Below are 68,976 nucleotides of genomic sequence, written 5' to 3'. Positions count from 1 at the left end.
CACGTAGATCAAAATATCGAAAATCTCCTCGAACACGATTGTTTACAGAGTTTAAATCATTCGATTAATTTCCTGGTACGAGCAGCCTCGCGTGAACTTACGTAGCAGTCAACGTGTTGAACAATCATAATTGTTTCATAAAATTCTTTGAATAACAAAACCTTCAAAAATTATAGCACCGAGCATGAGTCCATTGCTTCGTAGAATCAATTTACTGTTTCATCTTTTCCTTATTTTTCTTTTTCTTTCTTTTCCCTTTTTTTTTTTTATACGACTCCAAATCGTTACTATACCTTCTTACTTTCTACTTGTACTTTACCATTCTGGTTTTCGATTGTTTCTATGGGCGGTGTGATGTATAATGCAGATAGAGATGGCAACAAAGTCACAACCGTGGTGGCTACACCTGGTGCTGGTCCAGATCGTCCCCAAGAGATCTCCTATACAGACACTAAAGTAATCGGTAACGGCAGCTTCGGCGTTGTATACCTAGCGAAACTATGTGACACGGAAGAACTGGTCGCCATCAAAAAAGTTCTCCAAGACAAACGATTTAAGGTAAGAGAAATAGAAAATTCCTCGATAAATAATTTCTTAATAATTTCCACACACCTTCAACCTCTAACCGATACGACAAACTAAACGCGTATTAATTGTTGAATTAATAAAAAAATAAATTCGCAGATCCTCTAACGTTTCTCACTACGATTTGCAATTACAAAGTAACGTTCAACTTGAAATTGAAATTCGACCGATAGAAACTAGTCGTCGTTCGTACCTGGATTTAACGATCGGATTGACCAATCTGTATTTTTCTACAGTAAGAAATTAGCAGAAATTATAGTGCAGGGAACGGACGAAGGTCTGGATAGAACGAACAGATTCTTTTTCTGCACGTTGGAAATATATAGGCTGTATGAAGGCTAGAGATCATTTGCCAACGCGTATTATAGTAATTCGTCGATTCGAGGTAGCTCCGATTCGGAAACAGAGGGTCTGCGAAGACAAGCCTATACTTAAAAGTAAATTCTCATTTTTTAATCCTCGAATGCGTTTACAAATTCTGCTGTATCTTTCTATAGTTTTTACCTTTGATCGATAGTCGTAGAGATAAAACGAAAAGGAAGGAAATTGTACGAGTAGAGATAAATTATCGCTGTTCGATGAAATTGTTTAATTCGTCCGATCCGAGACGACCGAATAATATCGTCGTATTTACGTATCGATAAAATTAGATTTATGTTTTGCGAGATTGCAATGTTTGAGAAACGATAATCCACGACCTCAATCTCCGTATTAAATCTCGGGAATGTAACAACAAACGTGCTTAACAACGATTCTAATCGAAGATAAGGGAAACACCGTCGTCGCGACGAAGTAAACACGAACGAGGAACTACGTGAATTAATCGGATTTTCCCTTCCTTTTATTTATAGAACAGGGAGTTACAAATCATGCGGCGTCTCGAGCACTGCAACATTGTAAAACTGAAATACTTCTTCTACTCCAGTGGCGATAAGGTAACTATTTATTAAGATTCTTTTTAACGATAATTCCGTACACTCGATTGAAATTTTGAACGTTGAAGCAATTATTGTTGGACGTACGATCTACTCCATAAGAAAGTGGATTTTTCTTTTCACACAATTTTTTTTATTCGAACGTTTCTTGCGTCACGCAAATTATTTCCCTTGATTCTTTCTCTCTCTCTTTTTTTTTCTTCTTTTTCTTCGATTATACTCACGATATACAGATATTATCTAAAAGTATTTGGATAGTAACAAAATTTAACCGTACAGCGATATATCTGAGTTAATTACGAAAGAATTGAGGAGTACAAAGGAAGAATATGATGTCGTATTTTGTATCTTTCTTTTTTTTTTTTACAGGGAAGCAGTTTTAAAATTCGCTCAATCCCGTGTTATTAAAATTGTCTTTTTTAGACGATTGATCCTCGAAGCTAAACGAGATTTTTTATCCTCTTCAAAATTTTTTAAACATCACGTTAAAATATCGTTTGCTTTAATAATTACGTATAATTTTGTCGAGCATTTCGAGAAAACAAAAAAAAAAAAAAAAGAAAAACAAATTTAATTGATTTTTGAGCCGTAGTTTGCTACTGTTCGAATACTTTTGGAATTAAATGCAGTAGAGCGATACTTCTGATTTCTCTCGAATGATACACAATGATACAAAACGCCAAGTATTCATTGTTAGTTTAATGCATGCGACGTTGTTGTGTTATTTTGTAGAACATCTTAAACGCAACTAATCCAGTTTTTCATGTGGACGTAAGTGAACAAGAGAGTACCCAGTAGTTTTGACGGAGAGGTCCTTTTTTTGAGAGAATTTAGGCAGTTCCGCTTACACGTAGACAGATTAACGACAAAAAAAACGATAACACGTTTTTGTTGTTATGTGTCAGCCGCGAACATCGTAGAACACTAAATACGAAGTCTATAGCCTGAGTCAAAGAACTTCGTTGCTCAAGGCCGCCAGCCCCATCACCAATCATATTGGAAACTCTACCCTCACCCCTACGAATCATAGTTTGGTTCCACGTGTGTTGCACAGTGTCAATTATTTCTGGAATTTTATTTTTTCTAAATAGACTGATTTTATATAGAGATACAGTACGATGCAAACGTTTCAGGCCATCAATGATAGCGAGCTTTATTCAATCATTATATTTATCAATCGTATTTTTAGAAAATATTTACGAGCGAGGAAGGAACATTAGGAAATTAAAAAATTGTGTCCAGTTATTGCCTAAATGTTATAAAACGCGTGTTTAGATAGATTCTAGATGAGCTATCAATCAGAACGGAGTAAACGAAAAATGTGATTTATTTGAAATACTGAAAACAAAATATCGAATAGTAGAAAATAAATTTCAATGATTGTCGAAAAATTATTCGACGAGATCTAAGAAACAGTGAAATACCGTTATTATGTTTTTAAACAAATTACCAGTAATTTTTGAATTGAACGTCTGCTTTATGAAGTAACGACAAATCTAAAGTGACACCGAGAAATAAAAAAACACAAAAAATTGTTGTTCGATGGGTGGCCTAAAACTTTCGCACGGTACTTTATAATCGTTGTTCTTGTTTTTTCCTAACTTTGAGTAGTGGAGTGTATCCTTGAGTGACTATATTTTTGATTCAAGCTGTAGTAGCTAACGCAGCTTGACTAGTTATAGAAAATAATCTTCTGGAGTTGCGTGTGCACGGTTCAAAGGCACTTCGCGTAATTCGTCATGTAAAATTCATGCTGATCGATTTCTACGATGAAACAAGCAACTAAGCCGTGCAAAAGAATTTACTCTCGAGTCGCGTGTGCCTTTGAAACGGTACACTACTTCGTATGTCGATGGTGTAGATTCGTACTAACAAAAGACTTTGCGGATTTCTTTTAGAAGGACGAGGTTTATCTGAACCTAGTGTTGGAATACATACCTGAAACAGTGTATAAAGTCGCTCGGCATTATAACAAAAGCAAGCAAACCATACCGATAAATTTCATTAAGGTAAGCTGAAAATTACAATAATAATCGTTGAACCACTACCGCAAGAGGTTTTATACACGACGTAATAATTTCAAATAGAATACAGCATAATTCTCAATTCGTTGAAAAATAAATAACCAAGACATCTTTAATTCAAGAATATCATTATCTTAATCAACCGTAATATACCAGCTCATACATATAATACGAATTCGTTTCATTCTACAGAACGACGTGTCATAGATTGCAAAATTACTCGATCTTACATAAAATCATATGACATACAATAATTATCCATAATTATCGATAGACGCAATTAAACCGTAGACCAACTAAAGCTTTCCTCGTATTCGATTCATCAGTCGCTATAATCGGAACATTTTCAATTTCACGCATAACATTCTAATATCATTTTTTGTGATATATTTCCAGTTGTACATGTACCAACTGTTCCGCTCTCTGGCATACATCCACTCGCTGGGGATCTGTCACAGGGACATCAAGCCACAAAATCTACTCCTGGACCCAGAATCCGGTGTCTTGAAGCTCTGTGATTTTGGCTCTGCTAAACATCTGGTCAAAGGAGAGCCTAATGTGTCTTACATCTGTAGTCGTTATTATCGCGCACCCGAATTAATCTTTGGTGCTATCGATTATACCACGAAGATTGGTACGATTACTTATGTATTATTTTTATTGTTAACATCATTCGATTCTAGTTAATTCATTGAATGGTGTACTGTAGACTGTTTCATGTGCCTGGCAGAATACCAGTTTCGTTAATTGTAAATAAAAGGTTGTTTAACCTTCTTTGAACGTTCGAATTTTATCAGCTTAAACTACGTACTTGAAGGTATTTTAGTAAATTTTTATAGAATCTCTTACTTGTTCGATACGTACGAAAATCATTCCAAATTTGAAAGATATTGGAGCGTGTAAAAACGTAGGCTATACACGATATGTACAAGCGCGCAAAATATCCAAAGTAAAGCAGATTGCTATAATAGAATTCTGGATATTTGAAAGTTCGAAAGTCACAATGTGGAACGTCAAAACTATCCGACAGCCGCAGCGTGAAACGTTAAAGGCAATGCGTATCGTAACAGAAAATCAAGAAGACGACTTTACCTATATCCGGGATATTGATTAAATAGAAAGGACAGCAGCCAGTCGTTTCCGTAGCCTCGACTCGTACAGATCTAAATACATCGTACGTGTAGAATTGTATAGAATGTATATAGAATGTACGTAGCATGGACAAAGAATCATGCAAGAGGAACAGAATCGACCCCGTAACAGTATTTGCGGTTCTATTTAAGTTCCGTTTTTTTAGTCATGCTTATGAAAGTATAAATTTGCATAAACATCCGCAGTCTATTTATTACGTTAAAGATTGAAAGATTGGCTGGCAATGCGTCAAGGCACTTTACTTATATGAATATGATAAACTAGAAAGAAATATGGCACACAAAATATATATAAAACAAATATAAAATATAAAATACAGGAAAAAGGCGGGACAGAAAATAGAGAGATTTATTCTTTTCTTTCGTTTATATGTCTAATTAAAAAGTTTTATCGCGTTTACAGATGTGTGGAGCGCAGGCTGTGTAGTTGCGGAATTGTTGCTCGGCCAACCGATATTTCCCGGAGATAGTGGCGTGGATCAACTGGTCGAGATCATCAAGGTGCTCGGCACACCTACACGCGACCAGATACGTGAGATGAATCCCAACTATACCGAGTTCAAATTTCCACAGATTAAGGCGCACCCGTGGCAAAAGGTAGCCTATCATCTGATCTACTCGTTGTATTATGCGCCCTTTGTGCGCAATAAGTTAGACTGTCGAGACGGGTTTTCCTGTAGCTCGTCTAATTTCGTAACTGCGTACTGCGTACATGTTTGGCGGTTTCGTGACTAACGGGGGAAACAGATGATCTGGTGTGCTCTGATTTCAATGATTTAGAGAATTTATAAGAATAGTAGGTCTACCGAGAAACAACATCGTTTGCATAGATATTCGGTGATTTGCCAAATGTTATTTTCGTTAGAAATTATATCTCGCAGGAGTAAAGATATTTCAATTTAAAATTGAAATATTTAATGTCTATGGAAACGTAAAACTAGCGTAGAGAAAGAGAAAAACGTAATATCTAAATCAGTGCACGCTCTTCAGATGATCCCTTTGCAAGGGAAACATTATTGTGTTAATAAGGTTTCTTGTGACCACATTGTGTGAAAAAAATTGTAAAGAATAGCGATGGAATCGTTGAAGGGTAAGGTCTTGTTCCGCAGTCTTGTTCCTTCTAACTAACAAATCGTCTCTAATCACATTCATCAACACATGGTTACTCGTGGTTACAGTTTATGCTTCAACGAATGAGTGGACTAAAGTGTTCCACGGAGCACCAAAAGATTAGAGTAAGTGGTCCCCTGTTCAAAAAGCAATGTGTCTTTATCATTTACTGGCTGGCAAATATTCCTTTTTTTTCTCTCTAGCCCGTGATATTACTAACCAGTATAACCAACATTTTCAGCATCTGAAACGGTAAGAAATAAGCTGGATACGATGCTCAGTTACCGCTGTGTCGAACGGAGGACGACGAGCCTCGACGATTGAAAAAAACCACCTTCATTTCGATTCTTCGCATCACAAATCGCTCGACGTGCATCTTTTCTCGAACTCATGTGTAATATCCATTTTTCTATCTCATAATCGTCATCATCATAATCATCATCATCATCATCATCATCATCATCATCATCATCATCATCATCATTATCATCCACGTTACTAACTTTTTAAATAGAAACAGATCTGTTCAAAATCTCGGTGTATCACTTACTCTAATGTTCTGGTGGTGAACAAAAATATTTTTCACTGACTTGAAAATGGTATGCAATTATTCTTTTCTTTTTTTTCCTTTTCTTTCCATTTCATTTCTTTTCTTTTCTCTCTTGTACATCGTAAAGAGCGACAACAGACTGTCTGCGAAACCAACTTACCGTTTGTAAGATCTAAATTTATCATCTCTTTCATTTTCACGCACTGCTTTTGTGCCTACCGAGTATCTTAATGATACGATTTTTATGGATCGTTAATTTCATATATCGAACGATCTTCCTCTGTACGAATTATGTTCTCCCGGAGTAAACACATTTTATTAGAGAACAGATAAAAAGCAGCGAACATCGAATGAATCTGACTTCGCCTCCCGAACGGTCAGCTCCTCGGGTGGATAAACTTTTATACGAGAACAAATACCAAAACCGAAGCGGTTCATCACTACTAATATCGATTGTAATACACCTAATATACACTGATCAGATACGAAACTTCAAACGAACTTATAAGCGGAACCTATTGCTGCCGTTTTTTATTGCTTTGTGGTATAGGATTTCGTTCAGTTTGTATTGCTATGCTATTTCTTATGGTGGAGGTGAAAAGTTTTTTTTAAGTCAAGGCTACTTCCTGATCATCCACTTTTTCGCTATAAATCTCTCATAAAAATATACATTTGCACGAACACGCACAATCTAATAGCGAGTATATCGAGACTACGTAACCCTGAACAGACGAACAAAATTTCTTGCCTCTACTGTAAAATCCTCGCTACTGTAAAAAGTGGGCAAATCCCGAGGAATAATTTTTTCTTTCTTAACGAACCTTCGTCCAGTAACAGAAATTAACATCGAGAAACAAGATCATCTTGAGATTTCTCCTTGTTAGCCACAGATTAACCACGAAAATTTTACCAGGACAGATCGAAACTAATGACGACGATGATTACAGGTGTTCAGGGCACGCACACCCCCGGAAGCGATGGAGTTGGTCGCTGGACTTTTGGAGTACACGCCATCCGGCCGGATCACACCGTTGGAAGCGTGCGCTCATCCGTTTTTCGACGAACTTCGGGAACAGGGGACGCGATTACCAAATGGGCGAGAGCTTCCCCCTTTGTTTAACTTTACAGAGTACGAGCTACGAATTCAACCGTCGCTAAACTCGATCCTAAAACCGAAGTACATGCAGACTTCGGAAAATCCTGGAGGCCAGTCGGAACCGGTCGCGGGGAGTAGCGGTAACTCTAGTGATAATAACGTGAACACCAACACGCTGTCCTCTTCAAAGAACACAGACCCCGGCCAGTCGAACATGGCTTAAGCTGCTTTCTATTTTTAACGTTTAATTAAACAACAAACGATAGAAAACACGGCGAGAGAGTGAGAAAGAGAGAGGGAGAGGGAGAAAGGGAAAGAGAGAATGAGAGAAGGAGAAAAAGAGAGATATAACGATAGAAGGAGAGGGAGCGAGAGTGAAAAAGAAAGGAAAAGCCAAGAATTCGCGTGTTAGAAACTAGCCTTAAAAGAAACGAAAAAAGAAAAAAATTCAAGTACGGTATAGCAAGGACGAAAAAAAAAGAATAGAAGAAAGATTGATATTCTTCTGAGGAGGATGTCCATAGACGATATAACATACACATAACACAAAGAATCCCCAATTGTAAATTTTTTTGAACTCTATGCAAATGGCGATACCAGTGTGGTATTTTAAGCTTTGTTCGCTTGAAACACGAACGACGAAATATTATAGGATTATTGAATAAAGAAGATGAATAGTTCCCCTCTTTATAACAATTTTGCCTGAGGACACCTCGAATTTTGAGTGGCGTGTGCGAACGCTTGATTGCCACCTTATTGCCAAAAACAGCATAACAAACAATTCAATTCAATGTATATATATGTTATAGGAACTGGCTCGTAACCTCTTTTAATTGATAATTGCTATAAACAAAGAAAGAAAGAAACAAAACAACAAAAAAAAAAAAGAAAGATAATAACGAACGCGAACTTTTTCTAGTTGAAGACAAACCAAACGATGTGTAATCTATGATACACTATGTCTAGTAGCGCGTTACGTTGCTTGCCTCGTCGTCATCTCATAATTCGACAACACACACACGCGCACACACACACACACAAACAGATACACGATCATCGCGATTATTAAAGAGATACAAGAGCCACCTGCCTTTTGACACGGGCTTCGACAAATTTTAGTGATTCAAGGAGAAAGAGATCGCTAGATTCTCAGCTTTCGCGAAGAACAGTATGGATAGGAACCGAGACTCGGACGTTTCCTCTTGAATGCGTAACAACGAACTGGAAAAAGGGAAATGACGATTACAATACTTATCATTATATCGTATTAAAGAACACGCTTGTTACATAGATAATATTCTTATTGTGTTCAAGATTCAAGCGCCGATCGATGCTGTCGCAACTGATAGGGAAATTTTCACGCGGAGAATGTCACGATTGAACACCAAACACACACACATAAACACACACGTTAGTAATTTGCGTGCACAATCTCTATTTATCGTAAGACGAATTTCCGCGACGTGAGACATGCTGCGTATACCAGCACAATTAGCAGATGAAAAAGGAGAAAAATATGTCGGAATACGATCCTCTATTCAATGAATGAATCAACTCGATTTAATCGTCGCGCGTTTATCATTATATATTTCTGTCGTTGGTCTTACCGAACCCTCGGCTTCACCGAGCGATACTTTTCACCAGACGCGACAAAGCTCTGCGCATCAGAGAGCGATTTTCTTTTTAAATGGCCACAAGTTGTTTTTTCTTACGCCTGAAGTGCTTTAGTTTTTCGACAAATTTCGAATGTCCTCTTCTTTTTTCTGTATCAGCGTGCGAACGACAGACGGATAAAAATGTAAGAACAAGATTTGTAAGCAAATTATGAAGTTATCCTTTCGTGCGCATTACTATGCATACTTTATATGCCCGCGATAGAGAAAGCGCAGTCGTACGAGGCCTCTGAATTTCTTCGATCGAGATTGTTGAACCTTTTTTAATATCTAGATCGCTGTCTCGTCTATGGTAGCCTTGGAGAATTGTAAGATGAAAGAAGAGGTGTACGAAGGAAATTTGTGCATTTTGCGTGATGAATTTCAATTCTGCGGAACGGTAACAAAACGAAAGAAAAGAACCCCTGAACCCTTCCGGGCATGTCGCGCGTGACCTAGCCGCCATTTTGCACGTTTCTACATATCATATCGCGCCGCAAGAAATCAGAAAAGAGAGGCTGCCGATGAAAGTCCATACCGAACGATCATTTAGTTCCTTTCTTTTTTCTTTTTTTTTTTCCTTTTAAAGAGAGGGAAAAGACGAACGTTGATTAAAAGAACAGGGATAACGAAAAAGAAAGAAAGAAAATAGAATGGTAGCAGAGTGAGAACGTGGGTGGAAGTATGAGTGGGAGAGTGAAAGGGACAGCAAGCGAGTGAGAATGGGAGAGAAAGAGAAATGCTAAGACATTTGTTTCAGAGTTTTAATGAACGTTGATATGATGTAGATTACGTTTTTAAACAATTAACACGGACAGTTTCTTTCATTACTAGCTGAACAGTTAGGTGAATTTATCGATTTCGTTTTTCCTCTAGTCTAAACGAAAACGGAGGGAAGTACATGAGATTTTTGATACACGATCATGAAAATTACGAAGACGAGTCTTTGCGTTCTGACGACCGAAGGATAATTTCTCGTTTTTGCGTTGAAAAAGAAAAAACAGGATGTTCGGATACGTGTCGATCGTGGCACTTTTAATAATGGTGGTATCTTTCCAGCACTTACTCGTACATAAATCCATACGTATTAAGTATATGCTAACGTAATGGTCGCCTCTTCGTTTTTTGTTTAAAATTATACAATGTATTATTTAAATAATTATATAACGATTCGTTTCTTTCAAAGTTTATGAACTTCGATCTTTGATCACAAAAAATTCCAAGCGTACATTGGAGATTCCATAGGCGTCGCCATTAGTTTTGCGTTTGCTTAATAATCGAGCCATCATTTTTTCGCCGTGAGACAACGGATCCCTTGAAAGAAACATTAGGCAAGCTATATAGCTGTCGAGGACACTTCAGAGAAGCTCGAACAGATTACATAAGCATGCGATATAGTTTTCATATATGATTGCAAAGAAGAAATATGTAATTATTGTAGATTTAAATTATTTATATGTTCAGGCAGCAGCTGGCTTGATGTATCTTCGTTCTCCTTGTCAACCGACATCTTGAAAAAAAGGAGACGCGATATCCGTGCGTAAAAACAAGAGGAAGAGTTATCGACCGAACAGGTTCAAACGGAGATTATTAATTTTGATCTTCCCGACTGATGAGAAACCGAAAAATGGTCACGAATCTAACTGTGAAAGGTAGAACAAAATAAAATAGATAAAGAGGAAACAAGAGTAAAAAAGACGAATGTGAAAAATTCATGGACAACCTGAAGTATAAATTGTTGGTTAATTGTCGTGATTATTCGATTAATAAAGAAATTCATCGATTTAGTTCTAATCCAGTCTTTCACGTGTTCTGCGATTTTGCGTGCTTTGAACATTATTTTGTTACCAGTTAGAGAAGGCAGAAAGTTGATTCATAGTCTGAGAAGAAGGAAGATATGATTATCGTGATATGAGAATCGTATATGATTAAAGGGATGAAATCCACGTTAAATTAGGTGAATTAAATTGTATTCCGTGCAATTACTAGCGAATGGACACCGACATTTCCTTATTTTGCCTCTTTTTTTTTTTTTTTTTTTGCTTCTTTCGAGAGACTCTAGCGTTATTCGATTACAAACATACACGCAAACATACATTACACAAACATTTGCAAAATGTAGGGAAATCATCAGGTGAGGGAAGAGCCCATGTAAAATACTGAAAGTCTATATATATAAATACTTACATATATGTGTGTGTATATAATATACATATACATACGTATAGGTATATACATATGATACGTGCATACGATTCAATTACGTATATGTGTGTACATCTATATAAATATGTAGATTAATTTTTAACGATAGCAGTTAACGATATTGCTGCATTGTTGTAAAGAGAGAAAGACGAGCTGAATGGAAGATGCGCGTGAGAGTGTGAAAGAGATGGGAGCAAATGAAAGTGACATGGAGGGAAACGCGATTTAGACGGAGAGAAAGGGAAAAAAAATGATTAATTGACTCTTCGAGAACAACTATATTCGTCGTTTGCCTGACATTTTCATCACCGTTACCACTACAGAGACCACCAGTTTTTTGTTCTTTTCTTTGTCTTCTTATTACTATCATCATGTCGCACCGTTTCGAATCACCTAGTAAATAAATTGTAATAATTGTGTAAAGAAAACAAATTAATAAAGTAATTTAATATGTATATATATGCATATATGTATGCGTGTGTGGTGTGCATATGTATATACGTGAGAAAAAGGGAGCGAGAGAGAAAGAGAAAAAAAAAGAAGTTAACTCGCAAAAGGTATACGTATATTTAATCGCTGCTGTACCGATCGAGCGAGATTTAGCGATGGCTTTCTGTCGCGTTAATTAAAGCCACGAATCAAATATTTTGCGTTCGATTCGATGCTTTGGACGAATCACAAATATCATAAATCTATGATATCCTTATCAAGTGTCTCTGTGGAACAGAAATGATTATTTGATCATGTATGAAGAATTAGAAACCTCATTTGAGAACCACTGAGCTTCGAACATGGAATTAGAGATTATCGTCATGGGCTATCCCTGATGCTCCAGTAGCTACTTCTATTTGCAAAAAAAAAAGAAAAGGCTACTGTCTTTTCGCTGATTCCACGGAAATTCCAAGATGGACCATTAATCGTTCGTATTATTCACGAGAAACAAAAAAAATTAAGTCGAGAATTCTATTCGAATTGCACGTTTTGAACGATCGTGGCTAAAGTAGCGTAGTTAAGCACTGTATATGTCCGATATTGTACGCTTGATGAACAGCAAACGCTTGAATTGCGATGAATTGTAGTTTATTGTTACGATTAGACTGCGGATTTTTATGCATTCCTACAGAGTTTTAAAGATACAAAGAGATGCACAGAATGCATATAATGTACCGAAATATATAAAGCATTCAAAGTAGTAAACTCGTTGTAATTTTTAATGGGTAAAACGAATCTCTATTTAAGTTTTATTCTTTTATTTGTGTCCACGAAAAAGAAAACAAGCTTGCATAAAAGTTGCAGTCTAGTTACGATCATTTCCGATTTCGTACCGTTTCGTTTTAGTTCTTCGTATCGTACGAACTATGACGGTGGTGAGTAATCGTTTGAAAAGCAAAACGAGGGGAAGAAACTCTGTATCTGTAAATTCATTTCACTGCGGAGTGTATATATATATACATATATATATATGTGTGTGTGTATATATGTATATGTGTATATATATATATATATATATATATATTACGATATTTTTAAGAACAAGTATGTTTTTAAATTATAATAGTGATTAATTTAATACGAAATTCGTCAATAAATAAACGAATTATATTTGCTTCCGTTTTCGATTGGTTCGAGTGGATGGTAAACAAAAAAAAAAAAAAAAAATATCTGTATTCTTTTTTTACGAGTAATTTCGTTTCTACACGAATGTAAAGTTTGAACGAACGACGCAATAAAAATTTCGTATTAAACTTCACGTGTTATAGGCTCAATGTTATCAGTACTCTTTGTAATCCTGGGAAACTAATCTCATTTTCTAACGTGTCTCTTACGTTTATCGTGTAACATGTTCTTTCGTTACAAATAATTACAAGTCGAATTAAAATGGCAAACAGCTGTACGATATAATTTCCGATTATTAACAATCTCATTGATAAACGTGGCACCATCGTTCGAACATTTCATCGAATCTATTTACGAGTATTTTTTATTAGTGAGCATTTTCTCGTATGATTTCCGATACATGCGACTAATTTAAGAGGCTGATCAACTAATTTACACGATTCCAAAATCCAAATTCCAATATTTGGTCGGTTCTGTAATATCTTTGAAGAAACGACTAAGTTGTACCTATCACGCTCTAACAGGAAAATAGTCTATCGCAAGATCCGAGCTTGTACTTCATTCTAAACGACAACTGTTCTAGACGTTCCACTTTCTTCTGGTCCATCTTCGAAACGTACTGGTAGATTCCTGATTCGTACTAGTAGAACTAAAATAGTTAAGACTTTAATCAGCACGCATCCCTTTTCCGATCTCGATCACGAACAGTCGTGCATGTACATAAGGATGAAATTGAGTCCCTATTTTAACGTCGTTTAACTCTCGATTGGTACGATTGGGATATAGGTGACCAATAATAGCTTGGATAGAGTGGCTTCATTATAAAGCATTTTATCTTAATTTCTATTCTATGTTTTACATGACATTTATTGCGTAAAGTACGAAATATAAACGAACTCAGACGTTTTGGTTAACAAACGAATTTTATACCGTGGTAAAGATATCGATGAATGTTGCGAAATTTTTTCGAATTTGTTCGTGGTTCGATATTACGAAACAATTAGGTTTGAACGCAATAAATTAAAATTTAATTTCGCTAAGGAAAAGTGACCTGAACTGAAAGATCCAAACTATTATCGGGTTCGTTCGAGACTCAACAGTATCGATCGAGAGTTAGCATAACGCTTTTTTTTAACGACAATCGAGAGGAAAAGGTGAACCCGACGAAGCCGAGTCTTCGAGACCTTTTAGTGGAAAATTTTAAAGACGGACCTTACGACACACACACGATCGAATTTTTATAAGCTTTTTACTTTTGCACCACACTGGCGATTCTGTCCGTACCACTTCCACGCGTTTTACCTCCATTAAAGGTAAGAAGCGACGAATCGAGAAGGAAAAAGTCAAGGAGAGTAAAAACCATCGCGGTCGATCGATATTTAAAGACACTGCTACTATTTTCGCAGTTAGGGACAGCGATTCCGAGAGATAGGGAGATATTTTTCGCGAATAGAAAAAAAAAAGAAAGAAGCAGTGGCAATATAAGTAGTAATGTAACGATAATATCTCTCGTTTCTACGATGTATGTATAGTCAAGGATATAGTCGAGACACGTACGTGTTCTCGTACGATTCTTATCCCTCTGAGATCGCCCTTTGTACAAACCTTTGTTTCTCCCGTGTATCCATACGCTTGAAGTACTCGCTTGTAGGAATGTAACCATAGGACATCCTCTTCGGAAGTATATGTACTATAAATATGTATAATCTATATACCTTACTGACCTGCCCAGGAAAGAATCGACCATTAGTTTCTCACCTTCCACGGAGAAAAACGTTCCTTGGCGTGGATCGTCCGCGTTATTCTTGTAAAATTTTTCTTTCCCTTTACTTCCTTTTCCCATCGTATCGAACGATATAGCCGAATTCCACGATACTCGGGAAAAGGCCGTTATTCGATTTTCCGAATGAGATCGGCTAACTATTCTCGCGTGGTATTCACGCCAGAATCGAGTTTCATGCGGAAGACTCGTAGGCGATCGTCCTACGCGATTCTCTTCCCCGACTGTATCGCTCTCTATCAAGACTTCCTGTACTTGATTCGATCACGTGGCGAAATTTTAGCGAAAGAATACGACGAACAGGTGTATAGATAGTAGAGACTGTGCGTTAAGACGAGAACGAACGAAACGAGCGAAGAAAACGACGAGAGTATGATGAGAACGGTGGGACGAGGAAGAGGAGGGACGGGTGCAAACGTACAGTCGGTCGTAGCGCGGAAAGATAATAGTCGTGCAACGACGTCGATCAGAGATCGTACAGTCGTCTGTGAAACGAGTGCTTAACCCATTCCGGTATGGCCATGTACTATAGTCGTATACTTAAGCCTGCGAGCCAAGTATAGTCGCGGATGTGCTTTTGACGAATGTTGACTGTAATCAAAGGTCTCGTCAGACTTCTCATTGACTACAGTTCGCTCTTCTAGGTCTATACGTCGGCCAAGATTACCTTCTATGCTGCCGTCGTTTATAGTCACCATGATGGTCGCTTGTTTCGGGTGACTATAACCTAATCGTATCAAGTACGGAACACGTACCGGCTAAGGTGACTTGCACGTGCGACTCGAGACCTTAAGTCGATTATAGTCGCTGATCTGTTATCGGCACGGTGAATGCAACCGTTCACCCTTACGATTATAGTACGGAATTAAAGTCTTTCATCTAAGTTAACTCGTCGGCTATTAAGTCGACGGTCCCTGCGTACTTATATACTTTTTGACTGTAAGCCGATTATAGTCGGCCGCCATTATACGCTTACTTAAGCTGCAAGTTGAGTATAGTCAGCGGTGAAGCGCATATTTAGGACGTTGTTGACTATAGTCATACTCCCGTGCTTTGAATCTCGAGAATTGCGCGCGACGATTATAGTCAGCAAGCCGGTACGCTTTTATATTCGCTTGCCGACTATAGTCGGCCAACCATCGTCAGCACTAACCAATCATTCGTCGATACTATAATAGAACTATAACGACTCAGCGAGCTGTAGAAATCTCGTTTTTACTATACATACTCTGTAAAGTAAGCAGCAAGAGAAAAAAAACGTCCATAGCGCACTATTAATCATCGACAGCACCGTTCACACCAGCGATGAACCGTAAAACGCCATACCGAGAGGGTTACTCGTTACTCACGATTATAATAGGAAAAAATTGTGTTAATATATATATATATATATATATCATATATATATATATAGATAATTTGTGAAATGGAGGAAGAAGAGAATCCGCGAACGTACGAAATGTGGTTAGCGTGAGCGATTCGAGGAAACGTGGAGAAGAAAACGAAGCGGAAGAGAAAGGGAGTAGCGTAGTTATTAAAAAAATTAAGACAACTTGCCGATCCGTGAAAGATCATGGCGGGCGAGGAGAAGAGAAGAAAAATGAAAAAGAAGAAAGAAAAAAAGAACGAACGTGTGGCTGTGTGCGAGCAAAACGGAGTGCCTGATGCGTGTGAGCAAAAAGAATACTCGTTCGATGGAGAAATAGAGTGGGGGTTTTGAGGGGGGGGGGGACGAAACCCAAGCATGTACATACATATACATGTATGTAATGTATAAAATAACAGAGCGCATATATATGAATATGCATATGTATGTATAGGTAATTAAACAGAACGCGGCGACGCTATATGCGATATTAAAGAACAAAAGGAAAAAATGATAAAAAAATCCTGACAGAAAGAAAAATGAAAAAAAAAAAAAAACACTAGCGAACTCTTATTACGATATTGCTATTATTCACGAAGAATTGTCACCGACTTAACTTCGAGTTATTAAAAAAGATGACGAAGAAAATGGAAAAAAAGATACGATAACGATGTTCTCTATGAATCTTGAACGACTCTATACCGACGAATCACGATGATTAAGTAACATCGTTCGCTTCGCTACCGTTCACTTGTCGGATGTTTTCAGTTTTACACGGTTCACACACGAGAATAGTCGATAATCGGTAATCGTAGAAATAAATCAGTGGATGTGTTTTAAGCGAGGATCGAACGCCTCCGTTCCTACGGAGACTCTATGATACTATGATTATTATTATTGTAGATTTTGTGGTTTATTTAACAATAAAACGATAACACGGTTAACAGACACTGCGGTTTCATTCGCGACGGTTCCGCACGATGGACGGTGGAGTAAGTATGAAGCGAATTAAGCTCGAATCGATCTCGATGAAATATTTATTTTACGAAATATTTGTTCACGCATATGAGAAATTTGTATGCGTAAACAGACTCATACATATAAGTAATTCGTCATCTTTGAAAGACTTTTTATTCTTAGCGACAATGTCGTTTAGTCAATACGAGTGCTCGGTCGACGAACAAAAATTCGACCTCGAACTTCCACTTCCCTCCAACTTTCGATTTTAACGTAATCTTCAATTTCAAATTTGTCTGATCGAAACGCTTGATTTATCGTCGAACGTAATTCCTCGCGTATCTCTATGCTTAGCCTTCGACTCTTGAACCTGATACTCGCGTTTGATCTGATTTGAGCACAGAGAGAGAATTCGCCGATGAATAGCGCGATAGTTCAGTCGTTAACGCCCTCTGAACGCAAAACGTAACAGCCTTCGGTAATATTAATACAAAATTCCAGTAATATCAATCAGCCCAGAAGAACCTTCCTTATCATCGCGCCACTGACTACTTCGTCTCCGTCCCGTGATTCTATGCACTTCCTGCTACAAAGGTACTGTAGCAGAGGTAGACGATACTTGCCACAGAAATCGACGAACTTGACGTGTTCCACTCTGTTGTTGAAGAACACACCTGGAAAGAAATGATATTTTTACAGATGGAAACACTTGAAAAAGAACGAGTCTTTGTATTATAAAAATCTTTGTTCATTGGCATAAAAGATATAACTGACAAGCGTTTTGCAAAAAGAGTACATGAGAGTTCTTAATTATACATTAATATATAAGGTGTCCTAAATTATTTAATCCGATCCCTATGAATATTTCTGAAACTATTCATTAAACCGGAGAACGTTTCGAATAACAGTTACATGGTTCGACGTTAGCAATTGTTTTGTAGGTGGAAACGTAAAAAGCATATTAAGATCAATTTTTCTTTAATGGGATCATATATTCCGCAATAGATCGGTCGATCCATTTTGACATACCCTATAAAAAAATCATTGGTTTAGCAGATATTTTAACTTTTATTTTGTAAAATCTGTCGTATGAAACACAGTGATCCTGAAGGTAAAAGATCACGAGTCCTAATATTCGTTGCTTTAGAACGATCAACCTTTGTCCCAACACAATCTTTTATATAGACAAAAGTAACTAAGATATTGACACGCTGCATAAATAAATTTAATCACCAGCGAACGTACCAAGATAAAAAACGCAACGACTGCGTTATCTGTATAATTGAAACAATTTCGAACGCAATAGTATGGATTACTACTGTTAAAAGCATTAACAGACTACAACGGGGCAAATGAAAATCGCTAACAAGCAACGGTTCACGATGTCTTATCGTCAGGCCGATGTACTTGTTTCATGAATTGCAAACGTGAAAACAATCTCGTGGGGAAAGGCGCGATAGAACGGTATATCTATGATACTGTAAGGGATTGTAATAGAAGGAAAATCGATGTCGATGGTGGTAGAGTCGATAGAACTTTGAACTTTGAATCAAGCTTAGTCACTGACCTTTACACTTCGAGTTGACGCAACGATGACCGCTGTTTAGATACTCCACCAGGTTTCTTGGTATACTCTCCCCGTCATATTGGATGTTGTTAGTCATGATAACTCTGGCAGCCAACTCCAGCAGAGACGGAGGATTGTGTGTCATGTCCGACACGAATCTTACTACCAACGGATTGTCTCTCAAAGATAACTGGACAAACGAATAAACGAATAATTCAGCGAATAAAATTCCTATAAACCAATGTTTAAGTGGTGGATATTAGGAAGCATCTTTGTTGATGTTTAACTCATCTTCTGCATTCAGTTTTTTTTTCGAAACGTGGTACATATATGACAGATTTAGAATATATATATAGTAAGAGTAAAAACTAGAACGTAATTGTAGAAGAGATAGACTAATTTATACTATGTAATTTTTTTAAGTAACTTTATACCACCTCCGTCAGACATTTTAACGTGATGATCTCGGTAGGCAGTGTCCTCAGTCTGTTTTTGTGAAGCAGCAGTGATTTCAAGTTCGTCAACTTTGCTATGGAACTAGGTAGGCTTTCCAGCATGTTGTCGCACAATACCAACGCCTGGAGAGACATCAGTTCGCCTAAGGTAGACGGTACTTCTGTCAGTCTGTTGCCTCCCATCGATAACACTTGCAATCTTGAAACAAAATTATTAATCTCTTTATATAATTCCCATGCTAACACGACTATTAACCTAGATAAGTATGTGTCTCATATTTCTGAGAAAAAGATTGCAAGATACCTAATTTCGTGATTTCTTAACATTGTCCATACCGTTTAACATCCTTTTCAGAGAATCAAAAGCCCTTCTTTTGGAAAGTCAACTAACAGTAATCAAAAATTGGATCGATACATTCAATTTAGAGGTCAAATAAAGGAAAAAATGACGTTATTTTGAAAATATCACGAAAAGATTCGGGCGTGTCTAATTTTCCTATATTTTTACCATATTTTTGAAACCTGTCCAAAGTTGGAATACTTTCGTGAGCCACTGTGCTTTAAAATCGAGATATTTAATTAGACGTACATGGTGGCTGAAACATCAGAAATAAACGAACCCAAAAATACCTTTGCAGCTTCCAAACATCTTTACTGATCTCAGTGATTTGGTTGCCACCCAAATACAGGTACTTAAGATCCGTCAAGTCAAAAACCTGCTCCGGAAAATCTGTTAACCTGTTGCCGCTGAGATTCAGTTCTCTGAGTCTCGACAGATTTTGGAAATTCTTCGGTAAGGAATCATTCGTGAAGTTATTGTGCTTGGCTACCAAGCAGGTCAGAGGACAATCCTCGAAGAAGTCGGGCAACCGATGAAGGCCACAATTTGATACGACCAACGATTTCAAGTTCGTGAATCTGACTATCGTCTGTGGAATACTGGTCAGCCGATTCTGATGAAGCAACAAGGTGTCCACATGTTCCGGATTCTTGGCATTGATGAAATGATCGTCTAGTAATTGAGGATCGAGCATCAAATAGGACAGATCCAGTGTCTTGCTGCCGGAATCCGAGTCGCTCGAGTCCGACGTGTAGTTCTCCATAAACGAAGTTTCACGGGTTTCCGTTCAACTGTATAGAAAACCTTGGGAAACAGAAGAGAAATAATGAAACAATTTTTTAGAGAAAATTGTTCATTCACTCAAAAAAAAAAAAAAAAGAAAAAAAGGAATAATTGCAATATAATTGTAGCTGGATTAATTTCTTTATATCTCGAAGGTTGCTTATCATTGCTCTATTTGCTTCTATTGTTTTTTTCCTTTTTGAGAAAAATATTAATTCCTTTACTTCTTGTATCGTCATCTTCAAACAACTTTCAAAGAAATAGATGAATTGCAGAATTTCTTCATCAAAGAATCGCCGTTTTTTAATTTATCTTACTTACAAAGATATAACGTGTTTATGATAATCACGACGACTCTTCTATACACGGATATGTACATTATATATGCAAATCATTTTATACGCGAAATAAATCGCCTATCTTGCTGCGCGTGTTAATCTAAGCGTAACTACTCTCGATAAAAATTGAGAAAACTTAAGCACGCAAATATAAACAGTGTTTTATATTCCCTTGGTTACGTACTTCGAATCAATAGAAAACATTTAAATGATAAACCGCTAATTTATATCTCACTCTGACCACGAGTGATTAACGGGTTTCCAATGGTAAACAGATATTTTTAGATGAGACATCGATGTTAATGTTTCGTTAACTACTTGATCGACCAATAACGTTCCGTAATTTCGATGATGCATTACTTGAAGAACGGTGACGAGGGAAGCGAATGCATTTATCGGTAGCAAAATGCAATTAGCTTGATTCTTTGAGAGATAAATATCGTTTTCTTCGAGACGGTGACTCGTTATTTCTTTTACGAAAGTGTTAGAAATCTTTCAGGAGCAAAGTTTCCAGAGCGACTTTATAAAATACAATATACAAAATACGATACTACGTAAAATAAAAATATTGCGAATACTTGCTTACCTTGAGCGATCAATAAATTTTCGAACTCGATTTTCTCGAAAACTGTTGCATGCAGAATAATCCGTATAATATCTCTTTCATCTTACTTTCAAAGTTATTTACTTTTCTTTCGACAAATCTCTGTACAGAATCTTTTTGTTTCGTTGTACTATTCGTCCTGACACGTTTGAAATTAACGCTGACTCTGTTACTTTACGACTAATACATAATCGAAAACGAACAGAAAGCATACCGAAGGGGGTCATATCGTGAACCGTGTGAATCTGTCTTTATCTGTTGCAACCTTCATGATTTCGAAGACCGTGACGAGAGGTCGTGAAACGTTGCGATATTTTGCTTCTATAATACATTGATGACAATTACGAACAATAATTCCGTTAACTTCTGGCTAGTCATCAGATGTTAGAAAATATAAAACATTAAGTAAAACTGTCTTAATAACGCACTTTTCTTAACGCATTTTCGTTCGAAAAATTATTATTCGAAGAATCATAATTTATCATAAATGTTCCAGGCAATGTATCGTTACTACGTTACTACGATACGTTGCGAACTACTATCGTTAAAGTACCAATGTAAGAAACGAATTGAGAATCAAAGCTCAGTGTCTTTGATTTTAAAAATTTCGCTCATCTGTTTGTAACCTAAAACGCCTCAACGTCCACTTCGAAAATTTTCCTACGTCAATGAAACGACGATAGTAATTTCCTTATCAGATAATTTAAATTCAAATAATTTTAATCGAGAGCTCTTTCATACTTTTAAAAGAGAAAATAGACCTGTCAACGATCTTCGTGTATAAACGAGTTCGTATCTCATAGTAGCTTGGTCCTAAGGACTTCACGTGACTTCCGCCATTTTCGTGAAGCCATCACATAGTTGTAGGATCAAAATTAATTAACCGCGGAGTCAACTGGTTCGCGTAGCCGTGAATGTTTCGAGTATTCCGATCACACGAAATAACCCTGCCTCAATAATATTCTCTTACCTCGGTGCAATTTCGTTTCTCGTTGAACGTCAGAAAGTTTTCGCCCTTCTACGTTGTTGCAAGATTGTCTCGGTCGTTCACTGTTCCGAGTTCCGTGCCACGCTCGGCCGCGGTTTACAGAGAAACTGGGTTTACGATCGGTTTAAGATGTGTGAGCGCCAGGCACGAGACTAAACTATATCTGGTTTTATCAGTCCTCTTTATAAGTTGTTGCAGAAGCACTTGACATCACCGACCGCGTGTTGATTCGCATGGTAGATGTCGTGGTAACGAGTGAACGACACATTTCAAGAAAATTTGAATTTTTTATTAACTATTAACTCATTAAGGACCAAACAATGTTTATCATAATGTTATGAATATATAGTGGTGTAAGTTAGACCATTTTCGTTTTTCATAAAACAAGGGATTTTACGTTTATTATTATAAAAAATTATAACAAATTAATATATTTCAAATTATCCACTGTATTTTGTTTAATTGTGAAAACATATTTCGATAGAAAGTAAAGTAAGAATTCAATTACATACAAGAAGAAAGGGATAATACTTTTAAGAGTTGAAATGCGTGATTGGAGATTCAGATTTCCAAAACATTATTGATACTGTAGTATTGCTTCTTTTCAAGAACATTTTTTTGCCAAAGAAACTCTTTATATCTATGTTTATTGTCAGAAAGTCGATCGATAGATGTAATTTATTTATTAAAATTTATTCGGTATTGAAAAAATTATTTAAATTGAAATATTTATAATGGTAAATTAATCAATCTTTTATCGTTAATTTTACACTTATTACATTTAAATTAAATTATTCTCAATTATACAATATTGATAAGAATATGGCCATCGTATTACACATTCTAGAATGTTTGAAACAATGTTTCTAACATTATAGTAATTTTTATTTCTACATTATTTCAAAGGTTGAAGTAAAATTTGGAAAACGTAAATACAATTGTGCTGGAGGAACTGACGGTTATTGGGTATTAAACATGATTGACACGAAAGCAAAAGATTGCAGGATTCCTTTAATTAAGAATAGGAAGGCAACAGCTTTGATTAATATTACTATCGGCTTATTGCTGAAAACTATATAAATATATGTATACGAGTACATATATTCAACAATACAAGAGATCGTATAGCATCAAGTTTATAAGTAAGCGAGATTTTGATGTAGAGAATGCACAAATATAAGTTTAAGTTAAATTATGATTAGATTAGACTTAAATTATGCAAAAGATAGAAGCATGTTGTCACCCTGTAAAAGACTAAATGCACAGGAGACGCCGGTATCATGATGATAACTTTGCCGACTGTTGTGTGAATTTTTATGGTGACGTTTTTGTCGCCAGATGGAATTGGTTCGATAGAGTCACTAATAGCGGCAATACGAAGACATTTTAATTTTATATAATGAATGTAAATAGTTCTACAAACTAATTTCATTACCTTCTGATTTGATTTATTCTATAGGCTTATACATAAAGCCAACATGCAGTTTACATATATAATTTACAACTTATTAGTAGCGTCTAAATAAATTTAAGATATGCATAAACTTTGTACACGTATAACTTTTAAAGTAATGATCTTCATACCTTAAAACTAACATTTTTGGATTTCATTTGTGAAAAGTAAAAATCATATACTATAAAAAGAGAGTCAGAAATTCGATATGTATAAAAGACAAAGTTCAGGAAAAATATATAATTCATATTCATTCATTCATAATAAAAATAATAATTTAAAATTAAGACGAAATATTCGCTTTACTCGAGTGTAACTTTTAACAGCTTATAGATTGCATGTGACTACAATTTCAACGCTGTGAGTACTTTCGGTTAATGATCTCCGTGTTGTAAAACTGGACTTTACTTATTAAAAACTATGAGAAGAAAATTGACGTATTCCCAAATAAGTTTAACCTCAATATTTTTTTAAAGAATGTTAAAATATATGGTGCCTTTGCTGTTATGTTCTGTTCAACCGTGATTGCTTTTTGAGGTTATAAAAAGACAACAGACTCCATACATTAAACTGAAAAATATATCAGAACATTTTGTAATTTTAGCAAAATTGAAATTAATTGAAATAATATAAATATGTTTTCATATATTCGTCAAACATCAGTGCTACGTACAATTATTAGAAATCTATGTACAAGTACTATTGAGCAGAAGATTGGTAAATATTGGCAATATGTGGTGAATAATTGTGAAAATGCATTAACACAACCTAGTACTATATCAAAAGAAACATGGGAAAATGTAAGAAAACATATCATAGAATCACAATGCGATCCATCCACTCTTGATTTTGTTATTCTAGACATGTTTCAACATATGAACTATCCGGATGCTGGAATATCTTATTATAAATTTTTAATAGATAATAATTATAAACCTGAAATCCCTGTTATTACTAAATATTTGCAGTTGTATAGCATAAAAAATGGTCCAATATCAGAACCAGATAAAGAATATATTTTAGGTTTGTACAATAATATTAGTAAATCGTATACTTCATTTAATGAACAGCTCAGTAATGCTTTTATTGAATGCTTATGTAAAATGGACATGTGGAAGGAAGCTATTAAAGTTATAAAAACACACGAAGAAAATGATAAATGTTTCCTTCGAACTGGATATACTATCTTAATTTCATATTTATTTGATCATAAACAAGAAGAGTTGGCATATGAATATCTCATGCATAGCCTACAAAACAGCAATGGGCCTTATGATAATGCATATACTACGTATTTAAAATATTGTTTAAAAGAAAAAGACACATTTAATATGAAAATTGAGAAGTTATTTTTAATGTGGAATGCATATGGTATTAAACCTAGTCAAGACATTGCATTTGAATGTATGAATGCATGTATCGAATGTGGTTGGTCTGTCAGTCAAACTGTAATGTCAAGGTATAAGATATACAATTATTAATAATAATAGTAATTAGTTTTATTTTTCCGTACCGTTACCCTTTATTATCTTTTACATAGATCAAGGTGTCGGAAGTGTAACGTAGACATTTCACAACAAAGTTTATCTGACGAGGACTACGAGCGTTTATTGCAAGCTATAAAGAAACGTTTGATCTTCGATAAAATTGTAACTGAGCCGGAAGAGATGCAATTGTTTATAAATTTTATTGATAAAAATAAACCATATGACATAATCGTAGACGGATTAAATATTATGTATCGTACTAAACACGGTTTCAGGAAAGACATAATGGATGAAGTACGTAACTTTAAAACTATCACAGTAGCATAATAAATAATATTAATAAATAATAATAAATAATATTTTAACGATTGCTATCTTTTTATCAATTGAATATGCATGATCGATAAGTAATTAATATTTTGTAGGTCAAACGGATTTTCAAATCTTATGAAAAGCAGAATAAAAAGATATTAATCATTGCAAAAGAACATGTAAAGAAGTTTATAGCCAAAATAGATCTGCAAAGTGCAGATTGTTTCTATGTTGAAAATGGGTATGCATTATAGCTATCTATAATATATTGTTATTTATTCCTTAAACCATAGATTATATTTATATTGTTCCGTTTTTTTAGCTCAAAAGATGATGTATTTCTATTATATGCGGCATTTGCAAGTAGAAAAAATGGTAAAATTATTTCTAAGGACTTGATGCGTCAACATGTATTTGCTTTGCAAGACGTTGAGTTAAATGTTCTCTTTAAAAAATGGCAGTTATCGCATCAGTTTTTTATTGATGTAAAGAAGGGTTTCATACAGTTAAATTCACTGCTTCCTATTGACGCGATCGTTCAAAAGCAAAATAATAGTTGGCATATACCGTATGTTGCTAATGATAAAATATCTAGAATGAGGCATACATGTACCAATGACTGGATGTGCTTCAAAATGCATTAATAAAATTATATGTATATATTTCTGTAGAAATTTTTAAAATTACATCTATTTCGTAAAAATAACTTCTTTTTAAATATATATACACATTTACATAAATATGAAAATATGAATATATTAAACAGGACGGTGTTATGCTTGATACTGCATAATATATATGTATAATATATTGTCATAATATATATGTATAATGCATTACGTATTTTCTTTTAAGTTTATTTTATAAATATATATATTATGCGAATTTTTTACTTTTCTTATCTAATTCATTGACAGGATTATGTCGATAACAAAATGTTTCTGTTGTACGAAAATGTACTAGCAGATGGCGCATAATGCGTCATTAGATGTAGTTCAATAGAATTCGTGTCATACATTCCAGTTTGTGCTTTTCAATGCAACAGGTGTTACGGTTCGTCGAGTTTTCGTGTGAACTTTTTATTATACGTTGTTGTACGTTTGAATAAGTGTGTACGTATTCTTTGACGTCTTCTCGTCAAAGTGATACACGCTTATTTTCGCTATTACATCCCTTGATCCAAAACGCACATCTTCAAGAAACGATCTGTGGTGCTTGAAGTATATACATATATACGATATTTATATATAGAAAAACAGTCATACTCGTTTTGAGGCAAGTATTTGTTTATTAACCAAGAGAGATTTTGTTTATTAATACAAGAGACAACGCACGTTAATTTACGCACCATCATTTCGATTTTACTGTTTGGTGACAACAGAACGCGAAGTATTTAGGTTATTTGCGATTTAATTGTGATTGTTGACACGTGCGTGAAGCGAACGTGATTTATTTGTAGTTGTCCGTTAACGAGAACGCTTGTTGTCCATCACGCAAAATGCGTGTTCCGTATTATACACTATAAAATACACGTACTAGTTATGTTATTGCACCAACCTACTAGCGAACATAATTATCGTTACTCATTTATTTTTGTTTCACGGCATCGATCGGAAAACTCTTTCGTTAATTTGTTGTCATTACTGTATGCATCACGATGCTGTCCGTTTGGTTACTTTATATTCTCTTTGTTATAATCATTAATTTGTATGTATACATAATATTCTCTATATGGTCTTTTGTATCGAATAATGATTGAATGAGATAATTGTATTTGAAACGAATGTAAGGAAGTGATTTTTACGACAGATTTCGCGAAACGGTGACAGTGATAATCGATAATAGTGTCCTCGGCCGTATCGTGAGAGACATCGCAAGAGAGTACCTATCTTTTCCTGATGCTCGTTTCGCTGCGCCGCCATAGAATATGAAGAATCAGTCGTCTGACAGTTAAAGCGTGATCTTTTTATGGCATACGTGACACATCGGTGATACATATCATTGATACTTCGAACTTAAAATATTTATATTCGTTTTACGTTACGCGTGTTATTTTTCTTTATATTATACAAATATGTTTCCATATCGAAAAGAAGAATATTCTCGATAATTTTGAATAACAATGAGAAATATTGAAAAGCAGTCACGTGACTGTGATGTCGCGGTAGTCGTTCGTTTCGAAAAGGAAGTTGGATAGTACGGTTTAAACGCATTTGCGTACAAATGAGCACGTAAATGAGTGGATTATTTAAACGAGTCAATCAATGTGGTGCATTCATCTTGAAAAGGAGGCGATCCAGCGGGAAACGAATCAGGTTTGTTACGAGTTTCCTGAACGTGTTTGTTACTTTCATTTTTTTGTCTCGATCTAAACTTGAAATGACAATTTACTAACGACTTCTAAAGGCACGTGTCGTTCACGATTTGCTGTTTGAGATACTTTCTATTAAGAGCAATTCATCTTTAAGGATTTATTTAGAAATATACATTTATTCGTTGCGTAGACTAACGTATACACGGTGTCTGATAACATGGCATGATATCGAATTACTACTTCAATTACGACATTTTTAACTCGATATTAAATTCTCAATTCTTGGTAATCAATGATTACGTAATGGAATCCTAGATACGAAAAAGGGAGAGAAAAATCGGTCGACCTTGAAACCTCGATGGCGCTTCTACTTAATAGAAAATCACGAAATAGACATCGATGTAATTAACAATGTCGATAATCTCCGGTTCTAACATCGTAAAAGTGAATGGCCTGGTGTTCGTACTCCGTGGAAACCCGTTTTTGCGCGTGGGTGGCGCAAAAATATTAGAACCTACGCGAGTTTCACGCATTTGGCGCGTTTCAACTTCAACGATCGAACGTCCCTTGGCTTTCGCGTTCTGTGTAGGAAAACGTAGGCACGCTGCGCACCACTATAAGCTCGATTTCAATAATTCGATACATGTCTCGAGTTAACTCTTCCGATACTACTAGTACATTTAGACGTTTATACAGGGTGTTAAAAAAGTGAACCAATGTTTTGATATTCATATGGATGAACGAAGGTGCTTTAATATCTGTCACTTTTATTACAAGCATATCCATGTACTTAAACCTTCGAAACATTTTACATTTTCATCCTTGGAAATCGACTAGAATATTTAGTCGTAAAATATCACGTATAAACGTAAAGCTTCAAGAACTATCGCGAAAAGTGCTAATAGCGAATTGGATGGTCTAGGGTGCTGCGGGGTGCCTCTTCGAACGCAACTATGGGAGCATTTCCACGAAGAACGACCCGATATTTCGAAACGGCGACTAAAACCTTGCTTATACGACCACTTACTCTTATAATCGTGTTTCATCGTTTCACGATACGTCGCCATTACGCGTTCCGCCCTCTGCGCGCGTTTGCCCTGCTCCGTTAACGCGGATCTTGAAACCGTATCAGCGAAAATGTGAAGATCCTGTTGTTTTTAAATATTTGCCTGATTGATATTCGGGTTATACGTCCAAATTTACGATCAAAGAACGTTTCTCTACTGTTTTATTTCTTTGTAACCGGAATAACATACTCTGTTAAGCTGAAGAACATATATGGCTATATACAACATCGAGAAATAAAAATTAATATGGATAGCATCGAGAAACGGGGTGAATAGAAAAAATTGGAAATAACTTCGATGTACGAGCGTTGAGATACAGGGGGTTGTTTCCTCGTATTCTCTCGAGTTTCTCGATTATGGGCTAACGTGTGTGTTGTATTTATACACATTGGTGGGAGAGAAAGAAGTGGAAGAGCGCATTGCGGATTGGTAGATATCGCGAGGTATATTGTACCTAAGGGTTAAAGTATTCCTGTAATAGTAATAAGAAATAGTGGAATTTTGACTTGTGATAAGATATCATATTCGCTGCTACTAAAATACGACCATTCCGTTGTATTCGTTGCACATTTTTCTCATCGAAACTATTTTATTCCAACAGAATATTTATTCCACCACACTGTTCATTGCTTTTTTGCTTTTCTCAATATTGTTTCATCAAAATGCGTCATTAGCAGCGAAAGTAATATTATAACGATTCGACGGATGTAACAAACATAATTTAACGACATATTAGATTTTATTCCAAGTAATTTATTTCAGATTCAAATTAGAATTTAAATTTCAATTTTAAATTGTAAGTTTATATTTTCACTCTTGTTCTACGTTATGTTCGCAACTTGAAGTTTCTACCATCTTGTCTTCAAAGTATAATTAACTCATTGGTGCTTGGTAACGTGTAAAGTGCTACACATTAGACATCTATATAAATAATTTACTTGAAAAATGTACAGAACGAGGAGACAAATGGTCGAATGGAGATCAACACCAGTAGGCACACATCTGGATAAGATAAATCTTATCCCACCTACCTGGTTCGTTGACATCTACTACCAACTATCTCTCTTATCAGTCGTATAACGTGTGTAGCTAGTGATAACGTATTCGCAGGCACAATTGCACTATTGTTGTCGGAAGGTTCACGTTTTTTTTTTTCACTCACACTACCTACCACTAATACAGCGTCAGGTTTAATAAAACGAATCTCTAGAATCGATTATAAATAATAACGATAATAATAATAATGGTAACAATTCACAAATTATTTCATCGAGCTAATTAGTACCAACTAATTCTTTTCATCTCTCTGTTACGTATTTTCGCTCTTCGTACACAATTCTCTCGGTCGATTTATAAAGTCGAACTCATGGAACATCGTTCCTTCTCTCACGACTTCTCTTTCCATTTCTACGATCTACCACCTACTTCCTGTGATCGCTTAGTTGCCCATGAGATCGCGTTCGCGCAGTTTTCCACTCGATTAGTCGGCCCATTATCGAGATACAGGTGAATCGCGGTTAATCGTGCGTCATTTCGGAAAAATTTATTTACTCGACTCGCGGCCGAGTACAGACGGTGGCTCGCCTCCCATCGCTTTGTGCATGGGGTGTATACGCCTATGGTGGACCACGCGCCTAAAATCGATTCAGAGAGACACAGACAGGGCATAGACCTTGGTGCGCAGGGTTGATTCGTCGTAACTTGCCGAAACTGTGCGTATTTCCTCGTCCGTATGGTCGACAGATCGGAAATTATACGAAGATTACGAGAGAGAGCTATTAGAGGTAGAGTACATTTTTTGTTTATTTTCTGATATTAACGTCACTTTACGATTAAACAGGAGAATTCTAATATGCAATGATCGAAAATGAGAGCAACGTGTTAGGTTCAAAGATGTAAGTTTCTTGAAAATAGATAATTACAAGGTAAAGGTACAATTATTAATTTGAAAATTTCAACGACGATGGAAAAGCACGCGTGTAGCTTTAAGATCCAGATGAAAGGGCAATTTTGAGAATATGAAATCGATTGAACTCGAAAATTACTCTATAAAAAATGTGAAATGCGTCTTGTCGTCTTCTCCTTCTGTCGTATCCATGCAATCTTTTTTCTTACGATTCACTGGTTTTTTTTTTTTTTTTTTTTAAAGAAGCGTGCGAGAAATTTACGCGATGCAGGATCAAGTTAGAAAGAAATTTAAATTCTCCGATAAATTGTATTTTGGGTTTAATACCTGTCTGGAATATTATATAAACTAGAATGTACCACTTTCCTTCGTGAAAAGTGAGTTAAGAGGTTCTGCATATCTAATCACTTCCGTTGAGACAAAATTTACGAGTGCAAATTCCTGTTACTCGGTTGTGTAACTATTCGCGAATTGTAAAAATGCCGGGAAAAAACGGAGCGATATAGAATGCGACACGTTGCCAACAGGAGTAGTTTGGGTGTTTTTGAAAAGTTTGTAAGAACGTTTGTTAAGAATCTCGGATTAATATACAGATTTTCAGCGTTCGCGAAAATTAATATTTTTAACAGCGCAGCTTGCTGCAAGTTAATTATATCTCACAAGTTAGTCATTCATTTTTTATGCTCTGTAATCCACTTGGACTATCTGTTCAAAACATCATGTAGACAGAAACAAAGGTCGATGTTTACGTTCAGAAACATTCAAGAAAATTAATTCCATCGAAACTCTCTTATCTTTATACTCGTAACGTCAGAGTTGGCTGCAAGTTTTCGTTTTCCTTCGCTTTCGACGCCGGAAAATCGTCCACGAGGCCGGGGTCGGGTCCAAAAAGTCGACGTCGCGTCGTCGACGACGTGGCGTTGGTGAAATTTCGCCGGTGCACCGTCTCGAAATTTTACGATCGCTCGTAATCGTGGCACGGCCAAATTATTATGGTGGAAATTCCGCGGCACTGGGGCCACTCGACCGAGTTTTCACAATGAGCCCTGACTACGTTGGATACACACCGTCTTTATGGCGGTTAGGTTTATTAGTCGCCGTTTTCACTCGGGGAACTCGGTCCATCTTCAGCGTCGTTTCGACGTCCCTCTGTTTTTCGTTTTAGTCGCAGACTATGTACGGGCCGTGGAGCCCGGCGAGCGTTTATGGCGATCTATTATTTTCCACCGGCTTCGTAACAACCCTTTTTTTTCCCTCGCCAACTCCGAAGAAATTAAAATCGCGCTTCTAAAAAGGACGAGTTTTCGTATGGGTGCATCCACGTTTTATTCGAATTCTTTTCGAGTTATATCGTTCGCGTATATTTAATTGTGAAAATAGAATTCAGGATACTTGCGTAGAAAATTCGAGTTTTTGTAGTGTGTTTCGTAATTACGTTTTAGCGGCGAGTCGTTTGCGGAAATTAGGTTTAGGATTCAAGGTAGGATAAAGAATGCTTGGAATTTGAGAGGAATTTGTAATTGCGATTTAACGTCTTAGGGAGAATTCAGAATTCTCGGGATCGTCTTTTTCTCAAACTTGTATGTGTCCGTAAACGTACGATTAACTAGATTCTCGCTTTTCGAACCATTTGTTTATTCGCAACATCGACGAACAAAACGTACAGGATCGTCGCTATCTGTGCACTGTTCATCTGAAATTAACAAATTTAGCAAAAGTGGAATCGACGATCGGTTTGGCCTCGCATTCCGATGAAACGTAGGAGATCGATCGACGTGGTTTTAACGAAACGACGCGCGAGATAGCGACGCACAAACGCCATTTAAATTGCAAGATCTCGCCCGTAGGTACGAAAGGGTTGAACGCTTTATGAGAGCAAAACGAACGAAACCTTGAACCATTACATACGTAACCGGGATCGGTTCGGACGCGTTCTTATTTTCAGTTCATTACCACGCGCCAACGCCTCCGTCGTAGTTCACTCTCATAGTAAATAATGCAGCGCGACACCTGGTACACCCTGTACATCATGCTGCGTATGCACGGAAGCGTCGTGTGCACACGTACCAGCGTAATATATGCATAATGTATAGGGTGGTCTGGTGTGTGCCCTGGCGAAATACCTCCATGTTACACGCTGTTCTATATATCACGGTAACCGTGCGTTCGTGAGCGCATTTTACCGGGTATGCACCCGTTGTATAGAACGTACGAGGCTCGAGTAGTGCGCGTGTTAGCGCATCAGGCTCTTGGAGCGCGCCTACAGCTATAGAAAGGACTCTCTTTCGTGGGGGCGAAATATGGGATTTCGCTATGGGTGGCTACGGAGCCTTCGCGATTACAGCCAGAAATCTATTGGACAGTTTAGTTTATGTCGATCGTTTCGTACTCGTACGTTCCTTCGTTTTCTCGTGTTTTGACCGGATAGTTTGGAAAAATCGAGCGTACACGCGTGGCAGATATTATCTTGCGACTAATTGGCAGTAGGTTTCACAGTAATTATCCAATAAGCTCTAGCGGATTCGAAGTTTTTTAAGCTTCGATCTTAATACTTTGATCGGCCACTTGTAGTACGTATGTTACGACTTAATATCTTGATCGTGGATTTCGAAAGAACGAGTCAGTGATATTTGCTTTGATTTCAGGACTCGAGCGTATCGTTTTATCGTCGCAAGCAATCAAGAACGAAATTATCCTGCTAAATAGAATACGACTGCATCACCTATCCGACCTTCGATCACCCTTATCATATCCACCGCGGTTACTTCTAAAAATACTCACAAGGTAAAATGCTGATACCGTTCGTCATTTCGTTTCGTTATGTTTCACATTTCTCTGAAATTGATTCATCGGAACATAGAAAAGAACTACGTTTTGTAGCTATTGTACAAATGGATTATGGACGTTTATGCGCTTATGGGAGACCGAGAAGCACCGACATATACATAAAATATAGAAGAAATCTAAATTAACATACTCTTTACGATATTTCGTTTCTGAAACGTATCTCGTGTCTCTAGCTATATTTATACATTTCAATTTGCATAAACGTCCACACGTGAGTAACGTGTAATGTCACTGAACGATCGATTTGGAAGAAAAACGGGACTAAAATTTCAAAAATAAATTCACGATGAAATGAAAAATCAATCGACCTAGCCTACACATAGCCTATACATAATTCATCCACGGTATAGGGTGTCGAATATTTTGCAATTTTCGAACGATCGAAGGCTTCGGTGTCTCGATAATAGAGATAAAACGGCGTAGTTTGGTCAGATAATTCGAGAATAATTCGCAGCCGGCGCCTTAATGGAAAGAGCCCTTGCCCGGTTCTTCGATCCCATAACTTCCGCGGCTAGGAATTCCAGCGATGCTAATTTCATCGTAGGATAGCGGAATTCCAGGGGTCCGGGTCGGACGCGGTTATCATCTGGCGCTATTTCGACCGGGGACATGCGCCGTGCAGTTATATTAACCGCATTTCCGGAAACGTTCGATTGGCCGCGTGGTATCGGAGCAATTCGTGCAATAACGACGAGAGTCGCCGCGTCGGCCAGAGATAATATCGCGAACGATAACGTTCCTCCTCGTTGCAGTTCCATCCTGTTGTTAGATCATCGTTACATTACGCCAGTTTATCTTAATATGGTTCTGGTTGGGGGTTTGGCTTGGATTCGTAACTTTTTGCGTTGATTCACGATGGCTGAGATTTGTGGAATCGAAGAGAAAGATGTAAGATAACGGTGGCGAGAAAGGAATTTGGAGGTCGAATTTTTGGCGATTTTGTTTTCCACATTCCTTTTTCTTTGTCTTTTTTTTTCTTTTGTTAAGTCTCGAGACTCGTTTAACCGCTTAGCTCTTTGGAGAGAAAGTTTTTAAAACATTTAGCGCAATAATATAAAAAGGCGAGCAAGATACACTCGAAGTTGAGGAAATGTAGATTGAAATACAGCGAAGTTCCATTCATATGGAATTCTATGTTTCAATAGGTTTTGATATCGTTGGAAAATTATTAAAAGTTACGGATCATTGATAGTTGTTAGCAGAAAATGGTCGAGATTGTTTCAGTGGTATCCAAAATTATTTGCAAGCGACGAAACATCATCGAGTAAATATTACTGGCACGTAAGATTATCACGAACGATCGTTATTTTTCAATTAGAAACATCGTATTCGTAATTCCTATGATCGATGATCGCGATAATTTGAGGATTGCGAGGAGCCATCAAGGTTCGTATCATTGACGTTCGAAGCAATTCGAAGGTCCTTGTGGATCATCCACGTGTTTCTCTGGCAGTTAAAACATTCAAGAATTATTTAGCTTATCGTGATATCGCGATGCGTACGTTATAGGTGAGGTAATCATAATATTATGCAAAAGTAATGTTTAATCGTATCTCGATGTTTGTATAGCTATACCGTCTGCAAAGATGTAAGTACTCGGCTCAATCGTGCAAACAAGAAGCAACGTTGAATTTAGACGAGAAGATGCCTGGTCGAAGGAAACAGTTTGTGAAAATAGTTATTTTTAGAATGTTAGTTAAATAATTAGTACGCTGTCCCGACCGAGTGCTCATGACCAATTAAACTGCCTCGTTCTCCAACAAACGACCACGTTGAAGCGCAACGTAAACCATCATGATCGAGTGGAACAAAAGCACAATGGCGAACAACGACGTACACCACGGAATCATTGTACAATCGTGTGCGTCGCGACATAAGTATGCGACGTTCGCGACGTCGTCGTCGAATGTAAACTCGATTATAAAGCAAGCTATCGTTTCCATCTGTATTCTTCTCCACTACATTCTCGTTCTCGAGCTTGTGTGTACGTTCGGTCTAGTGTGTACGCGTCTATATTTCACGATACGCATTTGTACCACGATATCTTGTACGAGCCAATGTATACACGTACGTGTGTTCTATGGTTGGAAGCCTTTATAGAGCCAGACAAGTCGATTGAATTATAGTAACAAAGTTATCCGTCACTTCGTGCGACGCGGGCTAAGGGCTAAACACTGTGTCTCAACGGGATCTAAACTGATTTTCAGCTTATTTCGAAGAAAGGGATCGCGTCTTAAGCAAGATTGATCGAAATGGAAGAAACCTCCTTCTATCGTACAAGTATCTCGTATAGACAGTTCAGTCTGCTTTTTCGTTACAGTTTCTCCATTTTAATAGAAACTTGAAATTTGAAGCTTTAGTTTAGTTAGAACTTCGAACGATGATCGGCTTGGATATGAGATAATTATTTTATAGAATATACACTCTCGTTCGTGGGTGTTCAGACACTTGCTATTTCCATACGAAGAGCGATCTAACTGAAATCATCAAGGAAACGTTAAATCGATCAGAATTCTATATTATTGGAATACAAACCAGCGAAAAACATGATCCTTCTCAGTTTTTCTCACAAATTTAACTATATAATCCTATTATAACGAAAACGTTGAGAATCAAGACGTTATCTCTTAAAGTCCTATTTCTTTTTTCTCACAAATTGTTCAGGTTGTTATTTCGAGTACGATCAAGCAACGGAATCGTTCTGTGATAATTGGGCATATTATTCGACGTGTGTTTCCGTTGTAAATTATAGCGAGGAATGTCTGGTGGGCTAAAGGGGTAGACGATTCGAATGATCGAGTGTCATCGCTGGTCGTAGTTAATTCGGCGCGTGTTAAACAAAAGGTTTAGTCGTTTTGACGACGGTCGTTTGCATTAAGTGGCTTTATCCGACGCGCGCCTACCCCAATCTGCATTTGACTTTGTAATTTCATTTATGGCGAATCGCGTATTCCGGCTGGCTACGGGCAACGCGCGCAAACATTTGCAGCCAGCTTTGAGTTTCGCATCTCGCAGGACCTTCTTTGACCAGCCAACTTCCAATTGAAACTGCTGTGCTCATGAATCTCGTGATTAAACCTCGTGATAAGGACAATTCCTAATTCAGCTCGAACAACACTGATTTTTATTAGATCTAAACTTCGTCGAATTTCGTGAAATACAGGATAAAAGAAGTTTTATCGCTTTGTTTTCAAATATTTTTTAAACGACATGAGATAGACGGATAGATTTTTTATTAATAGTTTAATTAAGCGTCGCAATTACGCGCAAAACGTGATATTCGTGAAAGGAACAATGCTAGTTGTCAATAAAATTTTTCCTAAGAATTTTACACGTTGCATTATTTAAAAGTTAAGACGAATTATCGTTTTATTCTCAAAAAAGGACGAGAAAAGGTGAGCCCAGGAATTCACTACGTCGTAATTCATAAATATTTCATAAATAATTCATATATATTTTAGACCAACGCCGGTAAGGACGAATAATTACGATAAATCATTTTATTCCGTGTATGCGACCTTCAAGATCTCTGACAGTAAACAGCATTAGAGCAAAAACCAGATTGAAGAGAAAAAGAGGGCGTCCGTACTTCTAACCACGACTGACACGTATCGCTTGTCTGTGCGTAAAATAGATCGTAAATAGTGGGAATAATTGAATCGATTAAACGTGAAACGATCGAGCGATTAATTAATAACTTCTGGCGTTCGAGCTATCTGAATCACATCTTCGAGTTTCGAACGATACTTTAAAGCGGAAAACTTGCAAGACTAGGAGATTAATTAGACTGAATAATTTTCCGGTGATTTTCACGGTTTAATCTCGGCGGTGGTGTTGCTTGCCTCTTAATTGCTTGAAAAAATAGAAAAATGATGTCTCAATATTGTGTATCTAGATCTAGGTTAGATCTACGTCTAGATCTACGTAACCACGACGTAGGTTATTTTTGTTATTATTTATTCTTCTTTTTACGCATTATCGTACTAATTACGCGGAGAATGACTGCATCTCCTACGTTTTTAGTAAAAAATGATCCCGCTGTAATGATTGTTTCGTTCCAACGCGAGAATTTCGATGAAATTATTAATTTATTAGTTAGTTACCAGTCATTGCCATTTGTTCAATTTGCAAATAAAAATAAAATTCGTCTGAACAAGAATAAAGAGGTGGTCGTTTAAATGCTTTTCGTTTTATTGATAATATTTACAATTAATTCAGCGAATTACGCTATAAATTAGATGAATTACATTGCCGGAATTTGTTGTGTTTAAGAGGAAGCCTCGACCATTTATGCCATTGTTGATTATGTGAATCGATGAGCGAGTTCAGCGAATCTCAGTTGATCCAGGCCACATCTGCCAAAGTTTTGGGCAACCACGCATTGGTCGTCGTTTGCAGCTAAACAAGAAAGAATGGAAACGCGTGAAACAAGTGTACGAAAAATCGTCTTATCATTTGCTCGATCGACGTACCACTATAGGCACATTGGTGTACGGTATCACGAATGATGTCCTTCTTCTCACTGTCAGGATATGCCCTGTCGATTTGCTCGTCGATCTTACGTAGATTAATAACGTTGCCATCCATCTAAAATAAGTGGAACATTTTAGAAACGGTTAGTAAGCAAATATGTATATCGAAAAGCGTCGTTTACGACAGACGAAGAAATTAATTTTAAGTAAAGAATTTGCGGCCAGGTAAAATTCAAAATTAATTTAGAGTATTTTTATAATTTTAACATAGAATTTTCAGCGACCGATAATTTTCTGGATCGAGGTTTTTAAAAATTCATAAGGTTGTGTCGCAAGTATCCTGTTCACCTTCATATTTCATATTCAGTTTTTAATTATTATCAATTAATTAATTTACCCACTCCACGGCCCGATCCTACGAGAGATTTTTAAAACTAAATTCCGCGCTATAACTGGTTAAGATATAGTTATTCACTGCGCATAAATTAATTGTCACGTCATACTATATCGGATACTGCATATTAATTTTGTATGTTATTCATAGTTCGAATCTTTTATTATACTTTTCGTTGCTAAGAATCCAAGTACTATGCGTTGCTGGAAAGAAGACTAGTGGGATGGCACAGAAGCAAAGAAGAAACTGTTCTGTATCATTCATCGTCGCACTTTGCTGTATTGTTTTATCGAATCTATACGAAATAGCTCTTTATGCCAATCTTCGTTTCCAGCAACGTTCTGTGTTTGCCCGATAAATTCTCCATGCTGGACTTTATTAAGTAGAATCAGAGACTGTACGTACTAGACCTATCTTTTGCATCAGACAACCTTCGAAGCATCCTCGTGTTCTTATTCCCTCTGGGCTGGTGTCGCGAATTAAGTTTCCTAGGTCGACTATCGAAACAATATTTTCATTATTATTCATTTTTATTTCGAACGGTTCGTTTAATTCTTTTCCTATAAAAAGTATTTACTTTCAAGCGCAAAATGTGCTCAGTTCGTTGGTTTCTATTTATTAATAAAATCGTATAGCACCATAAAGCATATTAAAATATGTTTATAACGTTGCAACGAGTTTTTACTTACAGACAGTAAGACCCATTTGTTTCAAGCACGTCTCGGACATCTCATTGGCAGTAACCTAAAATTACGAAAATGAAAAATATTAACTTTTCGAACGTAGCTTAGAGAAACGATGGATTCCGTGATATTGTCGAAATTCAGTTTCACAGTATCGTCTACGTTCTTTCTTCTCTATGTTTAGCGTAATCGAGCCCCAGCCACGGAAACTTTAAACCGGTCAAAGACATACCCCGCAACATACGAAGTAAAGTACGCAGAAAACAGCGACGATAGTCTTCATGCTTGCGTTTTTCCAAGATATCGACGCTGAAAGTGACCGTAGAGAAAGAACAGTTACGATAGATGCAAAGTGAACACGAACTACCGCTAGACACGAACTTCTTCGACTGGCTGGTCAGCGTTTCGATCTGCTATTTATACCGTATAGTAAGTGCATAAAAACATAGAGAATTGTTGTTGACAGTGATTCTTACGTAATGTAGGGTTGTATTTTGAGAATCGGCGAAGGATGGGAAAAGGAAAGAAAAAGTGTTTTATCGGCGTGTCACGGCGTAGATCTCTGGCTTCTGACTGGGGAGTAGGGAGTGTCCCTGCATCGCCTTCCTGTCAGTGGTTAACGATATCCTGAAATCTTGTGGCGTCTATCTCCTTCCTCTGATGCTTCCATTGGACGGTGGGTGTCTGTATTCGTTTATACATTGTGCATCGTTAAGATGGTTTCGTTGGTTAATTTTTTCAGCCAGCACATTTTTTTGCATCTCTACTATGCTCGAGGCAATTTAGCCACGAGCGTGTCTAATGCACGTGAGGTTAGTCGTCGAATGTACGTCGTTACGTTGCGTTGAATCATCGACGAAACAGTCCGTAACTTCCCTACGTTGGTCGACGTTGTAGCTTGTAGACGTCTTCCGTCTGCTGTACCTCTGCCGTCGTGGCTACAGCGCATCCCAGCGATCGGTATAGCGGGTTCGTTTTCGTCGTGTTTCTCCCATGTCGGTGTGGGATTAGGGCGTCGTTATCTTGTGACCACCCCAGCAGAGAAGTTACGATAGGCGGTTGGTTGAATCCAAGTCCATCCAAGAGCCGAATCTAACGACGTCTGTCACTTGTTGGTTTTAGTTGCATCCTTTCTTCTATTGTGGCATCGCTGTCTCGGTCGTGCGGTGCGTAGTCATTAGTCGTAGGGTTGTAACTTGCAAGTTGGAGAATCCGCGTGTTTCTTTGCTGATAAACTCATGTTGAATGCGTCTTTGGACAACCAGTTCGTGCAAACTTTGTACGCGTATTGTACAAGATGAGTGTGGAAATCAATACGAACAAATTGGAATTGACGTTTCCCAAATTAAGGAATACAATTATCATTGATGTTTGTTTGCACAGGATACTGCCCTACGGATAAGTGAAACTTTGCAAGTTAAAATTTGGAGTGATTATTTGAATTAAAATATATTTAGTAAATATATTACTAGAGCGTGCTACAGATGACTCGTAGTTTAATAGAAATTGTTATTCTAGGAATCTGTTAAGAGCAAGGTGGTCAGCTTAGGTGGTCGCTGGCCTAATTGGATTGCGTTTTAATCAGAAAAATTCCGAATATTCATTTGAATGTTTTATTTAAACACTGTTTATACTATGAAGAGTGAGGGAAAGAGATAGAGAAATATCTCAATTCTTTATATTGTAGAAATAAGGTAACTTTGGAAAGAATTGATAGAATTATGAAGCATTTACATTGGAAACGATAAGATAAACATAAGCTAATTTGTTGTCGCGTTTACAACTATGTTTAGAGATAAGTAAGAACATGGTACATTATCCTCCGTTCATTATATTCTTATGATTATGAAAGATTTTATCTCGACATAAAAAAGTGACACAGTATAAAAAGTATTTCCTATTAATAATTCTTATTAATCGCTTTTAATTGATTTTTAATTCATGTTTACGTAGGATTAATTTTATCATAGCTCGAACGTTCGACTTGCAACGTCTCCGCCGGTTGTTCTAACGTAGACTGTAATTTCAACAATAATTATATTCCTTACTTTTGAAAATAAATCGAAATTTTGATTTATCCGAATTTCGAGGTGTGCAATTGGCATAAACAAGTTTACGTGAAAATCGATAAATATTTACAAGAAATATTAAATAAAAAAATGGCAATTTGTAATATATTGTTCCAACAAATGGACCTTTTAACAATCAGTTTATACGGTCATATTCCCCGTTCAAAAATACGCTCGAAGTGTTCATACGGAATATTGATACAGTGAACTGCAAATACTGTAAATACTCTGGTTTTCATTCTACACTTTCACCGTGGAGGAATCATTTGCAGTGATCGTGCAATGTGAAACGGTGTAAATTCGGTTTATACACAAGTCACATCGGCAGTTGTATTTGTCAGAGCTGACTGGTGCATGGAAATACTTGCGAGAAAGCAAGTATAGGCAACGAAAGTGTCGGTAAACCAACCTCTGGTGATAGAGGAGGAGGTATCCTTGCAATTTCATAGAAACGCTTCTTCCAGGTATCTGTTTTAGACCAACACGAGTACGAACGAATAATTACGGAAAATTATTTTGTTCCCTGTATGCAACCTCGAAGATCTAGTAATAACCAATAACAGAGCAAAAAAAAAAAAAAAACAAGGTTAAAGAAGAAAAAAAAGACGTTCGTGCACCTGGTCACGAGTGATCACGTACTCGCTTATCGAGTGGACTAAACGTGAGACAAAACACGACATTACAATTTCTGGTGTTCGAGGTAGCCAGCTCACAGTTGCGATGTATGAAATTTTTAAGCGGAAAGCTCGCAGATGTACAAGATTAATCGGATTGAATAACTTTCTGGCAATTTCCACGGTGTAATTTTAACCTTGGTCTTGTTTGCGTTTTAATTGCTTGAAAAATAAGGAAATAACGTGTCAGCGATGAATGTACACGAGTCCCACAAAGTAGATTATTTGTGTCGTTATTTATTCTCTTTTTTACGCTTGGTTACGTTAATTATAAATACTGCGCGGAGAATGACCTTATCTCGTAGTTTTTCTTGCAGAAAGATCCCGCGATAAAAGGTTTTCCCGTTCGAACATGAGAATTTCGATTAAATCGTTAACTTACTAACTTAGTGGCTAGTTATCGACCTTTTTGTTTAACTTTCTACACAGAAAGAAATGTCATCTTAACAAAAGCGAAGAGTATATGCTTTTCGTTTTATTGACAAGTTTTACAATTGATCCGGTTAATCATATGTATCGAGGAGTCTTCAACGTTTGTTGTATTTAAAAAAATATCTTGACGATTTATGCGATTGTTGATAGCAGTTGACGAGCAGTGAGTTTCAAGTGTTCCAGGCCACATTGGGCGAAGTTTTGAGCAACCAGACACTGGTCGTCGTCCGCAGCTAAATAAGAAAGAATGGAAACGTGTGAAACAACTGGCACTGGTGTGAAAAGTCACGTTATCATTTGTCCGATTAACGTACCATCCTTGGCACATTGGTGTACATTATTGTGAACGATCTCCTTGTTCTCGCCGTCAGGGAATATACTGTCGAGCAGTTCGTCGATCTTCTGTGTGTTAATAACGTTGCCATCCATCTAAAACAGGTGCAATATATTATAGACAATGCTAGTAAGCATACATATCGAAAAATGTCACTTTCGACGAATGAAAAAGGTAACTTAAAGTAAAGAATTCGAGGAGAAGCAGAATTAAAAATTAATTTTCGGTATTTCTACGATTTTATAAAATATAGAATCTTTTCATTGATCGAAAATTTTCTGCATCACAGTTTTGCAAAATTCGTACTCTCTTGTGAAGCAAATATCTTCTTACCTTTATTGATATTCTATATTTAGTTTCTAAAATACGATTATTCACTGTACATAAATTAATTATTACACTACCGTAATGAATCGGATGTAGTAACATGTACTGTTGTACTAGTGGTATATTAATTTTGTATGTTATTTGAGTTTCCTTTTTTTTGTTTATTATACTCTTCATTGGCAGGAACCTAAGTTGTACTTGTTCGATAAATTCTTCATGCTTCACTATGCTAAGTAGAATGAGACTTTACGTACCAGACCCATCTTCTGCATCATACAGGCTTCGAGGCATGCACGTTTTCTCGCTATCTCAGGGCTGTTGTCGTGAACTAAACTTGGGAGATCAGCTATCGAAGAAGTATTTTCTTTATTATTTATTTTCGTTTCGAGCCGTCTATTTAATTCTTTTCTTCGATGGAAAATATTTACGTTGAAACGTAAACAGTACTCGTTTCACTGGTTCCAATTTATTATTAATAAAGTCGTATGGCACCGTAAAATATGTTAAAATGTATCTATATCACTTTTTAACGAGTTTCTACTTACCGATGCTAAGATCCATTTGTTTCAAGCACGACTCGGACATCTCATTGGCAGTAACCTAAAATTACGAAAATGAAAAATATTAACTTTTCGAACGTAGCTTAGAGAAACGATAGATTCCGTGATATTATCGAAATTCAGTTTTACAGAGTCGTCTGCGTTTTCTCTTCTCTACGTTTAGCGTAATCGAGCTTGAGTCACGGAAACTTTAAACCGGTTAAAGACATACCCCGCAACATACGAAGTAAAGTACGCAGAAAAGAGCGACGATAGTCTTCATGCTTGCGTTTTTCGTGATATTGATATGCAAAGCGTTTGCGGAAGAAGAGCACATACTTAAATAATACTTTTGATGTGCGAAAGGAACTTATTCGACTGGTTAGTCAGCGTTTCGCCTTGCTATTTATACCTCATAGGTGAATAAGAAGTAGAAGATTGATCGTCGCTGATAATGGCTTTACGTAATTTAATTTCCCGGAAACATAGTAAACATTTACGTGGTTATGAGGTGAATTATTTGCGATTACGATAGATATGCATTGTAATCATTTTTATATATATTTGCAGTTCGTTAAGATACATATCTTCATCGATCACATATTTTCATCCATCTTTAATTCTTTGGGAACGTTCGAATTTGAATATTTGGTAAAACGGAAAGCTTTTCGAGAAGACTAAATTTTATCAAAAATGAATTCTATTACCTTTAAGCTAGACAGGGAAAAATTATTGGGAGATGTTTCGTATTTGACAGGAATATAGGTAGTTTGTCTTTTTCTGATACCCAACTCTGAATTAAGCTAATCGATTTGAATCTTCTTTTTTATTATTAAAATTTTCGTGGAAATCGCCGTCTGATTGCAGCACAATTTTACGAGTCACAACATGCACACGGATGATATTCCACGAAATATTAATTGTGCCATCGATAGGGAAATGAAACAGCAAAAAAAACTTAACTTATCGACGCATAACACGTGATCGGTATAAATTCTCTTACCAAGAACAATTCAATGTTACAATAATATGTTTCTATACTTTATACGGTTACATTATAAACATTTATTTCGTTATAGTCCCGTTTGTCTTATGGAGCAAGTTGCAAAAACGAATCCACTCTTACAAATGTCGTCCTGTTCTTGCGCTGAAACAATGAAACAGATGTTTATGAAGATATTACGCTGATATTATTGACAACAGTTGCATGCTTTTAATGTCTATAAAAATAACAAATTCCAATACTAGTCTAGGTTTTGTTTGATTTGATAGCTCCAGTTTTGATAACGTCAAAATTATTTTAACGATGTCTATTGAAATATAATTTTCATCTCGGAAAGAGAGCAACGAAAGAGAATATCAGGCTTAAATATTGACTTTATCGATACCTATTAATTGTAGCTGATCTGAGCTAAGATCAGAGGCGAAAATTAGATGAAAAGGTTTTATTAGAAATGTATATACAATGTACGTATCTGGAATATATTGCAAAAACGTCAAAATACTTGTGAACGTTAGTGTACGCCATGTACGGCTTTTAATCTATGAAAGAGAGTAGGAAAATGTTATCTAAGTATGTAATTTGTAAATAATCGTAGCTTTTTCTTTGTAGTTCCTCGAATAGTTTATTCTGTTTATATCTATTTCGTGCGTTAAATATTGTTGGTTAAGAATTCTAAAAACGTGCACGTTATTTTCTATTTGCTATTTAATATCGATTACGTCGAAGCGGAATTTCGTAAATTCCCAAGAATTTTTCATTTACTTTCTACGACACTCTGTTCTCATTATATGTTTCTATCTGATTATATAATTTCAAATACTATTGATAACAGCAAATGACCGTTCGAATATATTATCTGTGACCGACATTTAAAAAAAATATTTCCAGGAAAAAGATACTAACGTTATTTTTCTGGTCGATAGTTCACAATTTCATCGGTTGCTATATTAGATTTTCTAATAACTGGCGCTATAGATTGAGTTTTATACTTTGACAAAAAATTCAAACTTACCCTTTTTGCAACATTCGTTCAATGTTTGATTCGTGGCTATGGGGAAATTGTTGCGTTCCGCCGTTTTTAATAAATATTCAAACCGAATGTTCTTGTCTTCCACCTGCAAACATTATGAAATAACAAAAATTTTGTTTGAAATATCGACAAGTCGTTAGATAATTAAAGAATTAAATGATAATCAACGTTTACCATGTGAGCTTTGTCCAGAACGCATGTAATGAAACAACCGAAGTCCAACATGACGTTTTCGAAGTTTTCGCGTGATATATTTTCCTCTTGGAAAATGGCGTCCAACTTTATCAAATCCGCTATAGTCGTTGGTAAAATCATTAGGAATGACAAATATCAAATATATATTATTTTCGTGGACATGAATTATAATAATTTCTCTCTTCTAATCTTTTAAACAGAATCGTACTTGAATTTTATTTACTTGCTATTATTTAATAATTTACCACGTATATGTTTACATTGATTATATCTTTTAGAATAAAAATGAGAATTATAAAGGAAAATGTAAAATACAGAATTTTCTAAGAAATTAAAAAAGAGAAAAGAATCGCGAAATTATATACAATAAATTATTTAGAAACAAATTATTAGTTATTTTATAATACATACTGTCAGTTAGATTGCTCTGCTGCAAACATTGCCGTATATCCTTTATATTAATGTTTAACATTTTTGTGAATTGTATTAGATTGCTTGCTCGCACGAGTATCTGTAGTAGATGGTAATTACTTCAATCGTAATAATTAATTATTTTTTAACGTAGAGTGTATAAAAGTATCATGTTAATTACAAAACTTTTTGGTCCGGTTAATATACAGTTCATTTAATATTCAGTTAATATCAGATACACCTATCATACCTCCAAAAGTTTAGCAGTTCAATGTATTATACAGGGTAGTTGGTAACTGGTGGTACAAGCGGAAAGGGGGTGATACTACGCGAAAAAAGAAGTCGAAAATATAGAATAAAAATTTAAAAATTTAAAAATTTAAAAATTTAAAAATTTAAAAATTTGAAAATTTAAAAATTTGAAAATTTGAAAATTTGAAAATTTGAAAATTTGAAAATTTGAAAATTTGAAAATTTGAAAATTTGAAAATTTGAAAATTTGAAAATTTGAAAATTTGAAAATTTGAAAATTTGAAAATTTGAAAATTTGAAAATTTGAAAATTTGAAAATTTGAAAATTTGAAAATTTGAAAATTTGAAAATTTGAAAATTTGAAAATTTGAAAATTTGAAAATTTGAAAATTTGAAAATTTGAAAATTTGAAAATTTGAAAATTTGAAAATTTGAAAATTTGAAAATTTGAAAATTTGAAAATTTGAAAATTTGAAAATTTGAAAATTTGAAAATTTGAAAATTTGAAAATTTGAAAATTTGAAAATTTGAAAATTTGAAAATTTGAAAATTTGAAAATTTGAAAATTTGAAAATTTGAAAATTTGAAAATTTGAAAATTTGAAAATTTGAAAATTTGAAAATTTGAAAATTTGAAAATTTGAAAATTTGAAAATTTGAAAATTTGAAAATTTGAAAATTTGAAAATTTGAAAATTTGAAAATTTGAAAATTTGAAAATTTGAAAATTTGAAAATTTGAAAATTTGAAAATTTGAAAATTTGAAAATTTGAAAATTTGAAAATTTGAAAATTTGAAAATTTGAAAATTTGAAAATTTGAAAATTTGAAAATTTGAAAATTTGAAAATTTGAAAATTTGAAAATTTGAAAATTTGAAAATTTGAAAATTTGAAAATTTGAAAATTTGAAAATTTGAAAATTTGAAAATTTGAAAATTTGAAAATTTGAAAATTTGAAAATTTGAAAATTTGAAAATTTGAAAATTTGAAAATTTGAAAATTTGAAAATTTGAAAATTTGAAAATTTGAAAATTTGAAAATTTGAAAATTTGAAAATTTGAAAATTTGAAAATTTGAAAATTTGAAAATTTGAAAATTTGAAAATTTGAAAATTTGAAAATTTGAAAATTTGAAAATTTGAAAATTTGAAAATTTGAAAATTTGAAAATTTGAAAATTTGAAAATTTGAAAATTTGAAAATTTGAAAATTTGAAAATTTGAAAATTTGAAAATTTGAAAATTTGAAAATTTGAAAATTTGAAAATTTAAAAATTTAAAAATTTAAAAATTTAAAAATTTTAAAAATTAAAAAAGTAACGTCAAACGAGACAACGATCTACAGTGAGATCCATTATAACGAGACGTGATAAAGTGCACGCGTACCAAGCGAAAATTCAAAGTCGATTTTCTCGGAAACAAAGCCTCGAACGAAAAATTTTTATTCTATATTTTCGACTTCTTTTTTCGCGTAGAATCACCCCCTTTCCGTTTGTACCACCAGTTACCAACCACCCTGTATATTACAAATTATTTGCGTATATTTACATGTATTGCGTAAAAAATTGCAATCCTGTTCATGTTAGCGCTATACAAATATCAGTGTAACAAAATATTTTCACTTCATATTTTAACATTATAATTTTATTTACGCGAAGAGATCTTCTCTCATATTTACAAAGAAACTTATTAAAGAAAGAGAAAGAGAAAGCAGTAAAAAGCAATCGAAAATAACTTATTAAAATATTACGTAAATATATACGTAATATAAAAATATATTACGTAATATAAAATATTACGTAATTACATCTACAAACTTTACAAATCTAAAATTGTAGAAATTTTCAATTATTTGTATATTATTATATAAATATTTTACCTACACAAAAATATACCTTGTTGTGTGTACTTACGTTTACGGAAAGAACGTAGACAAGAATCGCGAGATATCGTCTCTTTCCCATCTTTCCAAACGATTACAATCTTTTAAAATCACTGTCACGATGTCAACGAGAAATTCAGAAGCTGTTTCTGCGAAAAGGTATGCAAACTGCGCGACTGCAAAGCATCTCTGCTTATATTTATCGTCGACCGTGAGAACGGTGCCCCAGTTGACAAACGTATCGGATTTTAACCAAAATTGTTTTATGCATACGTATCAAAAGTGAGTTAGTCAGCGAAAATGAAGCAACGACGTTCAAGGCAATAAAGAACGACAAGAGAAAAAACGAAGTGGTTTTAAACAATGATATAATTTTATTTACTTCAACGGGATGCAGATAAAAGAGGAGAAAGCTACATGATTTTATCCAAGACGAAGAGAAAAATGAAAATAGGGAAAGAAAGACACAAAGATGGGGATAATTTTGATACTACTGCTTCGAATATTCTGTAATCTTCCAAGTAAGAACATTATTTACGTATCAAAATAACATCCATCGTTCCATTGTTACCGAATTGTTCTGAAATTTGTAAAGATCGAAAGAAAGATTCTAGTACTACTAAAATTTTATTTTATCTCCAATTGATCGTCGCGTAATTCTCAAAGAAAGAGCTTGGAAAGTGGACCAAGATCGTTAAAACTAATCGTAAGATACTAACTCTCACACTGTTACTATTTTAATTTCACCGATAATTATCGTATTATTTTAACGAAAAAGATATCTTCCACTTAAAATATTCGATGAACTTTCGTCTTTTCTGAAGTCGTGGTTGCTCGGCTTTTCGAAGAGCGATCCATGGGGTTTCGTTAATAAGAATGAGATTAAACGAAGCCGATTCGGGGCATCGTTACTCACGCAAACACCACGGTGGTGGCGGCGGTTGGCTTATGAATAAACACTGCGGCGTTAACGCGTTATGAATAATTAACCTGCACTCGAGACACGGACGCTGTGTGCATTTCAACGTGAAACAGGCCAATGTTTTACGACCACCCGGTATACGTACGATCGCGTGAATGTATGCTTTCGGGATATTTCACGGTGAAAACTGATGCATTGTGATCGTGTATGGAAATTTTTCATCTTGAAAGCAACGAGAGGTTTCATTTGCTTTTTATCTTCTTTCTTTCTTTCTTCTTTCGCGATCTTTTACTACATAAAAGAGGCTAAAAAGGTGTAGATACACGAATGCAGAATTTTTGAACTTTTTAATTACGTACAAACTGCGAGTCCGTTATTTATTATTTTCTATCTTATTCGTCTGTAACTCGAATATCTCTATGTTAATAGTCATCAGTTCTATTACGTATTTTGGTCTGTATTTGTCACTATATTAAAATATTTTAGGAATCGTGCTATACAGTGCGAGTAATTATTATATTTTCACAATATCTCATTTCTGTATATTTGACATTGATTTAATGGATTTCTAATTCGTAGCTTCCAATTTGATCTTTTCCACGCGTTGTAGCTTCCTTTCTCAAGCGACGGATACGACAAAAGAATGAAACAGATTTTTAATATTAGTTCCCTATCGTCCCATGAAACGTAATCTGGCAATTTAAAGAATATTTCATTGTATCTTTAGAAAAGTAAACGTATTAAAGATCAAAGGTATATTATTCTTTTCTCGCTGTCGTTCTTCATAATCCACGAGATTATCCATGCTTGACTCACAGCATGCCGTCTAGCGAACGACGAGCAACGATCGCGTTAGCGTAAGCGACTCACGTTGTGAGGCGGTATAATGTAGCCCGTAATGGTCGAAGTTGGCTGGCATACAGGATGGAATAAAGTTACGACGACCTTACGCGACAGCGAAGACACGACACGGAGACACTTTTGCAAATGGTCGGCTTTACGACCGATTACAGACGTCGGATACGTTTTCGATGGAATCACGGATTCGGGTCCGGACCCAAGTGGAATATTAAGTCAGAAATGTAAGTTTCTTGTTCGAATATCGGATGCCCGTGTCCTCGTGATCATCGACCGATAGATCGATCGTGAATCGCGAAATATCGCCAACTAAACGAACTTAAACGAAGAAATTATCGATGACGCGTGCACTGGTTCGCGAAAGTAGAGTCGAACGCTTATCACAGGGAAGTTCGATGACCACATCGTATGCGTCGTAAGATATTTGGAAGTTTCTTAAATTTAATAAATTTGTAAGTTAGAAGAGCGGCTACGTAGAGAAGATTTGATCGGCGAGACAATTTTTATTACGGAAGGATCGTTTATTATTCAGCTGCGTCACTAACGATAAAAAGAATCGACACGCGACACCAATGGTTCGATTAATATTTATGAAGTTAGAGGAGGGAAGGATGCACCACGAGCTGTATCTCTTACATCATTTTATTAAACGTACTACACGTGGTAATTCAAATGATTACAACTTCATAGCCTTCGACGAATGATATTTGGTCGACTGTCTTATTAGTTGAACAACTTGCCTATGTAACAGTCTACGTATTTGTTACCGATGTTGCACTCGTCTGTTTCCCCTTTGGCTATAACAAAGCAAGTAGTTCGAGTTAACAAATATGGACAGCAAATGTGTACGAGCATCATCGATAATAACAATTTCTCGGCAATTAAGAAGCTCTGTTCGCGTTGTCCCGAATATAGCATCTGTTTGATACTTTAAAACTATATCTTTAAACATCCAGGATAGCCGCTCAGGGTCGCTAATTTGTTTGTTCACGATGCTTAGAGAAATTGCTATTAATTTTTCGATTTCTTTGCCAAGTAATTAGAAAAATTCGAAGATTATAAAATCGTCAAGCGTCGATCAGAACTAAACATCGATACTTACTGCCAGCACTGCATTCATTTGCGATATCCTTCACAAATTTGACATCATCGTCGTTGCCAGCGTGGACGGTTTCTATCATTTTGTACACCGGATCCATATTGAAATCGAAGCCTTGCAACTAGATAAAAAAGATAGAAGAAAAAAAACGATTAAAACCATTGGTCGAAGTTAACTGATCGTTCGGTTAACAATACACGTACCACGTTCATTCGTTTCATCACACAGGCTTTCAGGCAACCCATTTTCCTGATGTCAGCGTCAGCTTTCGGTTGCTGGATGTTCGTTGCAGTGTCTGAAACGCGATAATCATAATACATTTCACAACGAATCTAAAAAATCAATTTTTCTTTTATCTAATATTTTTTCCAATATATTTCGTTGAATTAAAAGATTTTTTAAGAGATTTTACCTTCTGCGATGTTAAGCTCGTCGGCGCACGGTTTGATATCCGGCAACAAGTACTCCATGTATTTTCCGATTACGGCGTCCTGATCCATACCGCGCACGATCGTCTACAAAAAAAGATTATCGATAAAAGCTAAAAAATTATTGTTCGCCGTATGATTATAAATAATATTGCGACGGTGTATTATAAGAAGACGACGATGTCAAAGAGAAAAGAGTTCGCATGTGGTGAAATTTCATCCATGATAGCCCTTAAGGATTAAAGAATATGTTAATATTAGGCTGTGAATTTATGAAAACTGACATTTTGGAAAATATAGGAATGCAGATGATGGGGAAAGTAGTATCAGTAGTAATATGTTATGCAAAAAGCTTTGTCGCGATTCCTTTGATTTTTAAATACACGTCACATCTGTTCATCGCACCAAGTTCTTTTTTTTTAACGCAATGCGACTGATCGGCGTGAAACGTACAATATGTTGGCAATCTCCATTGCTGAATGTCTTGGATTTCGTTCAGTTAAGTTTGCTATTTCACCGCTATTTGTTATCGGCCTGCCACTTCGTCTTTCATCTTCCAAGTCTCTGGTGAACTTCATCTGCGTGATCTTCGAGTAATCTTCATCGTTAAACTTTCTAATCCATCTTGCAATAATACGTTTGTTAATGGAATTATCACCATAGACACCACAAATTCATTTCTTTATTTACTCTACATTCTTTTTCCCGGAAATAAAAAACCATGGAATGGCAAAAATGAATACTCTGATCGCCAATTTCGAAGATACAATCTTCTCGATCGAAACTGAAGAAGAGCTGGCCGACACTGCGGATGAAATACAAACTTGCAAACCATTCTTAACTGGATGCTTTATCCGTCACAGTTAAACTTAGTAAACAACGTAGTATTTATAAACTGAAGCGTTCGTTATAATATTCGAGGATAAAACATCCTGTAGTTTTAAAAAAACTAGTCTTAGAAACAAAAAAAAAAAAATCGAACGAGAAAATTAAAAAGTTGTGCAACAGTAAGGAAGACAATATAAATTGTATTTATCAGAAGAGAAAGGACGGTATATAGGTTTCAGATTAAAAAATGCAGCATTCTGCTACTATTGTTAACATCGGATGATTTATACTACTTTTCAAAAACTGATTTGTCTTTAATCGATCTATAGTTGATTTATATCGATTTACTCGAATTACTGAAAAATGAACCTCCTTATTATCGCGGTTACCTGTTTAATTTCTAAAAAATCGACTTACCACGGCGGCCAACAGGCAAGTAAAAGTCACAAGGGTCTTCATCTTTCAGTCGACGTATCAAAACTTAATTTCTGAACGAAGATCGATTGGTTTCCTACTGGTATCACAGTGTGCAGTATTGGATCCCGTGGGACGATATTTATATAGAGAACAAACAGAGACAATAGCTGGTGTTAAGGTCTGACAGCGTACAGCAGGAAACGAGATAATTGCCTCTGGTTCTACCTCGATTTACGTAAGATTGGTTCAAGTACGGCCGAAATACGTCTAATCATCATTGGCACGCGTCAAATTTGTCACAGAAAAGTGATCGTTTGCCGTGCGTTCGGTGATCTTGGAAGAAGCACTTGTTCAACGTAAATTACAGGATCGAATCAGCCATCCTGTAATAATGGCATCGTCCTGTACCGTAGTACTGTAATCTCGACTAGGAGACTAGAAATGACAGTGCAATCGAGTATTCGCTGATTTGTTTGTTTCTTCCTCCTCTTATTCGCCTTCTGAGAATCGTACGACCAAGGAGAAACGAGCTGGTTGAGTATAGCGAATAGTCTTTGACGACGAAGGATCTGTTTGATCGTAGGATATTGAGGGATGACGAAAGAGCATGAAACTGTGAATAGAGCGAAAAAGGGATTCGTCGAGAAAAGTATGATTAAAGGTACCACGAATGATAGTAAGAAAGATGATGATTAGGTCTTTTTGCAAACTGGTGTGAGGTCAGATGATTAGAATAAAGATTGGTTGGACAAATTGCGTAAGATACGATTATTGAGGAGGTAGAGGAAAAATAATGACGACAAGGTTTTTAAAGATACACCGAGGAGATTAAATAATCGTAACGACTGATTATATTGGCATTTAACAATCGTATCGATTGATTATGCTGGCGAGAAAGAAGTGGAATTCTATTGAGAAATTTTTGAAGTTAAACGTTAATGTTGACTGATTAGAAAGATTAAAGTGTCTTATATCAATTTATTATCTTAGTAAAAGAGAAGCGAGACATTGTCGTGCAATTTGTAAGATTAAAGTATAACTGATCGAGATCGTGATCATCGATTGTTATCCAACTACGGTGTATTTTATAACATACAGTTTCTCTTCTACGATAGGTTCGTAATATAATTACAAATAATGGTAACGCAAGAGATTCGGTTATATTAAAAATATAAAGCAGATATTTCCTGCGATTTCCTTTTAAGAGATCCTTTTAATACTTGTCCACGTAACATTGAATGAAAGAGTAAGCCATCTTGCAATCGTCCGACATATCTTTAACTAAAACGAAACTGTGTTAGTAAAGAATATAGTTTTAAATAAATAGGTAGACGTAATGTACCTTTATCAAGGCATTCAACTGCATTCTGTTTCATAGGTTCGATCTTCTCAGGTTCTTCGTTGTGCACGATCTTGATGAACTCGTTTATCATCTCTAAATCTATCTTGGAGTCTTTCAACTTAAATACAAAGATGTTCTGCGTTATGCAACTATTCCGTAATTTAACTTTCGGTTAAATTAAAAAACATCGTCTATGAATTTTTTGCTCGATTGTAATATCTCATCGGTTAATCGAAAGATGATCAAGTATAACAAGTTATTAGGCGAATTGAATTTACCGGATGTTAATAAATATTTAAAGCCTCTTTCAAATGAGCTCACCATGTTCAGAGATTTTAATATACACGATCTTAAACACGAAGCTTTGTCCACTCCCAGTTTTACCTCCTGGTCAAATATTATCCTTGGGTCCGCTGAAATATTATAATATTTCGCGTATCAATTTAATAAATTATGTCTCTCTGTTGGAGAAAATAATCATTACACTAACTTTCAGTGTAGCCAACTGTCTTCGCACACTTTAGAGTAGGAACCTTCGAAAGCTCCAAGTAACTGTCGATGAAATCTGCTTGGATAACTGCCTGAATAATTAATAAATATCGATTAATAATACTCAACGAATAAACAATTCGTAGCCTATACGAAAATTTCTATACTCTGCCGATTGAGGAGAAATAACGCGTAAAAATTGCTTGGACGCAACGTTATCGAGAAACGTGAAATAATTTGTATATTATTTTATCGAGATGTAAAAAGCATTATAGCAGCAGATACAGCACAGAAGTCCATTATACACTGTATATTCTATGACGCATTGAATTACCGGGGATTCTTCTCGATTTTATTTTTAATATGTACGTTAGTTTCGGTGTCCGATTTCGTGCTCGATGCCTAGCGTTTAACCGTGCAGGCTTCTATCGTGCACGTGCTCGTGCATATAATCATCTTTATAAGGTTGCGAATGAAAGAAAGGAAACGAAATAAAATTGAAAGTCGAGCTAGTCTGGATTAACGCAAAAGGAAAAGAAATAAAAATCTATAGCGGAATTCTTCAAATTAAAGAAAAGCAAGGCAATGAGATTCCAAATTGAGACGTTTTAAATTTCAAATAGATGGAAATTCCAAACTCGATAATAATCGATATTTTCCTTACTATAGTTAACAAAAGACAGATGCCAACCAGAAGACTCTTCATTTTGAGGTTGATTTTTGACAAACAAGAAATACGCGTTAAGAATATATTTCCACTACTAAATTTTCTTAGCGAATTGCAGCGATATTTATATTGCAAATGTGCTGATAAAAAAAGCCTGTTACATATGATACATAATCTAAAAAAACCTATTAAAGTATATCGTATTGATGGATCGTTTCCGATCACCTACGTCTCGTATGATGATGATGAGAACTGTTAGTTATATGATTATTAGTCAAAAAACTGGAATAATAATTACTTCCTTTAGTTACGTATCGTCTTGTTCGACGTTCTGTTTATCAGTCACGATTCGAATCGGATTCAAAACACTTATATGATTCAAAACACTGGACAAAAATTTAAAAAATATCAAAATACTTTACTAAAACGAAATAACGCCGCGAAAGTCTTTGTTGATGGAATTAATTAGAGATGATACGAAGAATTTTACGAGAACGAATGTTGTGTATAGTGTAGAAAGCAAAATTGGTAATTCCTTTCAAATCAGGGCAATTTAAAACGTTTATTTGAAACCGCGTTTACAATATTTGAAGTGAAAGTCAGTTAAAGCCGCTAAAAGCTATATCTTGCGATAAATTTATCCAACTATGTTTCTATAATTACCTAACTATGTTTTTATAACGATATTAAGACGGTTTAAACTGTAAACAAAGTCGGCAGTTTGAACAAACGTTGGCGATCTTCCCAAACATTTTCAAAAGAGAAACCCCGATTTTTTTTTCATCTCCGACAGATATAAATAAACGTAGCGACTGAGAGAAGTCATAATAATAATTACCGTTCGTCTATCGAGTAACAATTAATTACCGTTCGTCTATCGAATAATTACCATTGTCAATCGAAGAGTTAGTTGTCATTTTGTCAACCGAAGAATCATCATTTTGTCAACCAAAGAATTACCATTTTGTCAACCGAAGAATTTTAAATCCGTCAGTCTGTCAGTCAATTGCCAATATCGAAATCGAGTAAGATTTGAATAAATCGTTACATATTGTTAATTTACTTTCGAACAACTTTAATCCTCTCCGGTGCCAGTATTGCCGCACATAGCGGGTTAGCCGAAAGTGGAACTTATTGCCAGTTGCATTAAACGTCAGTTAACGCTTCCGAACGCGGCAACCAAATAAAAGGTGACAACAGTCATCTTTCGCTTCCTTTCTTTATATCGGTGAAATAGTCATTCATTGTATTTAGAAAAACGAGTCTTTCTAAGTGCAATATATTCGACTTTATTCGTGTACAGATGTTTACATGGATGAGAAGATTAGATGATTAGATGTGACGTAGATGTTTGAATCTCTTGTAATTCATACGTCAGAGAAATGTTAACAAATACCGCAGAAATAATAGTTTCTTCGTGTTTAATAAACTTTAATAATAAACTCTATTAAATTTTACGATATATGTCTACTTCGTTGTAAAAACGCATATTAATCAATTTTATTATAAAGTTCACGTTATATTGAATTTACGAAACGAAAAACAAACGATGATTCGCCAAAATGAAAAGAAAAACGAGGGTTAATTAAAAATAATTATTGAAGTGCTCAATTTTCATTTAATTGCTTTTGTATTCGCGTCTTTACAGTTGCATCATATCTTGTATTATTTTCTGTGTGATAATTCCAATGCTTCTCTGCTATTCAAGAAATCAAGAAGTCGAAATTCCTTTGAATTAAGCCGGCGTCATGCAGCGTGAAAACTCGAAAGCGATCTCGCACTCGTCGGTTTTCCCAGAAACTGCAAGGATTTTTAACGAATTATTAAGAATCTATATATTCGATACGTTCTTTCCTATTCAGTTTAATCTTTGCTTACCTTCTTCCACACATTTCTTTATCTTATCCGCATATTCCGCAGCTCGGTTTGACTCTGACTCTTCGCTAAATTTATCCATAAAGTCTTTTAAGTTGTCTACATAGATCTGACCGTTCGTCATCTAAACAACCATTTTTATATCAGAGAACATAGTTGAAGATTGTCGAACATAGAAAAGTTGTAAATATATATTTGAGAAGTTTGATTGTTCGGAAAAAACGACCGAGTACATGTCAGATACTGTACGGACACGATTAACGTCAGGTTTCGCGTTATAAATTAATCAACAATGGAATTTTAGGGCTTTGAATAGAAAGTTGTTCAGTCACTGTTTAACTATAGACCTTATTTCGATGATCTATCGTCTTTTTTACACTCTCTAAGTTATTCTAATCCTTTGACAATGTAATAAGAACTCAGAATAGAAGATGGACGAAGAATCGAGAATGAAAAATTTAGAAGAAACATCGTCTCTTTATCCTGAAGATTTCCTGCGTTTCTGGTCTTCTAGAAACAAGGTTTTCTAGAAGGATCAGATAAGAGAAAAAAATACGTTCTTTTAACTTTCTATAAGTGATAAATACTAATAATTGTTTGGAGTATGACGACATTTAAGACGTGAGATTTATAATATTATATTCGATAATCGTGTGTATGTAATATCGTATTGCATATTTGTGTGTCTACCTGGTACATTGTTGAAAAGTCAAGTGAAATTTTCTAGCATAACTAACGATTGAAAAATTTGTCGAAACCTTTCGAGCAAAGAATTCAGGAATTATCAAACATTGGTGAGAAATTGAGGGTAAAGTTAAATTAAATAATTGCAAGAAAATTGAAGTATAAACTTACGAATCAACCTAATAAAAGGGCAGTGAGATAAAGGAAAAGATGTTCAAAAATAAGGAAAATGTCTTACAATGTTTATGCGTTTCATAACACAGGCTTTCACGCATCCCCATTTGGTCCTTTCCTCACCTTCCAAGTCATTAACGACAAACTTCTTAATTTGATCTAAAATACAGATAGATCGTTTTAACGAATGTGTTAGGAAATCATCGACAAAATTTGAATGATTATTGCAATGCGTTACCTTGCGGAATCTCAGCTTCTTCCAAACAAGGTATTATATCCTCTTTTAAAGCTTCTATGAATTCTTCAGCCTTATCGTCACATATGGCTCCCTAAAATAAACATTTGATGTTTATTGAAATTTAATTTTTTACATCTTCTTCCTTTTCATTACACCGTTTACTTTGTCGTTTATTTCATTTTACTTTTTTTTTTTAGGAGATAAAGTAAAACGCTTGACGAAAGAGTCATTTTTCCGAATACAAAAATTAATATATAACTAGTTATAATACTTTTTTATAGTTAAACATAAATAGTTTCTTGAAACATATACAGGCGATTCAGGCAGTGATCTTGTTCACACGTTTTTTCATTTAATTTGCGAATTGTAAGAAGCTTCAGGTATAGCAGAGGATACGTTGATGTTGTTAAAAAAAAAGCGGCAAATAATTAACTATACGTGATTCTTGTTGCTTATTAATACATAGCGACCAATCGACTATTTGAAATCCTTTGATGATTTCTGTAAAATTTATGCTTGCGATAAGTATACTCATATGTATTTCTAGATTCGTTGCAAATGTTAGTATTATAATTACGATAGTCGCGTTCCACTGCGGTATCAATGAAATTTCTGCGTGTTGTTCAAATGTTTCTATAAATGTTAATGCTTTCACTGTGGACAAAAGTACACTCAACTTCGGTTTTATAGGTAACCGTAGCTAAAACGAATTCTATCCCCTAACGATCCCATAGCAACTAGGACAGGCACTAAATTAATATGGAATCTCACTCACCGCAACGAACAAGAGGCAGCAGATAGCCAAGCCAACTCTCATGTTGTAAGTAAGTTTTGGATAAAAATTCCACAGAAAGCAAAACACTTGACTGACGCCTGTCGGCACTTGAACATCATATTTATAGCAGAACTGTGGAAATATGTGTCCAACATCTTCTGAGGTGTTAAGATTCCATTATGGAATAACAGGAAGAGAAATAATTGCTTAATTCATGTTGGTGTTTATGTAACGTGTCTTGATTAAAATCTGCCGGCCCTCGATTGCTTCGGATGAAGAATAAAAAAAATAATAGACTTCGCCAGAATCAGGGAAGATGATCGTCGTTCGTATAATTAAAATTCGGTTTTCTTCTAACGAGCCACGTTCCGTGATCGATACATAACGATCGTTAGGCGTGATTTATTCCCCGATATCTTCGCCGATCACCCCAGTGCCATTGGCATGCGATGATCCGTCATGGGAATGGTTTCTCTTTTTAGACACTTTTTTATGGACGATAACCGACGTTTACGATTCAAACGGACGGAATTAATTGGTCGACTAATTACTCCGTTCGATTCTATTCTAATTATTGCCTATAATTATCGCAAACACGCGTGTGAAATCTGGAATGATTACAGGTGGCCTTTTAAAATAGAATCGTCGTAACAGGTTCGCGTTAACCCTTGCTACGTGGTATCCTCAAAGCTGAGAGTATTTTCGTTGTACAGTATCGGCCACTTTGTGTTTCAAAAGTTTGCAGTTATTACGCGTTCCATAGAATCCAGAAATTTAAGAGAACAATTACGTTTCTATTGGCTTGAGACTCTTTTCTAAAAGTTTACTAACACGAAATATTTGTGGGGTGTGCGCATATGATATCTACAACACGGATATCAAATTAACAACGAAATTAGTAGCAGATTCGATACACGCGCTTGAGGAAGTTACTTCCAATTTTTAATTAGTAGCCTATGTTCTTCATAACGTAAGGTGTCAACGTGTAAGAAAAGCTAAAGCCTGGCAAATTTCTACGCAACGAAGAAAGCCATTTTTTTCAGAACGAGTGCATCGAAGTCACGGACAAGGATCGTCGTTTTACATCAGTTAGTCCAACTTTTAACAGCAACGGGACTTATTCGCAAGAATTAAGATCTTTCGAACTGAAGCATCGACAGAAAGATTCCGAACCAGTTCGACCAACTATTAGAAGAACCGGATTGGGTTTTTCCTTCGATTAAAGGCGAATGACGGACGGCCTTGAATTAATCTGAGCGTTATTATCGTCGTAACAGAAGGAAGTTTAAACCGCGGAAATCAACCTCATCTTAGAACGATCAAAATATTTCATCGATTCGAGCAACCAACTATAAATTTGTCTGCTCGAATGAGACTGTGTAGCTACGGGCGTACAAGATAAATCTTGCCAGTGCACCGTCATAAAGTTGTAAAATAGGTGCGATATTTCATCCTATTGTAAGTTAGGCGTTGCGCACAGGTAGTTTGATATCGAATAATTGATAATAATCTTTCTATTCTGTGCAATAGTGTATGTAACCGCAAGAGAATCTTTTAATTGCGATATGATTGTCTTAATTACACGGTTGGTAGAAGCTGGTTCGTATAATCCAAAGTCGTGGACAATTGTTTAGAAACGTTATATAAAGTCGTATTGGTGTCTCGTGATGGGTTTTGAAGATTGCGAGGTGGAAGCAGAGAGTTTCTGTTAGACAGATTAGTTAGAAACGAAGAGTTGGAAGAAATATGGAGAACATGGGGTAATGATACAGTTATTTCGTGATATATTTATCATTCTACGAGTAAATTTGTTCGTTTAATTATTGTCATCTAGTTTTTATTATTTTATCGAACATAGCTATATTTTTTCGGAAAATATTCGTTTCGGGGAATATTTTTATGAATAATTAAAGTAATATCAAAGACAGAGAAAACAACGCTTTGTAATATAAGAATTAAATATTATTTTACATACAATAACATTTTCTAAAGTTATCGAATCGTATCGTTCAAGAAGTCAGTGAACTTCGAAAGTTAATTTTTCTAGACAAATAGCTGACATATCATCAGTACGCTCCCAGACCCTTGATATCATTGATCGATGATCGATTATAGGATAAGACTTGGATAGTTTAAACCCTTCTGCATTGTGGTTTTTTTCGGCTATGTCTACACACTGCTACTTTTCGACTACTACGACGACGATGACGGAGATGACGATGTCGAGGTGTTTGCGATTGGAAATTTCTCTTGGTTCTTCGATGATCTTGTGAGTCCGCCGTTAACGAGTTGTTCACGGTATTATATAAAGCTGTAACAGATTTTACGAATATTTAAAATTACGTATCGATAACTGGCAAGTTTTTTAATGATCGACGTGATTAGGAAAATGTGAAATATTTGGAATTTATGAAATTGTTTCAAAGATTCTGAAAGCAGCTTCGGAAATGTTACTGCAACTTGAATCACGTTTGTCCGTACATTGTCGTTCATATCGTTTAACAATAAGATAAAATAACGAAATTTTGAAAAGTAGCGATGGGAATCTTTCGAAGAGATCGTATTTCGCTTTACTTTCGTACAAACGTATAAATCATACGCCCATAATCCAAAAATGTCGAAAGGATTTTGTGCAAAATTCCAATTATTACGTAAAATTGGTAACGTTCCAAGCTCTTTCTCGAGAGATCGATCTAAGATGAATTACTGCACCCATGTTATTGTTTCCGGCGTAATCGTAATTAAAAATCACCTCAGAATCTGTTGCATAGGTGCATGCGCTAAATTGCCATGCAGCTTCGCACCCGTCCGTAGCCGTCACTGCAAATGAAAATTACAAATAACGAACGCAAAAAGATATAGATAATTTCTTATTAATACTGTGTTATTAGTAATACGCTAGAGAAATTCTTGATTTAAATATTTGTTTAAAACGGTGTTATTGAATCGATTGCTTACGTCGTTGATTATCAACGAAGGTACTTGCCTGTGTTTTTACACGTTTCAACTAAATGTGTAATGCGTGGAAAATATTCGTCGAGGATCATAACACGAGCGTTCTTCACGAAGAAATCCCACATGATTTCGTCGCCCTTCATCTAACGAACAAAGCAAACGTATTTTTCCATCTTGTTGATTTAAAAGATGTAACGTTCATTGTTGCGAAATGATGACTAACTTTTTGACCATTGATTAAAAAAAAAAAAGAAAATTGAGAAATTTCACTTACAGCTTTGGTTTGTGTCAGGACGCATTTCATATAGCACATCAACCTCTCGTCTTTTGGGAATTCACCTTTATGTTGGCCGTCTAGAAGCTCTGTACGTAAATCACCAAAGAGTTTATTATTCTTTCTTGAAAGCTGTTACCAAGAAATTGTACCTACATAGTACATTTTGTTTATGTTCGAAATTAATCATCAAGACGAACAGAATTGAAACAAAATTCGCATTGGGACAGAATTTTCGTCCACGATAGATAGATAACATTTAACGTTCAACGATAAAGTTGAAGTTGAAGTAAAAGTTAAAAATAAGAAAGAACTATCAAAACTGTCGAATAATATTGAATCTCAAATCAAAGAGCGACGCATTAATTTCGATTACATTTCCCATCGAATCGTCATCGAACGTCTGCATAACCAAGTGTGTCCACAAGTCACGAAGACTATCTCTTCCTCGTTTAAAAAAATCTGATCAAATACCACAGTCATCCTTGCAAATTGGAAAAAGTAGCATCGAAAAGTACCTTTAGGGGTGTCGTTCTTCTTGCTGCAAGGCTTCCTCAAGTTCTTGATGGACTTCTTCAGTTCATCGAGGTTCATCTTTTTCTGTACGCGTAAAAGAAAGTCCAAAGTCCGTGTGTATAATGTACACATTCAGGCGAATTATAGCTTCGAATAGGAAGAATCGATCGATCAAACTCACGCTCTCTGTATCTTTGATCGCCAACAAGACAAGCATCAACGAGACCAGCAGGCAAACGCCGACCCCCTTCATCCTGTTTGACTTGTTCCAAATTTATTCTTCTTCCTCTTCCTCGTTGATGTTTCGAACCAACTTCGCTAACTTCTCGATGGTTCAAACCACGAAGAAATAGCGCACGTGGATTCGCAATATGATCGTACACTCCCTTTTATAGTCCGCGTTGATCGTCGCGGTAGGAGAAGGAACAATTTTTGCATTTTGTGGGTGTTGCACGAAGCTTGACCCGTAATTACCCCGCCGACTAATAATTAATGTGCAACCTGCACTTTCCGCGTAGCATCTTCGGAAACTCAGACTACGTCGGAAAGGGAAGAGTGTTTCCGCCACGTAATGGATTACGTCGCAAATATGAAATCATTATGCATTGTATTATCATTGACGATGCTGGATCATATCCTGAGAGTACCTCTTTTAACGAGTTATTTCTTTTTCTCTTTGATTTTGTGTTCTTTGCTTCTAATTTTTCTTTTCCGATTTTGTACGAGGACTCGCTTGTTCAATCAACACTTTATCGACCGATAGCCGATTAATCAGTTTTTCGTCACCGACGCTCATCGACCGATAGTCTATTAATCGGTTTTTTATCGCCGACAATCTTTCTCATTATTTGAGCAGTAATTTATTATTTAGTACTAAGGTACCTTGCTCAGTTGCGTCAGTTGCGTTGCTTCGTAAGCTGCCACAGTTTTATACCAATTGAAACGAAAAACGTATCGATCGCGATGAACAAAAAGAATGGTATTGAAGAGTCTAAATCGAAACAGAGCCGGCGCTAGGGAGAATCTGCGCCTGAGACGCCGGTCGGACGTGCGTATGCTGTTGAATCGCTAGCGGTCGGTAAAGTGTTAATTTATTAACGAAATTCACGTATACAGGGTGGTTGGTAACTGGTGGTACAAGCGGGAAGGGGGTGATTCTACGCGAAAAAAGAAGTCGGAAATATAGAATAAAAATTTAAAAATTCAAAAATTTAAAAATTTAAAAATTTAAAAATTTAAAAATTTGAAAATTTAAAAATTTGAAAATTTGAAAATTTGAAAATTTGAAAATTTAAAAATTTGAAAATTTGAAAATTTAAAAATTTGAAAATTTGAAAATTTAAAAATTTAAAAAAGTAACGTCAATCGGGACAACGATCTACAATGAGATTTGTTATAACGAGACGCGACAAAGTGCATGCGTACCGAGCGAAAATTCAAAGTCGATTTTCTCGAAAACAAAGCCTCGAACGAAAAATGTTTATTGTATATTTTCGACTTCTTTTTTCGCGTAGAATCACCCCCTTTCCGCTTGTACTACCAATTACCAACCACTCTGTATATTATCGATTTCAAATTGGTTTCAAATTTTACGCATATAATCGCGTCTTGTTAGTAACGGTGAGTCACTACGATGCTGTTTAACCGTTTTAGCGTCACGCAGCGCGATCGCGCTGTTCGCGTACTGTGGTGAACTGTGTCGCGATGTTTGGTTACGATTGACAATTCGCAACGCGTTCGGTTTCGAACGTAGCTCGTCGCGAATCATGTCAGAGTTTCCTCTCGTAATTACTTCTTTTTTGTTTCAAACAATCTTAAACCACCTGCGTAAACGAAAAAAAAGGGCAGCGCGATCGCGTCGATCGGTATTTCTCGGAAATAAATGAACGCTGTATGGTACAATCCGACACGGATTCTTAAAAAGCCGTGGCATTAAAACGGTTAAAAATTTCCCGAGAAGAGTACGAACTTTTTGGATAGAAACCGTCTCGCATAATTTATTGAAATCTTACTCGGGCTTGAAATCAGGAGATTAACGATTGCTACGTTATACCTTCACGCTATTTTATTGCGAATGTTTGATACAGTACGATATTAGATCGTAACGTATAAAATATCGAATTTTATCGCCTTCGACGAATATCTTTGTCTTTCAGACAGTTGATTTTCTCGTTTATGCATCTTTAATATTTACATACATGTGTAAAGGATATATAAACATATCCTTTTCTTAGGTTTCAGCAGAAGTATGTATGAATTGCTAAAAATCGGACATTTCATTCTCTATAACTAACAACATAAGAAAGTATAATAACACAGTAATGTAGATCACTAACATTATTTTGATTGCAAAATTAATGTCAACCTAAAATATTTCTTAAAGTTTACGATCGTATTATATAACGTCATACTAAATTTAAGAAAATTACAGCTCAAAATAAGTAAACTATTCGTACACGTTATCGGTGGCTCGCTCCTTCTATCGATCTCGCGATCGTGGGTTTGCAGTTTGATAAATTTGCACGGCGCCTCTTCGAAAGATGGTGCAGTTTGTCGTGAATGTCGTTTGTTAAGGAAAGAAAAACTTTTCCGGATTCGTGTCGTAGGTGCATTTTACGAACGTATATGATTTCTGGCATTCATCACCGGTGTATTCTGCGTATAAATGGAACAAAGTTTAGCTGGAAGCTTTAACTTCTTTCATGTGAAAAAAATAAAAAAAGTATGGTGCGTCTGAAAAGTTTCTAAAGCGATCGAATCTCGATTCAAAAAGGAATAAATTATTGGAATTTTTCTACAGTATCTTTAAGCGAATACGGTGATTCGAAGTTGTCGATGGTTTTGCAAATTTCTTTATAAGCAACCAATTTTTATTTAATTATCGATCATTTCGGCTCCAATCATACGTTTTCATTGTTGATAAATTTTCTAAATTTGGAAAAATTATGAAAGAATCGTTGTTGATATTTATGATTAAATGTCTGGTAAAGTTCTTCTTGAAATATTAAAAATCTATTTGCTTGTTTTGAACGAGCAAGTGTTCGAGTATTTGATAATTTGCCTTACCCATATGACTACATTTCAGTATAGCTTCCTTCATTATGGCTGCTTCTTCCGGTGCCATCGAAAGTTCTACTTGCTTGATCACCATAGCAAAATCGATATTGCCATTTTTAAACTAGACGAACAAACGGATCAAAAATGTCGATTAATCGATCTTCCAGTGGACAATCTTAATATCGAAGATATTATTTTGTATTTACGGTTCGAATTAATTTCATAATGCAATTCGTATAGCACTTAAGATTTGGATCTTCTGGAAATTCACCTCTTCGCATGCCCTCCACTTTATCTAAATAAATTCCGACAGAAATACAGAGGACACTTTGTCAACGATCTAATTTTCTTCGATTTGATCGAATTCTGTTTTATTCGTCTTCTCTGCTTACCTTCTGATATATCGATTTTTTGCAAACAAGACCTGCGCAGACTCCTTGCCATTTTGTCCATTTGCTCGGCAGTGGCCTAAAGTTCATGCAATAATTTAGATTCTGTTGTCAGTTTTCTTTCCTTTTAACTTTTAATACATAATGACACGCGTTGAGAATTTTCTGGTTTTGTTTCTAACAACTCACTATGGTACATTGTCCCAAGATCTCGAATAGCGACAATGAACCATGATTTCCAAGAACTATTGGTCATTTTGACGATGAATTTGTTACCATTAAATTTTATTCAATTTTCACACGTCTAACCCTTTGGATGATCAGGTTACCGGAATATTTTAATTTTCAAAATTTCAAATATCTAGATCTGTTAATATTTTAATACTTTGGTATTTAAATAAAACTTTTCAATTTCAAAAAAAGTATGTCGAATTTCGAACGGTAAGATATTTCGGAGAATATTCGAGAAATATTTTTCGAAAACTATTTATCACTTTTATCTATCTAATTCCCATTATTCCAGCGAACAAAATTCCTGGATCGCTGAAAAATTAATATTTTCACTAATACTCAGCCAAATGTATTCTTCCATTAAAATTGAAGAAACGTACACTTTCTGCTGGTTTCCACGCCACGATCGCGAACAACATTGCGACAAGTAAAAATTTCACATGCATATTCAAATTTTTAAATAGAAAAGGAGATGAAAACGAATATTAAAGCGTAGTCTTTCTTCAGGACCAAACGACTGAAGGCTTATTCGCCTAGTCTTTCTCTTATAAACCTTTCTGCTCTAACGTTTCGTAAGTCATATGCGATGACTTTTGTTCAATATCGGATAATTTGATAATTTGACATTCGCTAGGAAATTACGATAGAAAAACATGGTCTTTTTCGACTTGATGATAAACTCGCTGACTTTATGTAACGCGAGTTAAAGAGCGTTTTCAACCACTGAATTATCGTCTCGACGAGTTTCAACTCCCTCGAACGAAATAATCTTTTACCGTCTTGTTCTTTCCGCAATGATTCGATACGATTTCCTTTTTCACTGTAATTTCCTAGTTAAAAATGTAAGATTATCGTAGAAAATATCGTTTATCTTTCGAGAAAGAGTAGAAGCTAAATAATTTCTTCGCAGGACGAGCAGATATTATTTTAAATATTAGGTTGTCTTTCGTTTTACGAGGAAACGATAGATGCACAGCATTTTTCCTTTTACATTATTTTATTGAATTGAATAAAATAATATAAAACAAAACATGCTGCGCATCTACTAATTCCGCATAAAAAGAAAGGAACTTTTGAGACAACCCGATACCTACGATCACATCGTCGTATCTATTCAAAAATTCGACATATTTCGACAATCGTAATTTAAAAACTGTTTAGCGAGCTTCCATCGCAAAACTATCGACAAATTATTCCATTATAGTTCGCGGTAACAGTCACAGGCTCGATCATGCCAGCCACTGCACCGTCTCGAGCCCCACACCCGCTCGGTGCGGTTTGCACGCTCCAACTTGTACGAAGCAAGTTTTGGCCGGTCGTTCGCTTTGTCCGCAGCTCCCTTCGCCGACCGAAGACTCGGCGTTAATGTCGAACCCTTGTATCTCGAGAGACACCCTTAAAACAGGAGCATCTGGCCAGAAAGCGACGCCATCCCCGCGGCCATTAGTTCGTGGGGCTACTCTTCGCCGGTTCGATAATTACATTTTTTTCCACCCTCTCGACACGATCTCCTCGGCGATTCGTTTCCACCTGATCGTCCTATACTTCAACGAATCTCGAGAGGAATTCCTCTTCATGTTCTTTTCGATGTTCATCCCTTCGTTTTTCTTTTCTCTTTTGCTGCAAGCGACTATAGTAAGCTTGGCTTTTGAAGAGACGATGGCTTTTGCCAGGATATTCCGGCTCCTCTTTGAGAGTTCGTGGATCGAGTGCGATGAAATTCATTGGAAACGTATATGTTACCGCCGATGAGATGCGAAACTTTGGTCTTGAATTTGAATAACAAACGAATTTCTGGGATTTTAAGGATCTTGGCGCTAGAATTATCAGAGTGGTTGAAACGATCAATTTAAAAGCTTTCATAGAAATTTCGTAGATTTACGTTGGACGTAAAGAAAATATTTCTGCGTGTGCAACGGAATCATATATCTTGCTCTTGTCATTTGTCAATTGATTTTATATCATTAGCAGATCGCGGATACTTATACATTTATAGAAGATCAATCGAAAGTAAAGCAACGCTTATAACATTTAGAGGGTAAAATAAATTATTTCGGTTTCACGTTTTTCCCTTGCAAACGAATGGTACATTTATTATCAAATTAAGAGAAATTTAACCCTTGGAGCGTTGAATACTCGTGGCCAGCGCTGACCATCGCTGTGGACGGAGTACTTTTTCGCTAGACTTAACTTTGTTGATTGAAATTGAAAGCGCAAATCGTAATAAGTTATAGTAATTCTTTTGCACGAGATTATATGATTCAAGAGCGTTATTTTTTAGTATCAATCATTTATTATAAACATTGAAATTTGCAATAAACTGGAATCTGGATAATAAACTAAAAAACGATAAACTAGAAAACTAAATTTAGTAAATATAACAAAAGTTAATAATTCAGTCGTGTGTGAAAAATTTCAAAACAATTATCGATACGTAATCCGACATGGCATTTTCTGCATTCGTATCGCGTGTCGCTCCTTCTCTTATTTTTCGCACAAACAACACATTTTCTTCTTGATGATTGTGTTGTGCCGGCACGATTAGGGCATTTTCATGGAAAAATGCCTATCCATTAA

General features: G+C 35.7%; 10 protein-coding genes across 20 annotated transcripts in view; 2 read left to right on the top strand and 8 right to left on the bottom strand.

Annotated features, from left to right (window-relative positions):
- Nucleotides 1–13,202, top strand: part of LOC100747625 (glycogen synthase kinase-3 beta) — a 64,437-nt gene extending 51,235 nt beyond the window's left edge. For 6 of the 10 annotated variants that reach the window (XM_012389636.3, XM_003484400.4, XM_024367641.2 and 3 more), the window contains 7 exons: nucleotides 368–558; nucleotides 1,437–1,520; nucleotides 2,253–2,291; nucleotides 3,419–3,529; nucleotides 3,941–4,178; nucleotides 5,099–5,292; nucleotides 7,303–13,202. In XM_012389636.3, the coding sequence (XP_012245059.1) occupies nucleotides 368–558; nucleotides 1,437–1,520; nucleotides 2,253–2,291; nucleotides 3,419–3,529; nucleotides 3,941–4,178; nucleotides 5,099–5,292; nucleotides 7,303–7,674 (1,229 nt within the window). In that variant the 3' untranslated portion in view covers nucleotides 7,675–13,202. Of the gene's footprint in view, nucleotides 1–346; nucleotides 559–1,436; nucleotides 1,521–2,252; nucleotides 2,292–3,418; nucleotides 3,530–3,940; nucleotides 4,179–5,098; nucleotides 5,293–7,302 lie in introns of all 10 variants that reach the window. The other 4 variants (XM_012389574.3, XM_012389432.3, XM_012389692.3 and 1 more) reach the window with 2 other exon arrangements.
- Nucleotides 13,203–17,090: 3,888 nt separating this feature from the next.
- LOC100747269 (leucine-rich repeat-containing protein 58) lies at nucleotides 17,091–22,326 on the bottom strand. 2 transcript variants are annotated; one of them, XM_003484397.4, is made up of 5 exons: nucleotides 22,086–22,326; nucleotides 19,681–20,194; nucleotides 19,033–19,249; nucleotides 18,596–18,785; nucleotides 17,091–17,702 (listed from the first exon to the last, which is right to left on the bottom strand). In XM_003484397.4, exons 2-5 carry the CDS (start codon nucleotides 20,151–20,153, stop codon nucleotides 17,539–17,541), a joined length of 1,044 nt encoding a protein of 347 aa, XP_003484445.1. In that variant the 5' UTR covers nucleotides 20,154–20,194; nucleotides 22,086–22,326; the 3' UTR covers nucleotides 17,091–17,538. The 2 variants fall into 2 exon arrangements, with proteins under 2 accessions (XP_003484445.1, XP_012245288.1); XM_012389865.3 differs by lacking the exon at nucleotides 22,086–22,326 and adding an exon at nucleotides 21,098–21,317.
- Nucleotides 22,327–23,656: 1,330 nt separating this feature from the next.
- Nucleotides 23,657–26,017, top strand: LOC100740846 (mitochondrial ribonuclease P catalytic subunit). The gene is made up of 4 exons (XM_012383962.3): nucleotides 23,657–25,015; nucleotides 25,097–25,337; nucleotides 25,469–25,596; nucleotides 25,678–26,017. The coding sequence occupies exons 1-4, from the start codon at nucleotides 24,192–24,194 to the stop codon at nucleotides 25,997–25,999; spliced, it is 1,515 nt and encodes a 504-aa protein (XP_012239385.1). The 5' UTR covers nucleotides 23,657–24,191; the 3' UTR covers nucleotides 26,000–26,017.
- Nucleotides 26,018–37,661: 11,644 nt separating this feature from the next.
- On the bottom strand, nucleotides 37,662–43,826 carry LOC100747509. Its single transcript, XM_033320510.1, has 10 exons — nucleotides 43,646–43,826; nucleotides 43,420–43,474; nucleotides 43,129–43,220; nucleotides 42,528–42,642; nucleotides 42,349–42,446; nucleotides 39,271–39,435; nucleotides 39,045–39,099; nucleotides 38,761–38,852; nucleotides 37,962–38,076; nucleotides 37,662–37,887 (listed from the first exon to the last, which is right to left on the bottom strand). Exons 1-10 carry the CDS (start codon nucleotides 43,748–43,750, stop codon nucleotides 37,793–37,795), a joined length of 987 nt encoding a protein of 328 aa, XP_033176401.1. The 5' UTR covers nucleotides 43,751–43,826; the 3' UTR covers nucleotides 37,662–37,792.
- A 1,511-nt stretch (nucleotides 43,827–45,337) lies between these two features.
- On the bottom strand, nucleotides 45,338–48,662 carry LOC105680745. The gene is made up of 4 exons (XM_033322812.1): nucleotides 48,213–48,662; nucleotides 46,053–46,152; nucleotides 45,621–45,739; nucleotides 45,338–45,531 (listed from the first exon to the last, which is right to left on the bottom strand). Exons 1-4 carry the CDS (start codon nucleotides 48,261–48,263, stop codon nucleotides 45,400–45,402), a joined length of 402 nt encoding a protein of 133 aa, XP_033178703.1. The 5' UTR covers nucleotides 48,264–48,662; the 3' UTR covers nucleotides 45,338–45,399.
- Nucleotides 48,663–50,585: 1,923 nt separating this feature from the next.
- Nucleotides 50,586–52,870, bottom strand: LOC105680206. Its single transcript, XM_012385270.3, has 5 exons — nucleotides 52,734–52,870; nucleotides 51,473–51,575; nucleotides 51,264–51,355; nucleotides 51,064–51,181; nucleotides 50,586–50,758 (listed from the first exon to the last, which is right to left on the bottom strand). The coding sequence occupies exons 1-5, from the start codon at nucleotides 52,773–52,775 to the stop codon at nucleotides 50,685–50,687; spliced, it is 429 nt and encodes a 142-aa protein (XP_012240693.1). The 5' UTR covers nucleotides 52,776–52,870; the 3' UTR covers nucleotides 50,586–50,684.
- An 821-nt stretch (nucleotides 52,871–53,691) lies between these two features.
- LOC100747149 (general odorant-binding protein 19d) lies at nucleotides 53,692–55,366 on the bottom strand. The gene is made up of 5 exons (XM_012385440.3): nucleotides 55,229–55,366; nucleotides 54,566–54,656; nucleotides 54,397–54,488; nucleotides 54,076–54,193; nucleotides 53,692–54,014 (listed from the first exon to the last, which is right to left on the bottom strand). Exons 1-5 carry the CDS (start codon nucleotides 55,268–55,270, stop codon nucleotides 53,947–53,949), a joined length of 411 nt encoding a protein of 136 aa, XP_012240863.1. The 5' UTR covers nucleotides 55,271–55,366; the 3' UTR covers nucleotides 53,692–53,946.
- A 1,472-nt stretch (nucleotides 55,367–56,838) lies between these two features.
- Nucleotides 56,839–59,119, bottom strand: LOC100747031. The gene is made up of 5 exons (XM_024368367.2): nucleotides 58,978–59,119; nucleotides 58,203–58,293; nucleotides 58,029–58,123; nucleotides 57,110–57,230; nucleotides 56,839–57,031 (listed from the first exon to the last, which is right to left on the bottom strand). The coding sequence occupies exons 1-5, from the start codon at nucleotides 59,017–59,019 to the stop codon at nucleotides 56,967–56,969; spliced, it is 414 nt and encodes a 137-aa protein (XP_024224135.1). The 5' UTR covers nucleotides 59,020–59,119; the 3' UTR covers nucleotides 56,839–56,966.
- A 2,022-nt stretch (nucleotides 59,120–61,141) lies between these two features.
- LOC100746909 lies at nucleotides 61,142–63,227 on the bottom strand. Its single transcript, XM_033322509.1, has 6 exons — nucleotides 62,904–63,227; nucleotides 62,725–62,806; nucleotides 62,207–62,295; nucleotides 61,964–62,075; nucleotides 61,730–61,797; nucleotides 61,142–61,288 (listed from the first exon to the last, which is right to left on the bottom strand). The coding sequence occupies exons 1-6, from the start codon at nucleotides 62,973–62,975 to the stop codon at nucleotides 61,271–61,273; spliced, it is 441 nt and encodes a 146-aa protein (XP_033178400.1). The 5' UTR covers nucleotides 62,976–63,227; the 3' UTR covers nucleotides 61,142–61,270.
- A 1,542-nt stretch (nucleotides 63,228–64,769) lies between these two features.
- LOC100746796 (general odorant-binding protein 56d-like) lies at nucleotides 64,770–66,933 on the bottom strand. Its single transcript, XM_012385366.3, has 5 exons — nucleotides 66,780–66,933; nucleotides 66,172–66,247; nucleotides 65,986–66,074; nucleotides 65,789–65,900; nucleotides 64,770–65,377 (listed from the first exon to the last, which is right to left on the bottom strand). Exons 1-5 carry the CDS (start codon nucleotides 66,843–66,845, stop codon nucleotides 65,292–65,294), a joined length of 429 nt encoding a protein of 142 aa, XP_012240789.1. The 5' UTR covers nucleotides 66,846–66,933; the 3' UTR covers nucleotides 64,770–65,291.
- Nucleotides 66,934–68,976: the final 2,043 nt, after the last annotated feature.

This window comes from Bombus impatiens, unplaced genomic scaffold (genome assembly GCF_000188095.3).
Source record: "Bombus impatiens unplaced genomic scaffold, BIMP_2.2 scf_0010, whole genome shotgun sequence".
NCBI classification, from domain to species: Eukaryota; Metazoa; Arthropoda; class Insecta; order Hymenoptera; family Apidae; genus Bombus; species Bombus impatiens.
The sequence above is the reverse complement of the archived record's forward strand: the minus strand, read 5'-3'. Positions and strand labels throughout refer to the sequence as shown.

Excerpts from the sequence above, each read along its gene's own strand:
- LOC105680206 (XM_012385270.3), bottom strand. The coding sequence starts at position 52,775 with ATGAAGACCCTTGTGACTTTTACTTGCCTGTTGGCCGCCGTG. Across the intron at positions 51,576-52,733 it reads CTTGCCTGTTGGCCGCCGTG|ACGATCGTGCGCGGTATGGA; the intron begins GTAAGTCGATTT and ends CTTTTTTTGTAG. Across the intron at positions 51,182-51,263 it reads TGATGAAACGAATGAACGTG|TTGCAAGGCTTCGATTTCAA; the intron begins GTACGTGTATTG and ends TTTTTTATCTAG.
- LOC105680745 (XM_033322812.1), bottom strand. The coding sequence starts at position 48,263 with ATGGGAAAGAGACGATATCTCGCGATTCTTGTCTACGTTCTTTCCGTA. Across the intron at positions 46,153-48,212 it reads TCTACGTTCTTTCCGTAAAC|ATACTCGTGCGAGCAAGCAA; the intron begins GTAAGTACACAC and ends CATCTACTACAG. Across the intron at positions 45,740-46,052 it reads GCAGAGCAATCTAACTGACA|CGGATTTGATAAAGTTGGAC; the intron begins GTATGTATTATA and ends CAACGACTATAG.
- LOC100746909 (XM_033322509.1), bottom strand. The coding sequence starts at position 62,975 with ATGAAGGGGGTCGGCGTTTGCCTGCTGGTCTCGTTGATGCTTGTCTTG. Across the intron at positions 62,807-62,903 it reads CGATCAAAGATACAGAGAGC|AAAAAGATGAACCTCGATGA; the intron begins GTGAGTTTGATC and ends TTACGCGTACAG. Across the intron at positions 62,296-62,724 it reads GAAGAACGACACCCCTAAAG|AGCTTCTAGACGGCCAACAT; the intron begins GTACTTTTCGAT and ends ATTTACGTACAG.
- LOC100746796 (XM_012385366.3), bottom strand. The coding sequence starts at position 66,845 with ATGCATGTGAAATTTTTACTTGTCGCAATGTTGTTCGCGATCGTGGCG. Across the intron at positions 65,901-65,985 it reads TTATGAAATTAATTCGAACC|TTTAAAAATGGCAATATCGA; the intron begins GTAAATACAAAA and ends TTGTTCGTCTAG. Across the intron at positions 65,378-65,788 it reads ACTGAAATGTAGTCATATGG|AATACACCGGTGATGAATGC; the intron begins GTAAGGCAAATT and ends ATTTATACGCAG.
- LOC100747269 (XM_003484397.4), bottom strand. The coding sequence starts at position 20,153 with ATGGAGAACTACACGTCGGACTCGAGCGACTCGGATTCCGGCAGCAAG. Across the intron at positions 19,250-19,680 it reads GATGTTTGGAAGCTGCAAAG|ATTGCAAGTGTTATCGATGG; the intron begins GTATTTTTGGGT and ends TTTTGTTTCAAG. Across the intron at positions 18,786-19,032 it reads CGTTAAAATGTCTGACGGAG|TTATCTTTGAGAGACAATCC; the intron begins GTGGTATAAAGT and ends TCGTTTGTCCAG.
- LOC100747031 (XM_024368367.2), bottom strand. The coding sequence starts at position 59,019 with ATGAGAGTTGGCTTGGCTATCTGCTGCCTCTTGTTCGTTGCG. Across the intron at positions 58,294-58,977 it reads GCTGCCTCTTGTTCGTTGCG|GGAGCCATATGTGACGATAA; the intron begins GTGAGTGAGATT and ends TGTTTATTTTAG. Across the intron at positions 57,231-58,028 it reads TTATGAAACGCATAAACATT|ATGACGAACGGTCAGATCTA; the intron begins GTAAGACATTTT and ends ATGGTTGTTTAG.
- LOC100740846 (XM_012383962.3), top strand. The coding sequence starts at position 24,192 with ATGTTTTCATATATTCGTCAAACATCAGTGCTACGTACAATTATTAGA. Across the intron at positions 25,016-25,096 it reads AGTCAAACTGTAATGTCAAG|ATCAAGGTGTCGGAAGTGTA; the intron begins GTATAAGATATA and ends TCTTTTACATAG. Across the intron at positions 25,597-25,677 it reads TGTTTCTATGTTGAAAATGG|CTCAAAAGATGATGTATTTC; the intron begins GTATGCATTATA and ends CCGTTTTTTTAG.
- LOC100747149 (XM_012385440.3), bottom strand. The coding sequence starts at position 55,270 with ATGAAGAGTCTTCTGGTTGGCATCTGTCTTTTGTTAACTATA. Across the intron at positions 54,657-55,228 it reads TCTGTCTTTTGTTAACTATA|GCAGTTATCCAAGCAGATTT; the intron begins GTAAGGAAAATA and ends TTAATTATTCAG. Across the intron at positions 54,015-54,075 it reads AGTTGAATGCCTTGATAAAG|TTAAAGATATGTCGGACGAT; the intron begins GTACATTACGTC and ends GTTTCGTTTTAG.
- LOC100747509 (XM_033320510.1), bottom strand. The coding sequence starts at position 43,750 with ATGTGCTCTTCTTCCGCAAACGCTTTGCATATCAATATCACGAAAAAC. Across the intron at positions 38,853-39,044 it reads ACAAATGGGTCTTACTGTCT|TCGACCTAGGAAACTTAATT; the intron begins GTAAGTAAAAAC and ends TTGTTTCGATAG. Across the intron at positions 38,077-38,760 it reads TGATGCAAAAGATAGGTCTA|ATGGATGGCAACGTTATTAA; the intron begins GTACGTACAGTC and ends CACTTATTTTAG.